The sequence below is a fragment of the Trachemys scripta genome, chromosome 2 (genome assembly GCF_013100865.1).
Source record: "Trachemys scripta elegans isolate TJP31775 chromosome 2, CAS_Tse_1.0, whole genome shotgun sequence".
Classification (NCBI taxonomy): Eukaryota; Metazoa; Chordata; order Testudines; family Emydidae; genus Trachemys; species Trachemys scripta.
The window spans coordinates 282,178,194-282,233,548 of NC_048299.1; the positions used below are offsets into that span (position 1 = coordinate 282,178,194).

The window sequence follows — 55,355 nt, forward strand, 5'->3', positions numbered from 1 at the left end:
AAAAAAAACTTTTGTAGTGATAATCAAGATGGCCAATTTTAGACAATTGACAAGAAGGTGTGAGGATACTTAACAAGGGGAAATAGATTCAATATGTGTAATGACCCAGCCACTATATCATTAACTTGGATTTGAATAGAGACGGAGTGGCTGGGTCATTACAACTGTGGCATGACATGAGTGGAGAGTCTTAGTGTCAAATCCATCACTGTGAACTTCTCTTGGAAACCAATAGGCAATCAGTGCAGATCACAGAGCACAAATGGCAGCATGTTATGTGCTGGTCAGGGGTCACATTTTAAAACCCATGCATCTGAGGAAGCAGGAGTGAGTTAGTGGCTCTTCCCTGGGGAAAACAGTGTTGCTTTTGAGCAACCTTCTTACTCCTTCCAGTTGACACAAGCAAAGCACTGACAAGGAATCCTGTTCAGCTATGCCTAGTTGTGAAGAGGGATCCTTTGAGGGGAGAGGAAGAAGTCCCATAGGAACTTCTGGTTCTTTTCTGTATTGTTACCCTGGGTTTTCAGAACCCAAAGCAGGGGTAACATAACACTAACTGGTTTCAGAGTAGCAGCCGTGTTAGTCTGTATCCGCAAAAAGAACAGAAGTACTTGTGGCACCTTAGAGATTAACAAATTTATTTGAGCATAAGCTTTCGTGGGCTACAGCCTACTTCATCCGATGAAGTAGACTGTAGCCCACGAAAGCTTATGCTCAAATAAATTTGTTAATCTCTAAGGTGCCACAAGTAACTGTAACTGTTTCTCTCCAGGTGCTGTCAGGAATACATCAATGGGAACACAGTGCTTCCATCTGATAAATGATTGATACAAGCAAGCATGCCCTTATCTAAAACTACTATTTATTATATTTTAAGTGTGCGCTCTCTCTCTCTCAGACATCCCAGATATAGGTACTCACAGTCTGAGATGGTTTCAGGTAATCACCAGCTGGACTTCCAGGGGCCCTCTTTCTGTCCGGCTGACGGGGAGTTTAGATGTCATCTCCTTGTCTGAAGAAAAGCTTCCTTGGACTGCTCTGAGATATTTATTCTTACCTAATCTTTTATAGCTATCTCTAACAAAACATATAACCTATAGTGTCTCCTAGTAGGTCAATATATAACAACCTCTGCTGGGTCACCAATTCTCCTAATTTCAACAAACTACTCATTATCTCCAAACATTTCTAATATTTCTATCCATAACAACAATACGTCAGGGGCACCTTAAACCATGAGCTCTTCACTCAATCTCTTTCATAACTTTCTCTCCCATTCTGATTAACAAACTGCAAGTATGCAGCTGTCTGACTTTATCTCACAAAGGACTAAGATTATTCCTAGCTATGTGATGTTTGGTGTTCAGCTGGCAGTGCTGCATGTACGAAATGGTTGACTGCAGTACTGTCAAGTTCTGGGGTACATGCAGGAATGTTAAATTCCGGGATAACACTATAGATACTGTACTCTATAGATAAACCACTCCAGTTGGCTAAAGCAAACAGCTCTTTTTTGTAAGCCAATTACTTACTGATACAGTGAACACTTGTCATTCTGCTGCTACAGGATCTGCCATAGAGAACAATTAGTCAACATGAATCCTTTGGTACAGTGAAACTGTTAGAACAGAAGAATGTCAGTCTCAATAATTATTGTACAGTGTATAAATGTGTCCTGGGTGCTTTAGAGCACAGCTAGAAAAATATGGACCTTGATCTAAAGAGCTTCTAATCTAATATTAGCTGCTTTGGAAATAAATGCCCAGGTTTTGCTTTAGTGGTTTCACTAATTCCTCTGTTCTCGAGTTGTGTATAGGCCTGTCAGCATGGTATCTCGGCACTAATTAGGCACTCAAATATTGTGATGATGGGAGTGGTATAAAAACCTGGATAGAATATAACAGTAGACAGCTATTCTGCTATCTCATTGAATGTCTACAGGTTTCAGAGTGGTAGCAGTATTAGCCTGTATCAGCAAAAAGAATGAGGAGGACTTGTGGCACCTTAGAGACTAACAAATGTATTTGAGCATAAGCTTTCGTGGGCTAAAACCCACTTCATCAATGAAATGGGTTTTAGCCCACGAAAGCTTATGCTCAGATACATTTGTTAGTCTCTAATGTGCCACAAGTCCTCCTCATTCTTTTTATTGACGGTCTCGGGTGTGCAGGCTCCAAGCCTGTGTACTTAGCCTTGAGGAGCACTTCTGATTTGTGCTTTTCAAATGGGTGCCAACATTGAGATAATCGGTTTATTTGCTTGAAGTGTCAGTCTAGAGCAGTGGTTCCCAAACTGGGGTTTGCGAAGTGTTACAGGGGGTTCTTGGGGGGGGGGGGGGGAATCCCTAATGGCGGACAGAGCTGACCCTGGGCAGCGTGGGGATAGCAGCCCAGAGCCCCTGGACTTCCAAGAGCTAAGCAGATCAAAGCAAGCATATCTGTCACACTGAGGAGATTTGAACTTCAAGACTCCTCATAAGAAATGGAAAGGGGGGAGTAGATATTTTTTTGCTGCTTTTAAAATTAAATAAGCAGCTATTATTGTTTTTTAAATTATGAAGAACAAGTTTAAGCTTTGTTGTAACATGTGTTGTTTTCCTGGACTGCTCAAGACCTGAATGCTTGTGTAGGAGGAACTCTTTGAGTTGGCTTGTTAAATACCTTCATGCTGTTTCACATCTGATACTCCTTGATGAAACATAGAAGCATTCTCATTTGAGGGGACTTGGCTGCGGAATGAACTTCCAGAGGCAATTAGGTGAATCCAGAGTCTAGCTGTCTTTAGGAAACAGCAAAACTTCAAAAATGTGTTTCCATGGTAGCAAGAATGATGCTCACATTATCTACTCAACCTGCAACAATCAAATTAACCAGCCAAAAAAAATCTCCAACTTGTCAGTATGATGGTTCTTGGAGTACCCAGGACTGAGAGTCATCTTGTTACCCCGTCTCTAGCATGAGCGAGTCTTGTTTATGCCTAGCTAGGTGTCAGCTCCCTAACATCACCAGCCTGTCAATGACTCAAGCACTCTCCTCTGGGATATGCCAGCCCTTACTGTGCCTTGCAGTTTAACGTTAGGTACCCTAGTTCCTGAGTCCCTTTGAAGTGTTTCCCTGTGATAGCCAGTCCTTGACACTAAATACTCACAAAAATACCAGGTCCACTGTTCCCAAAAGAATAGAACACACCACTATGTAAGATTCAGCTCATGGACATTGTCTTTTCTCTTAACCAGGATAATCCCCAACCCCTTCTTTGTATTTTTTTTCTGTGTGCTCCTTTCCTGGTGATTTCACATCTTTTTTTTTAACATTAGACTTTGTGTATATAAAGGGACTTTCATTGTGTTAGCTTACAGTGCTTAATTTACATCCCAACAGAGACCTACACATTCCATACTCTCTGTCTGGAGGCAAACCTCAGCTGGTGAAAATTTGTAAATATAGAAGAGTTTCTATAGTGGTGAGTGTGCACATTGGGGTTCCCAACCATATAACAATTGGAATAATATCGGGTCTGATCTTGGGACAAGAACCTGTCAACCCTCAAAGTGATAACTGGAATTCTTAAGTAATCAATCCATAATCTATAGCTGGTAACTAATACCTTGCTATAGATGGCTAAAACCATATTTTCAGTATACATAGAATCTGTCCATTTTACAGTTATATTGATGACCAGTGTGATACTGGCTTTCATTTGAAACCCGGCATGACATTCTTTGGTAAAACAGAATATGCACAGCAGCCTCATAAGATTTCTGTAACCCCACAGCACCCCCTTGCTAGTTGTCATTAAGAGGTTTTTGAATCACAGTCACCCTGCCTTAATCCATTTAATGTGCGCCTTATTTGTTATTTTACAGTGCTAACTTTGTAATGCGACTGACTTGCAATATGAAGTCAAATACCTTATAAAAGACTAAGCCCTGGTCTACACTACCAACTTATGTCGGCATAACTATGTTGTTCAGGAGTGTGGAAAAGCCACACACCTGAGCAACACAGTTATACCGACCTAACCTCTGGTGTAGACAGTACTATGTCGATGAGAGGGCTTCTTCTGTCAATATAGTTACCGTCTCCCACGGAGGTGGAGTACCTTCACCAATGGGAGAAGTTGTCCTATTGGCATAGGTAGTGTCTTCACTGTTAAGTGTACACAAGCCCGAAGTATATTACATCTATTCAGTTACCTTTATCAACCAAACTTGTATCTCATCAAAAAGTGGAATAAAGTTTGTTTGACAAGACTTATTTTCTGTAAAACCATGTTGACTGGCATTAATTCTTTTCCCATCCTTTAATTTTTTATTGATTGAATCCCACATTAGCATTTCCATTATTTTGCTGTGGTTGATGTCAGGTTAGCAACCCAGCCTCCTGCTTGCCCTTTATGAATATTGGTGCAACATTAGCACCTTCCGTTCTTCTGGAATTTCCCTGGTGTGTCAGGATTTGTTTGAAAATAAATCGCTGGCCAGAGATCATCCAACTCTCTTTGGATTCTTGGTGCAAGTTATTTGGCATTCTGATTTAAAAATGTTTATCCCTCGTAGATGCTGTTGCACACACTTGCACCTTCACCAGGCTCATCCGTGCTGGTGGGACTAGTAAGACAGGTGGAGTGCGGTCCTGGCTCGTGGCATGGCTGAACCCCATGCTGTATCTCTCCCTTCCTCCTCCCTGTTCATGGAAGGCGTCTGTAACCACCATGGATGTCTCAGAGGAGCCTAACACAAAGTGCTGGTGGGGTCCCTGTCAAGTACAACATGCAGCTCCTTGAAAAAGAAGCAGTTTGGCGCTCAGCATCAGATTGTTTTCCTCCATGGCCTTGTGCTATGCCTGGCACAGCTCCTTTGTTTTCACACGGCACTGTTCATAGAATCATAGAAGATTAGGGTTGGAAGAGACCTCAGGAAGTCATCTAGTCCAATCCCCAGCTCAAAGCAGGGCCAACCCCAACTAAATCATTCCAGCAGGGCTTTCTTTGTCAAGCCAGGCCTTAAAAACCTCTAAGGATAGAGATTCCACCACCTCCTTAGGGAACCCATTCCAGTGCTTCACCGCCCTCCTAGTGAAATAGTGTTTCCTAATATCCAACTTAGACCTTCCCCACTGCAACTTGAGACCATTGCTCCTTGTTCTGTCATCTGCCACCACTGAGAACAGCTGAGCTCCATCCTCTTTGGAACCCCCCTTCAGGGAGTTAAAGGCTGCTGTCAAATCCCCCCTCACTCTTCTTTTCTGCACACTAAATAAGCCCAGTTCCCTCAGCCTTTTCTCATAAGTCATGTGTTCCAGCCCCCAAATCATTTTCATTGCCCTCCGCTGGACTCTCTCCAATTTGTCCACATCCTTTCTGTAGTGGGGGGGCCCAAAACTGGACTCAGTACTCCAGATGTGGCCTCACCAGTGCCAAATAGAGGGGAATGATCACTTCCCTCAGTCTGCTGGCAGTGCTACTACTAATGCAGCCTAATATGCCGTTAGGCTTCTTGGCAACAAGGGCACACTGTTGACTCATATCCAGCTTCTCATCCACTGTAATCCCCAGGTCCTTTTCTGCAGAACTGCTGCTTAGCCAGTCGGTCCCCAGCCTGTAACAGTGAATGGGATTCTTCCATCCTAAGTGCAGGACTCTGCACTTGTCTTTGTTGAACCTCATCAGATTTCTTTTGGCCCAATCCTCCAATTTGTCTAGGTCACTTTGGACCCTATCCCTACCCTCCAGCGTATCTACCTCTCCGCAAACTTGCTGAGGGTGCAATCCATCCCATCATCCAGATCATTAATGAAGATGTTGAACAAAACCGGCCCCAGGACCAACCCCTGGGGCATGCCGCTTGATACCGGCTGCCAACTAGACATCCAGCTGTTGATCACTACCTGTTGAGCCCAACCATCTATCCAGCTTTCTATCCACCTTTATAGTCCATTCATCCAATCCATACTTTAACTTGCTGGCAAGAATACGGTAGGAGACCAAATCAAAAGCTTTGCTGAAGTCAAGGTATATCACGTCCACCATTTTCCCCATATCCACAGAGCCAGTTATCTCATCATAGAAGGCAATCAGGAGGTCATCTAGTCCAACCCCCTGCTCAAAGCAGGACCAAAGATAAAGTCTTTGAGTCAAAAAGTCAAAGATGACTTACATTGACCTAACTTTGTAGTGTAGACCAGGGCATGAATAGAATAGGCCACCCTCAAAGATTAGACTGGTGTTCACCATCACCTGGACATCTTAATCTGATATGGCGGTCACAGTCACAAAATGGAGATCACAGATTGACACAGACCTACCACCAATCTGTCACACTTGTCACCACAGGGCCTGAGTGTCTGGAGTATAGATTAGAGCTGGGAAGTTGCTGGTTCCTACTAGCTGGAGTGTCCATTCCTGCCAGTATCACTACACAGTATACTTTTGGGAAGGATTGTTAAGAACAGCTTTTCTACTCAATAGTGCTGGTGAACTGTAGGGAAGCACAAGAGCATGATTAAAATGCTAGGATTAGCACCCTGACTCTTGAGGAAAAGTATATAATATTTCTAATGACCTTACCTGCTCAGAAGCTGTCTTACATCTTCCTCCAACAGCACAGTACCCCCAGCAATGAAATTCCATCTACAGAGTTGGTGCCTATCACCATTGTATCCAAATATTTCCAAAAGATAACCGTGACACTGTCGTCTTTGTTGGGGAGGATAGTAGCAGCTATATAACATAGGTAATTTCTATGAGGATATACTGTCCAGTTAATAGAAGTTTTGTGTTCAGTACGCTCATTAAGAGTATAATGAATGTCTTTCACTTGTGAGAATTTTTGTGTAAAATTTCTATTTCCAGGGGCTTTTAAATTCTGGATCAAAATTCTGTGCTGAAACTGGGAACACAGATTCTATGCTGTGGGAGGCTAGTAGGTTTACATTAATTGTATTTTTTTAAACATATAAATGGGAGTTTTCTGTAAGTGAAAAGTGACTAACAATCTGTGTGAGAGATTTTTGCAGCTTGTTGCAACCTGCCTGAATTCACTTGGTGAAATGGATCTTCCCTTCCTTGCTTGCAATAATTTCCTGAAGGATACTGAGCTGTGTGGGCAAGGTGGAACAGACACTGTTAGGCTATGAGAGATGTGGTGTTGCTGATGATGATGTTTCTCTGCTAGAATTATTTCTAATTGTCTATGAACCATATAAAGTGTTTTGTAAAATTTGCACTTGTCAATGCCAGGCCTCTTGATATATGTAAAGCAGTGGTCCCCAACCTTTCAGTGTGGCAGGCGCCCGCCGAGGAGCATGGCCGCCAGACAAACAGCCGCCAAGAAGTGTCGCTGCCGAGAAGCAGCGTCTTCAAGCAGCGTCGCCACTTCTCGGCAGCATTTTGGCGGCTGCTTGTCCGGTGGCTGCACTCCTCGACGGCGGGGTGCTCCCTTGTCAGTAGGTGGGCGCACATAGATGCCCCGACGGACGCCATGGCACCCGCAGCCACTGCGTTGGGGACCACTGATGTAAAGAGAGCAAATGTCCTGATGTAACACGGCTTTGTGACAGTTATAGATTCCAAGGCCAGAAGGGACCATTCTGATCATCTGCTGTGACCTCCTGTAAAACACAGGCCATAGAACTTCCCTGAAAATGTTCCTAGAGCACATCTTTTAGGCCTTGTCTACACTTGCAAATTAGAGTGCATTAAATCAGCCTCGGGTATCCTAACTCCTGAGGTGTCTGCACTGGCAAGGCACTTAGAGCGCCTGGATTTCGTGGCTGCTGCACTCTGGTAATCCACCTCCACAAGAAGCATAGAGCTTGCTGCGCCCTGGCTGGAGCGCTGGGTTGTCAGTGTGGACGACGTTGCATTACTGCACTGTGATTGGCCTCCAGAAACGTCCCATAATCCCTTGAAGTGAAGTGGCCACTCTCCTCATTGTTTTGAACTCGGCTGCAGGCATGCGGATATCCCCTTTCAAAGCTCACTCTGTTTCCGATAACCAGTATGCTTATCTGCTCCTGGACGCAAAGCAAACCATTACTGTGGAATGCCCCTGCTGCAGAGTCATGGTTTCCCCCCGCTGCTGTCTGAACGTACAAGACAGCATGCTGATGCACTGTCTGTCCCCCAAAACACACACACTCCCCACACATACACACAACACACTCCCTGTCACACTCCATCCCCCCATTTAAAAAGCAGCTGGCAATCTAGTAGGATGCTCTGGAACAATGGGATTGGGAAACCTGCATGATGTGATGCTGTGCCTGCCTCATTAGGCATTGCAAACCCTTTCCAAAGCCACTTGCACACTGGGATAGTTACCACAATGCACTGCTCTCTGTGGCGCTGCAAGAGCTGCTAATGTGGCCCCGCCACTGCGCTTGCAGCTGACAGTGTGAACACACGGCAGTACTTTCCCTGCTGCTGTCTCCGAGGGCTGGTTTAACTCCCAGCGCTCTACATCTGTAAGTGTAGATAAACATCCAGTCTTGATTTAAAAATTGGCTGTGAAGGAGAATCCACCATGACCCTCGGTAAATGGTTCCAGTGGTTAATTACCCTCTGTTAGAAATGTATGCCTTATTTCCAGTCTTATGCCTTATTTCCGGTGACAAGAACTGCAGCCAGGGGGTTATTCAGAGCAAGCTATACAGGTCCTTTTAAAAAAGAGATGAAAATGATGGCACCTCCCACAAGGCATTCTGTTAGCTCTATACTGGGCTGTGCTACTCCAGCATGTGTTAGATAACAGGTTCCCAAGCCTAGACGCAGGAGAGGGAGAGTGACATTCCACCCTCACCCCTTCCTTCTGCTGTAGCCAGTTAAAATCTGTGTAAGGGAGAGAGCTTATTTGTTTACAGCTTCATTCTGCTTGTTTCCCCAGGTCTTGTTTAATCTTTGTTTGTCAATCACATTTCCTAAAATAAACTAGATTCTGTATTTTTCTTTTTTCTCTTGTGTGTGTTTATACTTTAGAGAAATTCCCATCTATATAATTTTCCAACAAGTGTGCCTGAACTCTTGGAGTTCAAACCACCATAAAAGGCCGACCACCTTACAGAAGCAGTGTTCATAGCAACAGGTATCCAGTTTCTATTTATTACTTATATAAAGACAGTTATCCGCCTCCCACTCCTGTTTTCTTCTTCTTCCTTCCATTTCTCTCCTCCTCTCCCAACCTTTTCCAGGTGTGTTAACTAGGCCAGATTCCATGATAGCCATAATAGAAATACGGACTAGCTGCATTTCAGGAGTAATTGTTAGGTTGTTCTTCTTAACCAATTGGATTATTTTATCACTGAGGACTTGGTAAGAGATAATACTCCTTTTGTGCTCTGCCAGGAGATAGGGAAGTACTAGACACAGTTCACCCTCCACAATCTGCAGGAGAAGATGAGGGGAAGAGAAGAAAATACTAGGCTTTCCTGAATAAATTCACTTGACCAAAAGGCATTAGCTCACACACCCAGGCAACAACTGGAGGGCCCTTGATACCCCCATACAAAGCAACTTTTCTTGTAAGTCCCTGTGTACAGAGTATTTCCATTAGCTGCAGCAGAGTTGTGTGTTTGACATTTTTTCAATATCTCTTTAGAGGAAGGTGGATCTAGCATAGGGCTGGGAATTGAGTTTGTGTCTGCTCTGACACTGAATTGCTGTGTGGCCTCTGGCAGGACACTTTGAGCTTTGGTTCTTGACCACCCTGCCCCCCCCCCCCCCCCCCAACACAACTGGATAATTTGGGTTTACTTTGGAGATTGTGAGTTTTAACACATTAACATTGTAAGGTATTTTTGAAAAAAAAAAAAATTAATGGAGATATCCTATCTCCTAGAATTGGAAGGGACCTTGAAAGGTCATCGAGTCCAGCCCCCTGCCTTCACTAGCAGGACCAAGTACTGATTTTGCCCCAGATCTCTAAGTGGCCCCCTCAAGGATTGAACTCACAATCCTGGGTTTAGCAGGCCAATGCTCAAACCACTGAAATTAATGTGAAAACTGAGTAAATCCCTTGTTGATATGCTGAATCCCACCTTGTAACTAAGTTGTGGGTAGCATTCTACACAAAATAAGTTTTAATTGAACACTTTAAAAGCTGTTTCTTCCCTCCATTTTGTTCTGAATCCTTCTGGCACTTTGACATTCACTTGAGGACATTTCAGAAAGCAGAATTCTATGACATGACCGTGAGACTGAGATTTCTGTTTTCAGATATTACATGGATGCTATCAATGAATTCTATTTGTAATGTGCAAACAGGATATATAGCCCTAACCAATAATTATATATACTTGGTTTTAAAAGGTTTTTGAAGCTGAAGAGGAAAACAATCATGAGCAAAACTGAATGAGAGGAAAATTTTTAAAAGATCAATTATAATTGGGAGTTTTTAAAGACAATTTTACTAGATGCCCATATACTACAATTCCTCAATCACAAAAGAGGACTTCATTTTAAAATGATCTGGTTAAGAGGGAAAGTGAAAGCAGCAATAAGGGAAAGGGAAAATATGCCCTCTAATCACAAACGGGAAAAATGGGTAAATTGAGGCAATTGATAAGAGAAGCTAAAGATATAATTGAAAAATCTATGGCTACTAGGCTTAAGGACAACAAGATGGAATTTTTTAAATATACCCCAAACAAAAGAAATCCTAGCAATGCTGTAAGTCTGCTACGAGATCGGGATAGTAAAATTGCTGCTGTTAAAGAAATGGCAGAAGTATTCAATGAATATTTCCGCTCTTCTGTGAGTGATTGACTACATGGATTCCACTCTTGGTGTGCATGAGCCCTATGTGCATAAGATCAAATTCTTTTGGTTACCAGTGTCTATTTTGGGCCTGTGCCTGATGTGCCCTTGGAGCCCCCCTCCTTTCTCTCTCACACCTGAGAGCATAAAGAGCAGTGTGTGTCTAGTGTAGATGTGATAACCCATCGACTCCTGTACTCTACCGGCGCGAGAGGCGCAGGTGGAGTTGATGGGAGAGCGGCAGCAGTCGACTCACCATAGTGAAGACACCACAGTGAGTAGATCCAAGTACGTCGACTTTAGCTACGTTATTCACATAGATGAAGTTGCATAACTTAGCTCGATTTCTCTCTTCCCCCCCCGCCCCAGTGTAGATCAGGCCTCAGTTCCTTCTTACTGCCTGTGCCAGTGAGACAAAAATCCTGCAGTGCCTGCTTTCTCCACTAATGGTACAGTTTTCCTTAGTTTGTATGTGTTATTTTGGTAGTGTAGTTAGGATGGTTTTTCTCCTTTTATGACCATTGGGGAAAATATATTTTTAAATAATTTCAGTTAGCCTAGGACACCCTCTTCCCACCTCTCCCTCCCCCCCAGCCATCAAGAACTTAGTACCAGAGTGAGTCATCTTTTCTTGACACTGAGGGTGGTCATACTCAAGCCACCAGCTTTTTGGAGTCATTGGTGTGTCAAGTTAAAGGGGTATCCCCAGTACCGACCTCTCCTTTACTGAAGCAAGGCATACCTCACAGAACAGGCTTTCCCTTGGAGGAGTTGTACTCCTTTTCCTCCTCTGCTGAGGTACCAGGTACCACTTTGGGACTCAGGGAGGGACTCTTAAGAAAGAGTCCTCAAGGGATAGAAGAAAGAGACCTGTGGTTCATAGAGAGCCTACCTGGTAACCCCCTCATATGTCCTTTATCTCAAGACCCTTTCCTACACCGTCTGTGGCCTTACTGGATACTCTGGGATTTACAGCAATATTTCAGGAAGCCTGCTTCATCACATAGCTCCAGGCTAGATCACCATCCACAAAGAGACAGTTATCTCAGGCAAAGACAGTTGGGTACAGCCACAGATCTGTGAGGCAGGAGAAGGAGAGTGAGGAAGAACATCAGCTGCTAGAGAAAGAGCAACTGATCCCTGCTGCAATCTCCGCGTCATCCCCAAATGAGGCAGTGAATCCATCCACGTCTGCCTCAGTTGTTGAATTTCAAGATATTCCAGGACCTGATGAAGAGCATGGTGGAAACTTTGGATATATCCTTGGAAGTAGTCAAAGAAAAGCAGTACAAACTCTTGGCTATTCTATATCCTTCTGTACCAGGGAGGCTCACCAGGCACATTAATAAAGGTCTAGTGGAGCATGCAAAAACTGTGTCCCACACCTGCATCAGTCGTGGCCATGTCAAAAAGAACGGATAGAAGGTACCAGGTCCCTGCTAAGAGATTTGACTATTTTTATTCACATCCAGCACCCATTCACATCTTCAGCTGCTTTTTCAGTTCAGGAGAGTGATTCTGGCCTCTCTAATTCCCTAAGTTAGATCTTCAGGACTGATTTGCAGCTCTTCACCTCCAAAATGCCTGTTTCCATATGTCCCTCCTTCCAACCCACAGGAAATACCTCAGATTCCAGGCAGCAACAGCCCCCTACCAGTACAGGGTCCTGCCCTTTGGTCTTTCTACAGCACCAGGGGGATTAATCAAATGCTTGGTGGGTATAGCAGCTCCTCTAAGGAGACAAAAAATCCAGGTGTTTCCTTACTTCAATGACTGGCTGATTCTTGGAAGATCACCCCAACAGGTGACAAGTTCTATTCAAGTAATTCTAAAACCCAGTTATACTTTTGGCCTTTACTACATCCCCTGCCAATAGGCTCCACAGATTGACTCTGTGTTGTGTGAAGAAGTACTTCCTCATGTTAGTTTTAAACCAGCTGCCTATTAATTTCATTGGGTGACCCCGGCTCTTGTGTTATGTGAAGGGGTAAATAACATTTCCTTACTCACTTTCTCCACACTATTCATGATTGTATCGACCCCTATCATATCCTCTCCCCTTAGTAGTCTCTTTTCTAAGATGAAATGTCCCAGTCTTTTTAATCTCTTCTCATATGGAAGCTGTTTCATCCCTCCCCTCCCCCCCATCATTTTGTTGTCCTTCTCTATCCTTCGCCCAATTCCAATATATCTTTTTTGAGAGGGGATGACCAGAGCTGCACACAGTATTCAAGGTGTTGATGTACCATGGATTTATATAGTGGCATGATGATATTTTCTCTTATCTATCCCTTTCCTAATGGTGCCGAACATTCTTTTCATTTTTTTGACTGTCACTGCACATTTAGCAGATTTTTTTCAGGGAACTATCCATGATGACTCCAAGATCTCTTTCTTGAGTGGTAACAGCTAATTTAAACCCCATCATTTTGTATGTATAGTACAGATTGTTTTACAATGTGCATTACTGTACATTTATCAACATTTAATGTCATCTGCCATTTTCTTGCCCAGTCACCCAGCTTTGTGAGATCTTTTTGTAACTCTTTTACTCCTGAGGGAATTCTGCACCTAAAAATTATGCGCACAATATTTTAAAATTCTGCACATTGTATTTGTCAATAAGTAAATGTGGCTCCAGCATGGCAGTGGGGAGCACAGGCCACTGGCTGCATTGGGGTGGGAGATCACCCTGAAGCCCCCACCTCCCCTGGTACAGGGACTCGGCAGTGAGACTGCACCTGATTCTGACACAGTGCAAGGGCTGAGCCTGACCCAGAAACACCCCAGGGCCCTGCCCCTCTGCACCAGGTGTGGGTGGCCAGGCTCAGCCCAGCAGGATCCAAGGGTGGAGGGGCTTGGTGTGGGGTGAGAGGTTTCTGTGTGGGGCAGTCGGGGTGCAGGCGGCTCAGTGGGAGATCTGGATGCACAGGGGCTCGTTGGGAGGTTCCAGGTGCAAGGCCCAGTGGGAGGGTCTGGGTGCTGGGGGAGTGGGGCTTGATGGGGTGGGAGTCCAGGTGCAGCTGGTTGGGGATCAGCAGGGTAGGGCTTGTGAGGGTGAGGGTTTGATGGGCCTGCTTAACCAGGGAGCTCCAGCTGCTGCCGAGGGATGCCGCGTACCGGGCTTTCCCCTGCGATTCCCCTTTTCTTCTCCATCCCTTTCCTCCTTCTCCTCCTCTTCTCCACCCCTGTCCCCACATTCCCCACTCCTGTCCTATTTCACCCCCCTTCCTTCATTTCCTCCAGCCCCCTTAGCCCGATCGCGGGCACTCACTCTTGAACAGAAAATAGGACGGCTCCCAGCGCACAGAAGGGGAGCACAACTGGCACTAGTGCCCCATTGTTTGTCATTTATTGACCTAACTAAAGCTTTTGATTCCATCAGTCGTGAAGCATTATGGAAAGTGCTGTCTAGGTTCAGTTGTCCATTGTCTATGTCACAGTGTAAGTGTGTGGGACTCACCCCTGCGGCGCCTCCTGCTGGTGTCTTGGGAATTAGCTCGTTTCCAGCCTTGGAGCGCCTCTACAGGCCAGTGTCTCACTACCGCTAGGCCCCCACATCCCTCCCTGGACTCCGGTGCCCTGTTACCTGGGGTGCTGCCCCCTGGCAGTAACCCCTCACTCTCGGGGTCTCCCCTCCCTGAGGAACCTCCACCCCCCTATCCCCACCTCGCCTCAGTTGTAGGCTACTGCCAGTCACCAACTAGCCCCTGCTCCCTGGGGCAGACTGCAGTATAAGCCACTCATCATAGGCAAGGTTGGGTCTGGACCTGCTGCCTGTGCCTAGCCTTGGGCTGTCCCCTGCAACCCCAGTATCTCTTTGGGCTTCTACTAGGCCGCAGCCTTGGGGGGTTTCAGGCCAGAGCGACCCAGCTCCTTTGGCCTTCCCCCAGCCCTGTCCCACGCCACGTACCTTCTCTAGCTCCCTGCAGCCAGGCCTGTCTCCCTCTACAGCTAGAGGAGACTGTGGCTGCTCCTGGCTTTTATATAGGGCCAGTTGAGACCTGATTGGGGCATGGCCCAGCTGCGGCTGCTTTTCCAATCAACCTAGTAGCTGCTTCCCCCTGCAACAGCCCTCTCCCAGTGCTGTCTTTATACCCCTCAGGGCAGGAGCGGGTGACCACCCCGCTACACACAATTAGTAATTCTGCAGTTTCGTGTCTGAATTCCTTCAGAACTCCTGGGTGAATCCCATCTGGTCATAGTGACTTACTACTGTTGATTTTATCAATTGTTCCCAAACCACCTCTGTTTATACCTCTAGCTGGAACACTTCCTCAGATTTGTCGCCTAAAAAGAATAGATACTACGCTTGACCAGAGCTCAAAGAGATATGGGAAACTCCCTCACATCCTCTGCAGTGAAGACTGATGCAGAGAATTCATTTAGCTTCTCTGCAACTGTCTTGTCTTCCTTCAGTGCTCCTTTAGCACCTGGATCGTCCAGTGTCTCCATTGAGTGTTTGGCAGGCTTTCTGTGTCTGATGTTCTTAAAAAAATTGCTGTTAGTTTTTGTGGGTTTTGTTAGTGGCTCTTCAAATTCTTTTTTGGCCTGCCTAAGTATACTTTTACACACGACTTGCCAGATTTTGTGTTCCATTCTATCTCTCAGTAGGATTTGCCTTCCTGTTTTAAAAGCTGTCTTTTTGTCTCTAACCACCTCTTTTATTTTGTTGTTTAGCCATGATGGCATTTTTTTTGCTGCTCTTACTGATTTTTTTCATTTGGAGTATACATATAGTTTGAGCCTCTATTATGGTGTTTTAAAAAGTTTCCGTGCCGCATGTAGATATTTCACTCTTGTTGCTGTTCCTTTTAGTTTAACTAGTCTCCTCATTTTTGTGTAGTTCCCCTTTTTGAAGTTAAATTGCTACTGTGATGGGTTTCTTTGGTATTTTCCTCCTAAAATCATGTTAAATTTAAATACATTATGGTCACTTTTATCCAGCGGATCAGCTATATTCATCTCTGGGACCAGATCCTGTGTGCCAGTTAAGACTAAACTGAGAATTATCTTTTCCCTTGTGGGTTCCAGGACTAGCTGCTCCAAGAAGTAGTCATTAATGGTGTCTAGACATTTGATCTCTGCATCTCATCCTTAGGCGACATGTTCTAAGTGACTATGTGGGTTGTTGAAGTCCCCCATTATTATTGGGTTATTTTCCACCCACAGAGTCGAGACTATGCAGATCTGTGCTTCCATGTCACATAAGACTTGAGTTTTTATTTTATTGAAGCAACGCTGCACCCTACATGTCTTTCTAACTAAGGTCTGGTCTGCACTAGGAAATTAGGTTGGCATAACTAAGGGTATGTTTACACTGCCCATGTTACAGCGTGGCCACGGCAGCGCAGTGATGTGGGCACTGTAGTCACACTTTATCACCAGGGGAGAGCTCTCCTGGCCATAAAAAATAACCATCCCGAACGACTAAAGTTTTAGTGCTGAAAGAGGCTGAGTCTACACTGCCAAAGTATCTCATGGCTGTGAAAAATCCACACCTCTGAATGACGCAGTTAAACCACTCTAACCTCTAGTGTAGACTACACTAGATCAATAGAGACTCCCATCAACCTAGCTACCGCCTCTCGGGGAGGTGGATTAGCTACACTGACAGGAGAAACCCTCCCATTGGCATACGTACTGTCTTCACTCAAGTGCTACAGTGGTGCATCTGCACTGCTACAGCATTGTAAGTGTAGGCAAGCCCTAAGTTAGATACTATAACATGCTATTTGGGTATTAGATAGGAAATATAGGCCACTCCAGTTAAATTAGGCGGAGGGCAGTCAGCTTTCTCCATTCTTTTGTGGTTTTCCTTCATGATATTGAGATTGACTCTGGGACTCCAAAGTTCTACAGTTACTCCGTGTTCTGCAGGGGTGACCCTCTGCTGTTTCCCCTTCCGGCCAGTTTCTGGATTGACATTTCTGTGCATGGCATCCTGATTGGTGCTGGTTTTTTTGTTCTCCCATCTGAAACCATGATGGTTCTGCCTCTACCAGATTGCCTGCAGCTTGCACATCTTTTTTTCTTGGGGCTGCCTGTCTTCACATCTCCTAATATGATAATCAAGGCTTTTGTCAAGTGTGTGAACAGCTTGCTTGAATATGTTAATTTCATCTTTCACAGGTTTGATTTCAAGGATACTTGCCTTTAGTTCCCTTATTCATCTGAATGAATGAAATAAGGGAACTCGAGATTTTTTTCCAAACTACTATGATGACAGCTTCCATTATCTGTCTCAGTTGTTCCCCTCTGCAATCCCACTTTCATTTTGATAAACCAAACTTCATAGGCTTAGCCTGTCATTTTGTAGGCAGTTGCCAATCTATCTTGTTCTTTTAAAGTACTTTGTAAAACGGGTCTATTTTCTAGGATGGGGGTGACAGATTTTCACAGGGGCTTGGCTTTTGATTTCCTTCATACTCTCCTGAAATGGTTTCAAGTAACTTTAATTTTTGTGCACAGTGTTTCTGAATTGTCCCTAGTTGTCTCAGGATATGTCTACACAGCAAAGAAAAACCCATGGCTGGCCTGTGCCAGCCTGCTTGGTCTTGTGGGGTTGTTTTATTGCTGTGCAGACATCTGGGCTTGAGCTAGAGCCTGGTCTTTAGGACCCTGCAGGGTGCGAGGATCCCAGAGCCCGACCTCCAGCCCAAGCCGGGAAGTCTACATAGCGGTGAAACAGCCCTGCAGCCCAAGCCCTGAGTCGGCTGGCATGGGTCAGCCACGGGTTTTTCTTTGCTGTGTAGACATACCCGCAGTTGGCTTCTCTTTTGCTGTGGCACTGCGGTGTAAAATATCTTTTAGATTCAGTAGTGTAGACCAGCATTTCTCAAACTGGGATCCGCGGACCCCTGGGGGTACCCAGGGGTACTTCAGGAGGTCCGTGGGTCCCACTGAGAAACTCCTCCCCCTCCCCCCCAGGACGCCAGGGAACATGCTTCCTATCTGTCCTGGGTCCGCTCCGCTCCCGGAAGCAGCCAGCACGTCCCTGCAACCCCTGATGGGGGAGGGGGTCTCCACGCACTGCCTCTGTCCCAAGCGCCGACTCTGCAGCTCCCATTGGCCGGGAACTGCGGCCAATGGGAGTCGCGGTGGTAGTGCCTGCGGGCAGGGGCAGTGCGTGGAGAGCCCCTGCCACCGCCTATGAGCTGCTGCCAGAGGGATGTGCTGGTTGCTTTCGGAAGCTGTCTGAGGTAAACGCCACACCCCTTCCAGACCCCTGCCCCAGCTCAGAGCCCGCACCCCAATGCCCTCCCTGAGCCTGCACCCCACCCTGTCCTGCACCCAAATTCCCTGCCAGAGCCCGCACCCCATCCTGTACCTTAACCCTGCCCCAGCCTGGTGAAAATGAGGGAGGGAGGGGGGATAGTGAGCAACAGAGGGAGGAGGGATGGAGTGGGCGGGGCCTCGGGGAAGGGGACAGGACAAGGCTGAGCGGTGGGGGTGGTGGGAGTCCTCAAAAATTTTTAAAACAAAACGGGGGTACTTGGGTTGCTAAAGTTTGAGAACGGCTGATGTAGACAGTCCCTGATCTGCTAACTCTTCATGCTTTTCACTATTTATGTGGTTTGTTATGTTTGATTAAAGCAAAATGGCTTTTTACTGCCATCTCTCCCAGAAATGTCCAGAGAATCACTTATGTCTCTTAAATGCTCGTCCTTAAGCTGATATGAGTCTCCCATCTCCATAATGAAGGTCCTTTAACTCTCTGCCAGCTATAGTGTTTGCAAACTATTCTTCTCCACTTATATTCCCCAAAGTTTTTGGAAATGAGGCACTGAAGATACTCAGATATGCCCCTTGGTCACTCAGTTCTGTCCTCCATTGTCTGTTACCAGAGAAGACTTCCTTACAAAATCCCTCTTCTGTTTGCGTTACCTTCTGGCAGCATTTTCTGCAATGACTGTTCTAGCAGCTTCTATGTAGGTTTGTCTCTTGGAGAGGTTAGATCAGTGGTCCCCAACCTTTTTTGTCTGGCGCCACGGAGGACCGACAAGCGTTGCCGCCGAAATGCCGTCAATAGGCGTCGCCGCCGAAAATTGGCAGCATTTCGGCAGTGATGCCTCTGGATGCTGCTGCTTCTCGGCAGCATTTCGGCGGATGCTCGTCCGCCGGCCAGTATGCGGGCGCACTTAGACACCCCGGCGGGCGCCATGGTGCTGCGGGCACCGCATTGGGGACCCCTGGGTTAGATCCTTGCACTTCAGCCTCTCCTGCCTGGATTGCCAAATTGGCATCCCCAGACCAGGGATGGCTTAAAACACGAGCATTTTATTAAATTTAGAATTAACAGAATAAAAAGCCCAAACACTTCCATAGTTCTTGCACAAGGCCCACTGTGGCTTAGTCTTTCTGGAGCATACCATGTTCTGCTGCAACTATGCTCTGTTCCCCAGAGCTGTGATCCCTTTTGACCTCTTCATCACAGCCCCAGTCGTTAAAGGGACAAGCTGCAGAAAAATGTAACCCTGGCATTCCCTTATGAGTTACCCAAGTTCACAGCAATACTAGTAAAAGCTGATTGGACTGATGACAGCAATGAAACTTACTTGGGCATGATACCGTCGTACCTCAGAAAATTACAGCTAGTACAGAACGAAGGAGTGGTCCTTCTCCATAGCATGGGCTACACAAGTATATTTGGATCAGAAAGGTTGCTGAGTGTCAGGAAAGGCACCCGTAGTAAAGAGCCTCATTCCAACGCTGGTGAAAGAGCCACTTTTGACTAATGTGGTGACGATGCTGTTGTCAATCAAAACAGTAACACAGCGTTATGAAAATTGCAGAAAACGTTTAAACTTTCCACCATAATTCATCCAGTCTACACAAAGATCTATGTAACTCCTCTAAGTATTGTAGTTCCCTGGAAGAAGAAGGCTGAATGAAGGAAATGTCAGATACTAGCACATTTTTAGTCAAACAGCCCTTGTAAAATAGTGATCGCAAACCTCAAATTATTGACCAAGTGAAGGGAAGCCTTACAGTCAAAACTCTGCTTTTTTCTGTCTATACATACAGAACGCAATAACTTCTGAAAACTGCAGCTGACCAACTGCAAAATGTTGGGGAATGTTTTAGGTATCTCGGTGGGCACAGTTCTGTTTGTTTTGATGAAAAATGGAAATGCTGGATTTCCACAAACATCAGGCCCAGAAGCTTTGGCATCCTTTGCTGCTGCCTACACATTGCACAGGCAGCATCTTACTCAAGGATTGTGCACTTCATTGCTTATGTAGGCTGAGCTGTAATCCCCCAGCCAGGTGCTATTTGCACTTGAAAAGTTGGATAACAAACAGCTCTGCCTAAATGAGGAACCAGATGTGTGACCCTCTAGTATTTCCCCCCCACAAACTGCTGTAGAAAAATCAAGCAGTGCATAAACTACAAGCCATTTAAAAATTAGACTAACCCAAAAAGCAGAATTTTTGTCAACCATTTTCACCCCAGTCAAAATGAAAATTCAGTTACTACACAGTCACCATAATATTGCTGTGCTACATTAGGGCCACAGGTAGAATTTGTTGTGCAAAATTGGGGTCATTTGATCACTGGGTTCCCAATATATTGCACGTGTGCCAACACCACAAGCAATGAGCTTTTAATTTTCAAAATGCTCTAAAATCCATATATTTAGCAAGATTATATTAAATATTGATATTCCACAGCAAGGGGCGGAGCTGGGGAAGGTTCAGGAAAGGGGAAAGCCCATGGAGATGAATGGATCTGTTTGCAGTGAGTCAGTACATAGAGGGAAATTGGTTAGTGATGAAAATGTTCTAAATTCAGCCTAAGCAAGTACTCCAAAGTCAAATCCACCAGAGTCAGGATGGGTGGCAGCCCCTAGTCTAGGTTGAGAAGTTGTGACCATTGTTTAGTCAAATGTGTCTTCAAACGGTTCAGATGTTAAACCTCCTGTCACAGGTCAGGGAAACTGCACCCGTATTTCCCCTCAGTGGTTCAGCAGTGGCATCCACTCTCAGGCTTCAGGTCCCCAGCTGTTACCTTTTTGAGTGGAGATCTGTGTCTCTCTCCCTTTTGAGCGTGGTATTTCCAGGCTGTCCAGTTCCTGCCTTCACTATGTTATTCCCAACAAAGACAGTCTGCCCGTTTTCTCTCCAGGGACGATAACCAGTGTAATTGCTACAGTTATAACATACCACACAGCACTTCCTATGTGAGCCTACTTTATTCTTATGGTAAAAAAGCATTACAGAAAAAATGTGTTCAGAATAATAAAGGAACCTGCCTACTTGCATGGTAGTAAGTTTACCAGAGTCCACCCCACCCTAACATGGATTCTGACAGGAACAGTTCTTTCAGACCTTCCACCCAAGGGGTGATTCCTTGTGGTTACAAGTTCTTCATAGCTTCAGCTCAGAACAAGCACACAGTCTTATGGGGCCTCAGTAGGCCAACCCTTTGGTAAGGGATTGGGGCCCTCTGTGGACTAGAAATCCTGTTGGTTTGCTGGATCAGGAAGAAGACCGTGAGCCAGTTTAAAACCAGGTTATTTATCCAAAAATCCTTCCTTTGTCTGTCAGTCCCTGGAAATCCAGTTTGAACTAGTATATGTGTACCTGGGGGGGAAAAGGAGGAGTATATTCAAATGTTGATAATGGAGGAAGTACATTAGCATCCCCCTCACTACTAGAAAAGTTGCCACATACTAACTGCAATTTTAATACAATGTACCCCACAGTTATTAACTTTAATTCAATATTTACTTAATTCAGTAAAGCTCATTTTAGTTCCATAATCTTTGTTCGGGATATTGCAGGATATTGTCAGCCTGTCACAAGTCCAGTATGGAGGAGTTCTGTAATGTGAAAGCTGTAGCAGCAAGATAAAGTTTAGACAGTGGGTTCAAGATGTACCAATGGGTACAGCAAAGGCTGCAGACAACCGTCTATTGATCCATTAACATTTCTGTTTCAGGGTCTTGCTTTCCGTTTCCTTGGTTACAGCAAAGTGCACTTGGGAGGAGCGGTCCTGAGGGACAACCCAGGGCTGTGTGAAATGCGTCAGATTCCTCAGTGCTGGTGGCATGCAGTAGAAGTATGATTACCTCCTGTACAGAGACTCACAGTTACTTGCTGCAGAGTAACAACTGACTGTTTTCTGTTTGCTGCTGTAGAAGGGAGAGATTGGGGGGTGGGACATAATTATCTGCCTCTTTCTATTCTCTTTGTCAGTTGGTGCATCTTTGATGTCTCTTGTTTCAGTGCGTGCAGACCTTTGCTGGTGGTTATGGAATGCTCTCAGAGACTGTCATGTTTGCTGCAGTTAATTAGGAGGACTCTTCAAAAATGTTTACGGCAATTATTTTTTATAACCTTGGTTTCTTATTCAACTTCGAAGGGCCAACACACATTCTCCTCTGAGAAGGCTTCTTAGTTGTTTAAGCAGAGTTCTCAGGAAGATGCTGCTTTCTCTCTTTGAGTTTAATTGATACATCCTGCTATTCTAAAAGTGACTTTTCTGGTTACAAATGATTTATGCTTTAAGCTAGGAAATACTCTAGTGAAAGGTTGCTTGGGATGTGTTGCTTTCTGGTGCTGCTGGCTTATCATGGAGAGAGTTCATCTGTTTAGTTTCTTACTCTGAAGGATGCAGAGAGCAGAGGCCTGCAAAAGTTAAGGTGGTTCCTTTTTGACTGTGAAAGAATTAAAAAGGTGCCTTTGTAGAGCTTCTGGTGTAGAATTAATCCTGTGTGGCATGTTTCCTTCTGAACATTCAAATATATGGTATAGAGTTTTCTGTCTGCAAGCATAAATTCCCATCTTTGACAATGTTGTCCCAGTTTCATAAGAACGGCCATACTGAATCAGACCAATCTAGTACAGTATCCTGTCTGACAGTAGCCAATACCAAATGCTTCAGAGGTAATGAACTGAACAGTGCAATTTTGAGAGATTCATCCTTTGTTGTCCAGTCCCATTTCTGGCAATTGGAGGTGTAGGGCAGGGGTGGGCAAACTACGGCCCACGAGCTGTTTTCAGCTGGCCTGCGAGCCGTACCATGCGGCTCGCTCCCGCTCTGGATGGGGTGCTGGGCCAGGAGCCACATCCCGTGGTTCGGCCCCATTCCGTCCGGGGCGCTGGGTCAGGGGCCGCATCACGCAGCTCCCAGAAGCTGCAGCATGGCCCCGCTCCAGCTCCTACGTGCGCCAATGGGAGCTGCAGGAGCGGTGCCTGTGGATGGGGCAGCGTGCAGTTTTTCCTTTATACAGCTTGGGCTTTTGATCTAGTCCCCATGTAACAGTTGATCAGCAGAGAATGACTTGCTCCTCAAGGCAGGAAGGGCTGAGTTTTTACATAACCAGAAGTGGGGATTTGCATTCATCTCCCCCTAGATCTTCCCCCAGATCTCTCATATGAGCAAGGATTTTTAATGAATCGGTAAACTCAGGGGTTGTACCGTATGACTGGAGAATTGCTAACATAGTTCCTATTTTTAAGAAAGGGGAAAAGGAGTGATCCGGGTAACTACAGGCCTGTTAGTTTGACATCTGTAGTATGCAAGGTCTTGGGAAAAATTTTGAAGGAGAAAGTAGTTAAGGACATTGAGGTCAATGGTAATTGGGACAAAATACAACATGGTTTTACAAAAGGTAGATCGTGCCAAACCAACCTGATCTCCTTCTTTGAGAAGGTAACAGATTTTTTTAGACAAAGGAAACACAGTGGATCTAATTTACCTCGATTTCAGTAAGGTATTTGTTACGGTTCCACATGGGGAATTATTAGTTAAATCGGAAAAGATGGGGATCAATATGAAAATTGAAAGGTGGATAAGGAACTGGTTAAAGGGGAGGAGACTACAACGGGTCATACTGAAAGGTGAACTGTCAGGCTGGCGGGAGGTTACTAGTGGAGTTCCTCAGGGATCGGTTTTGGGACCAATCTTATTTAAACTTTTTATTACTGACCTTGGCACAAAAAGTGGGAGTGTGCTAATAAAGTTTGCGGATGACACAAAGCTGGGAGGTATTGCCAATACATAGAAGGACCGGGATATCATACTGGAAGAGCTGGATGACCTTGTAAACTGGAATAATAGTAATAGGATGAAATTTAATAGTGAAAAGTGCAATGTCATGTATTTTTAGGGATTGATAACAAAAATTTTTGTTGTAAGCTGGGGACGCATCAGTTGGAAGTAACAGAGGAGGAGAAGGACCTCGGAGTATTGGTTGATCATAGGATGACTATGAGCCGCCAATGTGATATGGCCATGAAAAAAGCTAATGCGGTCTTGGAATGCATCAGGCGAGGTATTTCCAGTAGAGATAAGGAGGTGTTAATACAGTTATGCAAGGCACTGGTGAGACCTCATCTGGAATACTGTGTGCAGTTCTGGTCTCTCATGTTTAAGAAGGATGAATTCAAACTGGAACAGGTACAGAGAAGGGCTACTAGGATTATCCGAGGAATGGAAAACCTGTCTTATAAAAGGAGACTCAAAGAGCTTGGCTTGTTTAGCCTAAACAAAAGAAGGCTGAGGGAGATACGATTGCTCTCTATAAATATATCTGAGGGATAAATACCAGGGAGGGAGAGGAATTATGTAAGCTGAGTACTATGTGGACACAAGAACAAATGGATATAAACTGGCCATCAGGAAGTTTAGACTTGAAATTAGACAAAGGTTTCTAACCATCAGAGGAGTGACATTCTGGAATAGATTTCCAAGGGGAGCAGTGGGGGAAAAGACGTATCTGGCTTCAAGACTAAGCTTGATAAGTTTATGGAGGGGATGGTATGATGGGATAGCCTCATTTTGGCAATTAATTGATCTTTGGCTATTAGCGGTAAATATGCCCAATGGCCTGTGATGAGATGTTAAATGGGGTGGGATCTGAGTTACTACAGAGAATTCTTTCCTGGGTGTCTGGCTGGTGAGTCTCGCCCACATGCTCAGGGTTTAGCTGATTGCCATATTTGGGGTCGGGAAGGAATTTTCCTCCAGGGCAGATTGGCAGAGGCCCTGGGTTTTTTTCACCTTCCTCTGCAGCATGGGGCATGGGTCACTTGCTGGAGGATTCTCTGCACCTTGAAGTCTTTAAACCATGATTCGAGGATTTCAATAGCTCAGATATAGGTTAGGAGTTTATTACAGGAGTGGGTGAGTGAGATTCTGTGGCCTGCATTGTGCAGGAGGTCAGACTAGACGATCATAATGATCCCTTCTGATCTTAATGTCTGAGTCACATCTCCCTCTTTGAGAGGTTACATACAGTCCCAGCCCACAATAATACATAAACCATTCTTTTAATACAATGGACCACAAAGATATTTAATCTTAATTCGATAAGGTCTCCCAAAGATATTTCAGGAAATTACCCCATCTGTCACAAAGCCCTGAGTCACTGCCATTGTATCCATTCCCTTGGGTATGTTTGTCACAGTTGGTACCGTACTGCCAGCAGCCTCCAAACCTGAAGTGTTTCTTGAATTCTTCTGTCAGGGTCAGAGTGGAAGAGGTAGTTGCTGTCTGTTCTTTTCACTCCCGCCCCAGTTTGCCTTCTGCAAGCTTGATTCTTGAAGCACTCCCAGCTAATACTTGTGTGGTCTCCCTGAACCCCGTTCTGTGCATAGTGGCACAGGGTGTTAACCAGGGAGCAGTTAGGACAATAGCCAGGGCCTTCCTGCCAGTGGGAGATGCAATGTATGGGTGGGGTTGTAGTCTTCCATTGTGCGATGCAATTCAGCTAATCATCCCGTACAGTATTGACATTCGCCCTTTTCAGTTTGTTGGTAGCTGTCTAGATTGGAGGTTCTGTCTACAAAAAGCTTTCATATTATCATACTCTTCAGGATGATCCCATTTTGAGTGGCAGCAAATATAAAATACCAATATTGAGCAGTGTCTGGTAAGAACCTGTGGTATATAGAGGTCAACAGAAGCCCAGGTAAAGCATGTGGAGGCCGCTGAATCCCCTCTCCCAAACCAACAAGATCACTAGCAGGTTCCTCTGGGCAGCCTTGTCTGCGTACCATAATAGGAATAATTAACCCATTAGTGACACAGGACAGGGAATTCTGTGGAAAGCAAAGGGTCTGAAACATCAAGAGGCAATGGAAAATCCAAGTCTGTTGGGGATGGGATGGAATTTAATGTGTGTAATATATACCATAGAGGTGATAGTGCACCCTGTTGTGATGGCATCTAGAACAGCATGTGCCGTTTAGGAAACTACAAAAGATATAAAAATTTCCTGGTTCCTTTTGTTTTGTGGTCACACAATGGAATTAATAGGCAGCCGGTTTAAAAGAAATGTAAGGAATACTGCTTCACACAACACACGCTCAACTGTGCAACTTGTTGCCAGGGGATGTTGTGAAAGTGGAAAGTTATAACTGGGTTAAAAAAAGAATTAGGTAAGTTCATGGAGGACAGGTCCATCAGTGGCTATTAACCAAAGTGGTCAGGGAAGTAGCCCCCTGCCCTGGCGTTCCTAAATCTCTGACTGCCAGAAGCTGGGCCTGGACAACGTTGGACGGATCACTTGATAAGTTGCCCTGTTCTGTTCATTCCCTCTGAAGCATCTCGCACCGGCCACTGTTGGACGACAGGATACTGGGCTAGCTGGACCAGTGCTCTGAGCCAGTATGGCCATTTTTTATGTTCTCAATATGACTTTGGGGATGGGGAGCAGGGGTGCGAGCCTTGGAGATGACAGTGAGAGTTCAGAAAAGGAATCGTTCCCCCTCTCAAAAATAAGTTAGGATTAGAGGCATGAGAAAAATTGTAGGCTGCGTATCTGGAATGCTTAGCAGAGTGCCTGGCTGATGGGAGACTCTTCAAGGGAGGTGGCTCGGCTCTTTGAGAAAAAGGTTACATGTTAGTAGGTCTGAGCCCTGCAGGGGGCTTTTCTGACTTTGTGATTTCTGAACCTGAATGCTCTGGACTGCTGGAGCGGAGCTGGCTGTGTGTGTCTGTGAAAGGAAACTGGCCATTTTAACACCGGCAGACTTCATGGTGGTTTTTCTGTTCCAGGGCACTGAGTCCATAAAGTTGGAAAATGGACAAAGCACAGCAGCTAAGCTGGGGCTTCCTCCTCTCACCCCGGAACAGCAGGAAGCTCTTCAGAAGGTGAGTGGCCCTCGTGTGGCCTTTCTTTAGCTCTTCCTGATTGCTAGTGTCAGACTTGCTGCCACAGAGGGGAGAACACCAGGTGGGGAACCCGCCTGCCAGGAATACATAGGGGATACTGACTGCGCTGTCCCTGCACCTGAGCTCTTAGAATCATGCCCAAGAAATGTTTTTTCTTAGTTGTGAGTTCCTAGTAGCTGCGTGGGAACATTATGGGATATATTTGTTTAAAAAAACAACCTTGCTGAGATCAAAATAGATAACAGCTTGATCTTAAACTTGTTAAGAGGTTTCTCTGATCCCAATGATGATGAGATGCTGCTGCCCCAAAGTCCCTGTCAGGTGCAGCCTGGACTCAACAATTAATAGATTCCAGAAATGCTCCAGCTGAATCCTCTGCAGGATTCATGCTAGAACACACTGCAAAATCTCTCTACCTTTCCTGTGCTCTCTGGCAACTAATTACTTACCCCTTTGTAATAAGGGGACCTTTAATATACTGCAAAGATTATTTCATCCCTTTGGAGCCAAGCTATTTTAATTGTAGAACAAGTCCATCCCAACTCTGATCTCTGGTTCTGGATTCTGTGTGTGCAGCTGGTGAGGACATTACTGCTGACTTCTGGCTTCCGCTCCTAGTGGGAACGGGTGATGTCTGAAGTGCTGAGAGGAGAGCAGAGCAGAGTTGGGAATGGAGGGGAAGGTGGGAGCTGTGGGCTAGGTGTCTCCCAGATTCTGGTGAGGCAGGTATGCCATTGTTCTCTGTAGGCTTGGTGTGAATGTTCCCATAATGCTGAAGCTGCTTGTGTGTCTGTGTTTGGCTCGCAGTGTGAAACGGCTTCGTTTCCTCTGGCTACTCCATAGCTGACAGATGTAAATCCCATTGTCCGTTTCCAGGTTTCCGAAGCACCCGCCTCAAATCCACGGTTTAGAGCCTGCCGTTCCCCGGCACCTCCCAAACACGTACAGCAATGGAAAGCAGGTGCCTTTGAGTGGGGTTGGCTGAATCTGTCCGTCCTGTCACCTGGGCATGGCACATCCATGGGTATTAGTGACCCCTTGATTAGGAGCCTCCATCTCAGCATCATTGGATGTGCAAGGCTCAGTGTTTTCCAGAGTGGTAGAAGGCTGGGTAAAGGAAAAAGAGTTCAGCCTTGTAGCCACAGGTCAGGGACTGATGGAGGGAGCTGGAGTATATAGAAGGACCCACAGCTCCTGCTTATCAAGATAGTGTAGGCCTACTCTGACAAGGAAGGGAAGGGATTTGCTCAGTGCAGAGTCTGGGCATGGGGAATAGGAGCTGCCTCGCTCTTTGTAGAACCTTTTGTCCAGATGTTCTCTGAGTGGAAAGGACTTGAAGGAGACTATCTGTCCTGCCCTCAACTCCGCAGGTAAGGTGCAGTGATGGGAGCTGAGGGGCAGAGGGAGGAAGAGGGAAATGCTGAGTGTGTAGTGCATGATGCTTTCCTAACATTGCGCCTGCTGCAGACTGAGTCCACCCAGTCCTTGCTCAAGCATTGTGCTGTATTTCAGGGTGAACAACTCCAAGATGCTGACCAAGATCATAGTAAGCTGTCGGCCCTTGACTAATGAAAAATGCCTTAGTGCTTGGGGCCGGAGCACTGGAAAGCACCAGTGGCAGCCAGTTGTGGGGTTCTGGGGAATGTTGTATGAAGTTAAATGTCCTTCCCTGGCGCCTTGTGGAGTCCTGTGCCCTGTGATTATGGAGACTGTATTTCCTTCCAGGCAAAGAAGTATGCGATGGAGCAGAGTATCAAGAGTGTGCTGGTGAAGCAAACCATCGCCCACCAGCAACAGCAACTCACTAACCTGCAGGTGAGAGATCCCTTTGGGCTCATCCCCTTGCCTTTACTCTCCCCACAAGGTGGAGCCTTTTATGCACTTAGAACCAGAGCACAGCCCTGAGGTCTGCCTGGAGCCAGGTACTTGCACTTCTGTTTCCGCAGTGAAATCGAAGTATGTTGTCTTCGGCCCTGTCAAGGAAATCCCTCTCCTGTCCTCATACATACGCTCACCCTCCCTGCCCCCCAAGAAAGCAAACTGCCCTGGGAAGAGAAGCTAATGCTTCCTCTTCTGTTGGCTGGCTAGATAATTTTTTCAGTTGCCTGAAAATCAAAGCATCTGCGCTGAGTTCCACTGTCAACCTGAAGCTAAGGTGGTGTCTGGGGTTACTGGGAGCAGTATCCTTTCACCATCCTTTCCCCCATGAAGAAATGGTGCCTGTCTCTCTGGCTTTGCTGGCAGTGTCACCGCTACCATGGACTCTGTGGATTTTTCTCAGAACTCCAGCTGGTTATTCCTGCTAATGCAGGATTGTCCAAGTCCTAGGAGACCTCTCTGCTGCTGTTTAAACCCCCCTTCCTTCTGAGAGTCCTTATATACAGCTCGCTGCCTCCTGCTTGAGGTTAAGGAGCCTAGAATAATGATTTGGGGGGTTGTGTATGTTTAAAAAATGTTGAAGTGGGGATGTGCCAGCCGCATTAGGCAGCTCTGGCTTTTCAGGGCTGTGTATGTTTCTGGGCGGCTGCTCTAGATGAGGGGCTCCTTGTAATTGCTGGGGGTGAATCAACGACAGTGGTTACAGAGGTTACTATTGCCTTGAGTCCCCCTGGGAGAAGACCCTGCTTCCTGAGGCAGTGGCAGCAGCACACCCCTACCCAGAGTTGGTGGGACTGGCATCTGCAGGGTCCCAGCGCTGGACAGTCCTTGGGACCGGGCAGTGAGGGGCAAGGAAGGAGAGGCCTCTCCCACAGGTTCCCTGTGCCGTCGCTCTCTGCTTGAGTTTTTACGAACAGCCGTAGTATGCTCAGCTCCAACAGACTGAACTCTGTCTTTACTGTCTTTCAGATGGCAGCAGTGACAATGGGCTTTGGAGATCCTCTCTCACCTTTACAATCGGTCAATAGACATATTCACTTCTTCTTGGGCACTTTGTCTTAGTCAGGGCCTAGAGTGGGGAAGTATTTAGTGGTAATACAATGCTCTTCACTAAACCCAGCACAACCCTCCCACATACCCACCTGCTATGGACAAGCACAACAAACTGAGACAAAGTGTAAACTCCCCAAAGGAAGACCTTGGGCTGGGTACAGTCTGCTGTGACACTGGCACCCTGGGCCCTGGAGTCAATTGCAAAGAGAGCTTTAGATTTCAAGCAGTTCTGAACACCTGTGAAATTGTGGGAGCCACCTTTCTAGGGATGCTACAGTTCTGAGGTCCTGACCTAAAAGTAACTGCCAAGGTAACTCACAAATGGGCAATTTGTTAAGAAACCAGCACACAGAACAGAGACTGGTAGCTATGGTGCTGGGGAGCACTGGGGCATTACAGGCTTTCAGAGCATATCCTAGACCAAATGTGAGACTTCTGTTGCTATGTGCATACTTGTAGGCTAGGGGAATTTGGCACGTATGTCAAGTAAAGCAATGAGGGCTGGAGCAAAAAGAACAATAGAGTTATTCAAAGAAAAGCAGTGCAGTCCCATAGTGCTGGAAGTTTCTAATCTACCCCCACAGAGAGTCTGGTTTACCTGGGATCATCTGTCCCCACCCTTCTAGACACATGGGGCACTGGCATACGTGGGCTATAAACCCCCCTCTCCTCATGCAAAGGTCACTTTAAATGTTTCCTCTTCTAGCTGAAATGTAATCTCTTTGGTTGGTGTAAAATGCAACCTGGAGGCCAGTGCTGCAAGGGGAAGAAGCATTAAAACTAGACATGCCTGGCTTCCCTTCTGTAACGCTGCCACGGTAGGTAGCTTGTCAGCTGGGGAGCCAAAATAGCATTGGTGGGGGGAGGTAAGCTTGGAGTGGGACAGGAAGCGCCATCTCTGCCTGAAGGCAGCACGGCCAGTTCCTGACCCATGTTGCCCAAGCACCCTCTTTATCAATTAATTTAGATACTATTGATCTCCCATATCACTAATTCTTCTAAACTGTATTTTGCAGCCACATCATGCACAGTTGGGTAACAGAGATGAAAACATGTAATAATGATAGAGGATGTCTTTGTTAACAGGGCCCTCAAGATTAATCATGGGCTTAGTATTGTGTAAATCATGTTTAAAAAAAAAAAAAAAAGCCTCGCTCTGCCAGGAGCCAGCACCTGCTGTTGGAGGGACAGAAAGGCTAGAAGTCAAGGCTTTGCCCTGGATCAGCCATCACGGGGTGTTGTGAACTCGATGTCATTAAGATCCCTGTTTCCCCGCCAAATGCTTTATCTCAATGCCTGTTGGGAGTGTGGAGCGCAAGTATACCTTAAGAACAGGACAGTCTCCACTGGCAGGACCCACAAGGCCCACATGTGAGGGAAGTGCAGCCTGAGACTCCTGTTACAACGTCTTATTGACCATAGTCAAAGCTCCCTGTCCAGCAGCCCTCTACCTGCTGGAGTGTTACCGAGCAAGGTTTCACCTTGTCACTTCACCAAGACAAGCAGTTTCCTTGCATAACTGCATCAAAAGTGCAGATGAAAACAGTGGTGCTTTGCATGTCGCCTCCCTCATTTTGAAAAGGTGCATGTTAACTTGTCCTTAATAATAATCCTCCGTAGCTCCTAACTAACAGCACTGTCTATACGTACAAACACTGACTGCCCACCTGGAGGTTGGGGAGGAATCCTTAGCCTCTGTTTACAGATGGGGAAGCGGAAAGATCACGTGCCCAACCCACAGCTACAGAGGGGCAGGACCAGGATTCACATGCACATTCTTGGCACCTGGTCCTGCGCTAAATTCACAAGAATATGCTGCCTTTTCCCTTAACTCACTGCACTGCAGGTTCCTACTACTACTCCACAGGTGCCTGTTACCATCCTAGTCCAGCTCTACCCTAGCTTGGTGGCCCAGATCAGTAACGTAAAGGAGTGTAAATGGTTCCTCAGAACTTCACTCCTGCTGCTGCTGGAGTCTCCTGCGTGTGCAGCAGGTTTAGAATGTGGATTTCCCACGGTGAGGCTTGCTGCCATTGGGAGAGGGCCAGTACTATCAGTCTTGTCTCTGTGGCAGGTATCATTGGAGGAGAAGAGAATGCCCCCTTTGTGTACACATCTTTAAAGGTGTGGAAAATCCCTATGCCTGGGGCATGGGCCTCAGGCTGGCTAGAGTAGTAAGAAGAGGACTAAAGTAATAGCAAAAGGGGAGACTAGAATGAGGGAAGATCTGAGCACTCAGCACAAAATCAAGATGTTGAGAACAAAATTAATCAATGGAACCAAAGAACATGAAGAGAAGAAATTATCTAATTGCCTATACACCAATGCTAGGAGCCTGGGTAACAAACAAGAAGAACTGGAATTGCTCATTTATGAGCATAAACTTGGTCTAGTTAGTATTACTGAAACCTGGTGGGTTGGTTCACCCAACTGGAGTGTTACGATCAATGGGAAGGGGGAGGGGCATTCTATGTCCGAAATGGCATTAGCTGTTTGCGAGTCGCTGATAACTCGGAAGAAGACAGATAAAGCACAAGCGGGGTACTAGTTGGTGTCTGCTACAGACCACCAAAGCCCACTAGGGAATAGGATGACCGCTTCCTTATGCACCTAATTACAATGTGTACAAATAAAAGCTGTGTGATCATGGGGGACTTCAGTTTGAGTGACATGTGGTGGAGGTCTTGTGCTGCCAGTATAGAACCATCCTTAGAATTTCTAAGCATTCTAGATGACCATTCCCTAACTCAGTACACATTGCAGCCTACACGGGATGCTGTACGAGACCTTGTTCTAACTGAGAGAGAGGAACGGATCACAGAACAAAAAATGAATGGTAGCTTAAGCACAGGTGATCATGGCTTGATCACATTTATAATGTGCAAGCAGAATAAAGTCCAGACCATAATATAGATGATTGGTGCATTTAATAGGGCCAATTTCACAAAGCTGAAAACAGTTATGAGCCAGATCAGTTGGGAGGAAGAATTGAATCAGAAAAATGTGAATGATGATTAGGAATCATTTAAGAACATCTTACTAGAGCCCCAAAATGCCACTGTCCCACAATCAAGGAAGAAGGCCAATTTTAGAGGGGAAGTGAAGGTAGCTGTAAAAAGTAAATATATAAAAACGCAAACTGGCATCCTCTGTACACAAGGGACCACCACAACGCCATCTGCTGGTGGGGTCACAGCCCACAGTCAGGAACCTCTGCAGGAAATAATAGATTAAAATGGGGTTGTGCCTGCATACAGTTTGGGAACCCCTGATGCAACCAGTGGAAGGAAGGGGAAGCTGATAGTAATGAATGTTGGCTTCTCCAGGGTGGGAGGATAGGGAGACTGCACTAGAGATATTCTTGCCTAGCTGCCCTACGGTGTGACTGTGCCTCACTTTTCACCTGGCTCACAGGCTTTTGGAGCTATCCTAAAATCTCATTTAAAAGCATAAAACACAGCCCCAGTGTAGAGGCAAAACAAAACCTTTGTTTCCTTTGTTTGATGAGTCCAGGTTCAAGTTAATCTAATATAACTGCAAGCGCAGGAGTGTGGTGTGAGAACCTGGTTCGATGATAGTGCTTCCTCCCCTGAAGTGCTAGGAATCAATCCCGAATGAGGCTGTATTTTCAGCTGCAAACAGTTACCTCCTGGTCATGGTGACCGGCTCAAATGCATTTGGCATCTATTGTGTGCAGTTGTCTCGTCAGACACAGTCCGTGCCTGCTCTGTCCATTACTGTGTTGCAGGAGAGACCCCCTGGCCACCCCTTCGTTACCATTGAGTTGTGGCATCCCTAGACAGGACACAGAACAACTCTGAGCTCATTGTGCTCACCCTTATGCCAGAGCTCTCCACCTGCGTTAGGCCTTCATGTAATGGCCTTATAGCAAAGCCCTTCTTGGGGGGGTCAGTGTTCACAGAGCTCCCTACTTGGGTGTGGAGTACTGTAGAATTGGGTTGGGGAGGAAGGCACTAAGATTAGTGCTGCTTTTGCCCTCTTTGTAGGGCCCTCACCACTTTGCATTCATTCCAGCTGTTCCAGGCAGAATAAGAATGTAGCCCTGTACAAGTCTCCAGTGTGCTATAATAAATACACTATTGCTGATCATAGGGAGCTTCCTTTCTGCCTTGGTCCCAATGCATGCTGATAAGATCACAGATTTGGCCAGTGTGTCCTAGCAGGCAGCACCTTCCTAGGTGAAGTTCTTAGAACGGCCATGTGGCTTGGAGGAAGCTGGTTTTAGGGATACCATCTGGGGAACGACCAGGTTCCTCTTGCAATCAGACTTTCAGACAGGTTCAGGAAAAGAGTACCGAGGCTTTCTCTGCACTGAGACAGACCATGGCTGAGTCTGTGGGGCTGTACCACTGTAGGTGCCAATACCAATGGAAGATACTAACTGTGAGCACCACAGACTTCCCCAAGAGAAGGGTTTTGTTTAATCGCTGGATTTTTGTTTGTTTTTATTGAGCTGTGCAGTGCAGCTGGTGCCCAGTGTCAGTTCCTTTAATGTCAAGGGAGGGAGAGGGGAGGAGGTGGAGGCCAGTGCCAAACCCTTTGCTGCCCAGGGAGTGGGAAGGAGGTGGTTCCCAGTACTAGATCCCTTGATGCCCAGGGCAGGGGAAAATGAGAGCACGTGGTGCCCAATACTGGATCTTTTGCTGCGCCATGCAGGACAGGAGGGATTGCTGTTAGTGCCTGATGTTGGATCCCTTGCTGCCTGGATTTCCCCTGCCTGGAGGGGAACCTGTTTTAGAATGAAGGTATTTCCCCCTGCTGCAGGCATTGCCAGAGATGTGATCTTGTCAGGGTGGGTTGGAGTTAGGGCTGCTGAGGTGGCAGAGCATATCAGAGACTTGACTGTGCCCCTGGGAGTGAGCCTTACTGCCCATGCACTCCCCACCAGTCCATGCACTGAGCAGACAAATACTTCTTTACCACTAAGAGTGTGCCAGGCTGTGCTGCAGCCAGTGAGGAGCTGCTTGCTGTTGGGTCACAGCTCCTGGGGAGGGTGGGACGGGAGAGAGCTGTCCTGGTATCTGTGACTACCCCCTAAGCTAACCAGCCAGTTCTTCTTTCCAAAACAGATGGCAGCTCAGAGGCAGCGGGCGCTGGCCATCATGTGTCGTGTGTACGTGGGCTCCATATACTACGAACTGGGAGAGGACACCATCCGCCAGGCCTTTGCCCCATTTGGACCTATCAAAAGCATTGACATGTCCTGGGACTCTGTTACAATGAAACACAAGGTTGGTTAACAGCCCCTAGGAGTGGTTTCCTTTTTTCTAAGGTCACCCTGCATGCATCCGGGGAAGGAGGAGCCTTTACCCTCCTAGTCTGCAGTATACAGCAAGCTGTCTTAGTAGGTGGTTCTCCAAGTGCTGGTCCCTGTTGTATTCCACGGAGGGTTCTGGGCAGGCGCCCGGAGTCGGAGCTTTTAGGATTGAATGTAATAGCCTCCTGCGCTGCCACCAGAAGCCATAGCAGTGACCTAGCAGCTGCATGTGGGACCATTGTAGGGATGTGGGGCATGGAGCTTGGGGAATGCTGAGCAGTTAGCCTGGCTTGTGTGCATGCACTGGTCTTTCTCTCTTGCTAAAAGGCCTGATTTATGTATAAGCAGCTCAGGAAGCGAGTGGCTGCAAGTCTGTTCAGGCGCTTTCATGCTTCAGCTTGTTGCTCTCTGCCTGAGCATGCTGTGGGAACGGCTTTGAGGATGGGATTCTCTGGCTGAACAGTTGGGATCTGGCACAGTGTGATACAGACAGGCTGCATTAGTTGGCAGAGTGGGGAATGCGAGCACTAGGGGGTGCAGCAAGAAGAGATTGGTACAATTTAATAGGGTTTCTCCTCTATCCTAGGGCTTTGCTTTTGTGGAATACGAGGTGCCTGAAGCTGCTCAGTTGGCCTTGGAGCAGATGAACTCAGTCATGCTGGGTGGGAGAAACATAAAGGTGAGTGACAGCAGGTTGTGTCACGTGGGAGGCGAGTCTGGCTCATGCTGCTGCTTGTGTTACAGGGATGGGGCTTTTCCGATGGTCAGAGGAGCCTGAAGAAGAAAATCTGTGTTCGTAGGAGATCTGTTCCTCAGTGGTCCTCTTTTCAATGCACCACCTGAGGCCACTCACTGAGAACTGGCTGGTTCTTGGCACCTGCCTCTGACCCTTGGGAAGAGCCCATAAAGTGTTAATCTACACTAGGAGGAGGGAGGGGTGTTGGACTCTGGTCTGTTCCTCCCCATGCACAGAATGGGAGCCCTTTGTGGCCTAGATATGGAGTCTGGTGGGCAGCAGCCAGGTCCTGAGGAGAGGGCAGGTGAGTGACTGCTGACCCTGGTTGTGCCTTTTGGGCTCTGCAGAAAGGGGGCTTGTTTGTATGTGTTTTAGGAGGGAAATGAGGCTCTGGGATAACCTAGTCCTCTGCGTGAAGGTGGGGAGGGGTTAGTACAAACTGAAAGGAACAAGGGACTTGAGCTATGTATTCCCAGGCATCAAGTAAGAGATTCCCTGACAGGTGTGGGAGACTTTGTGGGGCGTCCGTTTGTGGTGTCTCTGAAAACCCAGTGTCCTTACGTCTGTCACCAAAATCATTTCCTGTTAGGTCCCTCTTCAGGCAGTTGCAGCGCCTGATCAGTTACAGGCTTTTGGGAGCTCCAGAGAATGGTATGGAGGCATTGTGCCCTGCCTGTAGCATTGACAGCTAGTCAATTGTAGCATTGGAAGCTAGTCACTAGTAAGGGAGGGAAGCTACACGTCTGAAATATGCTTGCTCAGTAACAAGTGCAACAAAAAACATCCTGTATCCGGGCTGTCTCAGTAACCCTGATATCCCATGGTGGCCTGCGGAGTCACCGGAGACTACAACCCAGACATAATTAATTGCGACTCTGTGGTGCTAATTGCCGTGCCATGGAAAGTATTATGTGGGGTTCAACTGCTCTTCCTTAGCATTTACAGTCCTTGTGTCTAGGGTGGGTCACAATGCTGCCTCCTGGAGAACTCAAAGAGGTGTTTGTGTTTGCTTTGCTCTCCACAGGTTGGTAGGCCTAGTAATATTGGACAGGCACAGCCAATCATAGACCAGCTAGCTGAGGAGGCACGGGCTTTCAACCGCATCTACGTGGCATCTGTTCACCAGGACCTCTCAGATGACGACATTAAGAGTGTGTTTGAGGCCTTTGGGAAGATTAAGTCCTGCACGCTCGCCAGGGACCCTACAACAGGGAAACACAAAGGCTATGGCTTCATTGGTAAATTGGCTGCTCTGATCCCTGTCATGGAGTGGGGTGGGAATATCATTGGATTTGGATCTATCATTGGATGTCTGCTCCCTCCAGTGGCAATAAGCTTCTGCTTTCAGTTATGGGTTAGAGTGGTAGTGAGAGCAGCCCATGGCCTGATGTCAGAGGGCTGCCTGGCGCTCAGTTGGAAACTGGATTCTGTGTTCTTGTTCAGCTAGCTCCTACGGTGTGACGAGAACCATCTCCCTTTACACTGAATGTTTGAGAAGATCCTGGATAATCAGAGGGATTGGGTGTGTGATCTAAGAAGTGTGGGAGTGATTGGTAGGGACACTGATGGCTGCCGCTCTAGACCATTGTGTTCTTAGAAGTACAAACCTAAGTTGTGCAGGGAAAGGGGTCTAAGTTTAGGAGGCAGGCAATGGGGCATTTTCCCTGGGAGCCTGAAATATCCATCTTTAAGGAGCACTCTGTCAGGATTCCAATTATCATTGCAGAGTATGAGAAGGCACAGTCATCACAAGATGCTGTCTCATCTATGAACCTCTTTGACCTGGGTGGCCAATATCTCCGGGTTGGCAAAGCTGTCACTCCCCCAATGCCTCTCCTAACACCTGCAACGCCTGGAGGATTACCCCCTGCAGCAGCTGTGGCTGCAGCAGCTGCCACAGCAAAGATAACAGCTCAGGTAAGAAACGGAGCAGCAGGACTTGAAACGAGGTGGGTGAGTGCGTGCGTGAGTTAGAGTCCAGCAGTCCTGTTGAACACGGGGATACAGATTGCCCAGTGCACTGAGTCAGCAGCACTGACGGGAGCTCCTGACTAGGTGGCCTTTGTTGTACCCTACAGAGTAGTTCTCCCGGCCTCATGTGGAGACTAGCCTGGGAGTAGCTGCTGTGCTACACCCTCCAGGCTTGGCCTGCCAAGGTGTAGAAACAGGCCTGATTTACACCACAGTGTCACGGACTCACAGATCGGGCCCACTCTTGGCCCCGTGCGGTCCGTGCCGGGGGGTGCCCCTTTCAGTGCGACAGCCCTTCTCGGGGGTCCACTCTCTCTCAGGGTCAGGCCCCTCCACCTCCTGGAGCCGCACCTCTCTGAGCCTTAGCACGTCTGTCTCTGCCGTGGGCCCCCTCAGGGAGTCCCCTCGCTCTGGACCCCCCCGGGGCCTCCATCCCCGAAGGGGTTGATGCAACCCTGTTCTCTAGACTGCAGTGACTCTCAGCCAGCATAAAACAGGAGGATTTGTTGAGAGTTGAACACAGCACAGGAAACTCTCTGACCCTCAGGCCTGGCCTCCCTCAACCTAGCACATCCCAGTCTCCCTGCATCCAGGTGGGCTCTGCCTGCTCCCCCTCTCCAGCCCAGAGCCCCCCTGCTTCCCAGCTGGGCATCTGAGATCCCCGGCCCCACGCCCCGCCTCTGTCCATTGTCTTCTCTCCAAGTAAACAGGGTCGTAAACCGGGGCCTCCTTTCCTCGCTTCTGTCCTCTGGCTGGAACCGGCTGGTTAGGTCACTGGGTCCTCACTCTGCAGGCCATTGTCCTCCCACTGGCCAGAACCGGCTGCGATTCCTGAGCTGGGTCTCCGGGTCCGGTCGCTGGGGTATCCATCCTCCAGGCCATTGGCTGGGGTCCCTCGTTCCCTCTCCGGTCCTCTGTAACAACAAACTCCCTCTCCCCTCACCTTATTAAACCAGTAACACCCAGGGAAACTGAGTCCCACCCCCTCCGCATGCAAACCATTGAAACCCCACCGAAAACAAGAAAACTCCCCACTTCGTCATACACAGACAGGCTTATTTGTTTTGATTTAGTGTGATTGTTCTGAAACAGTATTGCCTAATTAGGGCCACCTTAGAAGAGCAAGAGGTGGCTAGGATGTGGGGAAGCTTTTTGCTCTGGAATTGGCTCCATCCCGCTAAAACCATCCTGGAGACTTTGGGTTGGGGATCCCTTGGCATATCTGTCATTCAGGGCCCTACACATGAGCTGATTGGCGTTGGGTGATAACTGTGAAGTGTGGGGGAGTGCCTGCTCTTCAGGGGGTTGGTATGTGGCGGCTGCCTACAGGAAAGGCGAGTTCAGGGCAATCCTCGGCATGTGTCGGAGCGATTAAGCGGAGTTGCATACATTTCGCCGCTCTGGCCAGTGGCTGAGCTGGGCCTCATAGTTTTACAGGTCATTTACCCCCATACCCTGGCGATTTGGTAAGTCTCTACAAAGGTAAAAAGAAAAAACCTGAGCAGAGCACACCCTGAGCATGACTCTCTGAAGCAGAATTAACACTCTGGCTTTTCTCTTGTAGGAAGCAGTGGCAGGAGCTGCAGTCCTTGGCACTTTAGCAACACCTGGGCTGGTGTCACCAGCACTGACACTGGCTCAGCCTCTGGGGGCATTGCCGCAGGCCGTAATGGCAGCACAGGCACCAGGAGTCATTACGGGTGCGTCTGCTCTTCATTCTGTCATTTCCACAACTATTCCTAGATAGCACCAGTCCCCACAGCTGGGATCACTTCTTGGAAAGTGTAGCCAGGGAGCCTGGGGCCAGCTACCCCTTTTGGTTATCAGACCCATGTGATTCCTGTAAAGAGCTGAGACAACTCAGTTGAAGAGAAGAGCTGTGGGAAGCAGGTGGGCTCGGTGGCTGACCCTGCAGCAGTGGGGAGAGATGCAAGGGAAAAGGTTTCAGGTTCCTTGCAGCTGCTTTGATTAGGGGCATAACTTTGTTACTTGTTGAGTTTTGTACGTGGAAAAATGAAACTGTCCCTGAAGGAGGGGCACAAGCAGACTTTTGGGTGTGGCCTCAGTCCTTCCTCCACTGGAAAGACAGGCCACCAGCCCCACTAAAGGGTTTGAAACTGAATCGTACTGAAACTGAATTGTTTGCAGAGAATTCTGATTTCTCCTTGCATTGCCTCGCAGGCCTCTCCACCAGTGGTGAGTGCGGTAAGGGCACGAAGCCTCCCAGAACTGGCAGGGTTGCACGGTGCCCTGAGCAAAAGCACCACAATGGTCACTTACCACATGCAAAACAGATGCAGCCCCATCTCGCTGTCTCCCCTTCGGATGGGCAGATTCCCCACGTGTGCGCATCATACCTGGTGGTAGAGCCTGCCCTATCTATTGTACTTCGTCACTGTTTGCCCTGGTTGTCAGGCTCTCTGTGGTTCGTGTTGCAGTTACTAAAACCTTTCTCCTAATTCCATAAGGCTGGGTGTCACTGGCTGGCTTTCTTCCTGATGTGGCAGAGTGCCAATCCTAGAGGGAGGCTGCATTTACCTCCTCCTTCAATCTGTGTATTCACCTGCAGGTGTGACCCCCGCTCGACCGCCCATTCCAGTCACTATTCCACAGGTGGGAGTTGTGAACCCTATCCTAGCAAGTCCCCCAACACTAGCTCTGTTGGAAGTTAAGAAGGAGAAGGAGGAGGAGGAGATCTTCCAGGAATCGGAGAGGCCTGAAATGCTGAGTGAACAGGAGCATATGAGCATATCCGGCAGCAGTGCCCGTCACATGGTGATGCAGAAACTGCTTCGCAAACAGGAGGTGAGCATGACCCTGAGTTAATTCTAGATTCCCAGAGATACAGTGTAGCCTACAGGCTGCAAGTCTGGCTTGGATCTGGCTTGGATCTGTCTTTTAGCTCTGTACAGCTCAGCAGTACAATGTATGGTACAAGACCAGTCATCACCTGCTGCAGGCTATGGGCATGGCTTTTCCCTCTCTGCCTTGTAAAGGAGGAAGTCTGTAGTGAGGTGCCTTGCTCAGAGAGAGCTCACTCTTTGCTGTGCTGTCCAGCCATTAGACCAAAGATGCTGATGGTCTATTACAGGGGTCGGCAACGTTTGGCACGTGGCTCGCCAGGGTAAGCACCCTAGCGGGCCGGGCCAGTTTATTTACCTGCTGACGCGGCAGGTTCGGCCGATCGCGGCCCCCACTGGCTGCGGTTCGCTGTCCCGGGCCAATGGGGGCGGCGGGAAGCAGCGCGGGCGAGGGATGTGCTTGCCGCCACCCCCATCAGAGGCAGCCGTGTACCAATGGTTGCCGACCCCTGGTCTATTAGGACATTATAGTCACTGATGTCCTGGCCCCCGGATTTCGCCGCCTTCTCAGTCATTCACATCGTCATGGTTTGTCATTGGCCATGACTGATGAAGTGGGAGGAAATAAAACTGGATCTGTGGTGTTAAGGAATCTGTCATTTCATGATCGTCTGCAGCATGGCTATTCCTGGCTGTTTTCCTGCAGCCAGAAGCATGCTGGATATCTCTGTGTCGATACAGAGAGGGCTCACAACTCCATGTCTGGGTGTGAACCATAGTATCTCCTCACCAAACAGAGATGTGATCCTTGTCCGATCCTTCTGAGTTTCCCTCATTCCCACCAGTCAATGCAGTACTAAGCACTGTGGAGCTTACAGGTAATTTCAGACCTGCTGCAAGGGTGAGGATAACAAGACCGGGCTGATTCGTACAGGAAGCACAGGTGACATCATGAGATGATGCGGCTGCTCAGCAGAGTCACAATGGTCCAATCTGACCTGCAGAACACAAGCCAGAGACTCCCATCCAGTGATTCTCAGATACCTTAGTGATGGCACAGAACTCTGGAGTTCCAGTCTCAGATAGGACACTGACTCCTTCTGGGGTTGGACAAGGCCCTTCCCCTCTCTTTTCTACCAAATAGGGATAATATTGACCTGCACCTCTTGAGGGACACTGAGAATTAGCTCATGTGTCCTGTACTTTGAAAATATAAAGGCCCAGCGGTGGTATTGTTGAGACAGTGGCTGTCCCCAGTTAAGGTTGAAGCTAACTATCCATAAGAACCCGATCTACACGACCCACACCTTAATTTCCCCAAGAACTGTTGCATCATATCTCAAGGGGGAAGTTTAGATAAATCAGAAAATGCATTTTAAAGCTACACCAAAAGTTTTCCTAACTCCTTTTTCCAAAACGGCTTGACCTGCAAATTCCGAGTTTGTTGTGTTGGCCTGAGCGGGGAGAGGCATTGAGAAGGTATTTCTAGTAGGGATAAGGAGGTGCTGGTTCCGTTATACAAGGCACTGGTGAGACCTCATTTGGAGTACTGTGTGCAGTTCTGGTCTCCCATGTTTAAAAAGGGTGAAATCAAACTGGAACGGGTACAGAGAAGGGCCACTAGGATGATCCGAGGAATGGAAAATCTGTCGTATGAAAGGAGACTCAAGGAGCTCGGTTTGTTTACCTTAACCAAAAGAAGGCTGAGGGGGGATATGATTGCTCTCTTTAAATATATCAGAGGGATAAATACCAGGGAAGGAGAGGAATTATTTCAGCTCAGTACTAATGTGGACATGAGAACAAATGGATATAAACTGTCCGTCGGGAAGTTTAGGCATGAAATTAGACGAAGGTTTCTAACCATCAGAGGGGTGAAGTTTTGGAACAGTCTTCCGAGGGAAACAGTGGGGGTGAAAGACCTCTCTGGCTTTAAGATTAAGCTTGATAAGTTTATGGAGGGGATGATTTGATGGGATAAAGTGATTTTAGTCAATAGATCAATAACGTGACATCGCTGGTAATTAGCAACAATGGTCAATGATGGGATATTAAAAGTTACTACAGAGAACTTTTTCCAGAGGGTCTGGCTAGAGAATCTTGCCTGTATGCTCGGGGTTCAGCTGATCGCCATATTTGGGGTCGGGAAGGAATTTTCCTCCCGGGGAGAGGCCCTGGAGGTTTTTCGCCTTCCTCCGCAGCATGGGGCAGGGGTTGCTTGCTGGAAGATTCTCAGCGATTTGAAGTCTTTAAATCATGATTTAGGAACTTCAGCAGCTGAGTCAAGGGAGAGAATTCTTCCGGGAGTGGGTGGGTCAGCTTTTGTGGCCCGCATTGTGCGGGAGGTCAGACTAGATGATCATAATGGTCCCTTCTGACCTTAGAGTCTATGAGGTGTGAATTACAAAGAGATAAGAGCTGGTTTCACGTGCATACAGAGCAATTTTTAAAATTATTTAATCTCACCTGCTGTTGACTGTGGGCTGTACTGCCGGTCTGAGACAGAGACATGGAGGGATGGAGAGGGACAGGCATCCGGTGGGCCACAGGCAATAATAGTATGGTGATGGGCTTCCTGTTGCAGGAGGGTGTGGTAGGGCAGGAGGATGGAATGGGGTAAAGGCTTGGGAGAATTCTGGAGCATGATCCACACTGGTGGGTTGGGGTGTGGGTATCCCCTGTAATGTACTTGTTCTGGGAATGATCAGAAACCTTCAGTCTCTAGGCCTGTGAGGCCAACTACTTACACCAGCCACTAAGTTCCAAGGTAAAACTAACATGAAGAATAATTGCCACCAAAATGTGTCATGCTGTTGAAGGTAAAAGGAGGGAAATCAGTTTGATAAATCCATTTCTGTAAGGTTTAAACACAGTCTTAAAAATAGTCTCTCTCCAGCCACATCTTCAGGACACAAAACAAGTGGCAAATTCCTGGTACGCTGCTGACCTAAGCAGTTGAGCTGAAGATGCCTGTGGAAGAGTCATAATTTCTGGGCTATACTGACCATGGGTTGAGCGTGCTTCTGGTGCCCCTGGGCAGGGCCATTACAGATTGGTTCCAGAAAGCCCTGGGATGTTAGTTTTTGCTGCTCAGGCCTGGCACTGAAATGGCTGCTGTGATGTGCAGGTGCCATGGCTTTGCAGGGTTAACCCCAGCGGTCCCATGAACCTGCTCAGTCACCACTCTTTTTTTCTTCCTCTTCCTGTAGTCGACTGTGATGGTGCTGCGCAACATGGTGGATCCAAAGGACATTGATGACGATCTGGAGGGAGAAGTGACAGAAGAGTGCGGCAAGTTTGGGGCAGTGAACAGGGTCATCATCTACCAAGAGAAGCAGGGCGAGGAGGAGGACGCTGAGATCATCGTCAAGATCTTTGTAGAGTTCTCTATGGCCTCGGAGACTCACAAAGCCATTCAGGCCCTGAACGGGCGCTGGTTTGCTGGCAGGAAGGTGGTGGCAGAGGTGTATGACCAGGAGAGATTTGATAACAGTGACCTGTCAGCATGAACTCTGCCTGAGAGAGACTTCTCCCCTGCCCCCTGTGTCCCATCTGTTTTTTTAGCCATGTGTAAGGAATGCTCCTGGGTGAGCACAGCTCTCTACTGTGATGTACATGTAGTTTGGATAAAAGTGCGAAGAAAAGCCAGCGTGCGTGAGTGTGTGTTGAAAGGGCCAGCACCACCTTGGTTGGGTCTGGAATGGGCCCAGTCTCCTCAGCCAACAGCTTGTCAGGCCTTAGAGAGTAAGGGCCAGAGGTCAGAAATGCCTGAGTCAGAATTCCATGTCACCCTCTGGGGCCAGGAGCTGCAGTTTTCTTTAGAGGTGGGCAACTACTTGTTTGAATAGAGCAGGCACCATCTTTTTATTAAGTGTTTGCACCGTACGTTGGTCCCTGGTTGGAGCCCTCAGGCACTATTGCAATGCTACCAGGAATGGGCAGTGGCTTGGGTAATGCTAGGAGCTCCTTCTAGAGCAGGCTAAGCAGCTGCAGGTTGAGCTCAGGCTCCAAGCCCTTGATGTGGGGTAAGTGCCACCACATCGGCTGCTTGCAGTCTGCAGATGCTCAGGTCATCGCCTCCGTCTCCAGAGCATGCGCTCAGGCGCAGTGAGATCCACGGCTGCAGCTGTCCACGTGAACAATGGCGGGGCGACCGTCTCACCTGGGAACTTGCTTGCATTTTACGCAGGCCTCGTGAGTTCAGGTTAATGGAAATATCGAGCTTGTGAAGCCAGGCCAGAGCCCAGAAACAAGTCAGTTGGGATTTGAATGTACAGTCCTGTTACTTGTGATCCGGTGGGGTTCAGGGCAGGCTGATCTGTAGGCTGCGCTAATACTATGGCGATGGAGCTCATACAGCTGCATGGTGACAAAGGTGCCTATGCATGCTGCTCCCAAAGGTAAGAGGGGTATGAGAAGCAGGACATGTTGGAAACTTCACAGCTGGCTTGAGAGGAGTGACTACGGCCTGGGTTCTCACAGGTGCAGTGTTGGTACAACTGTCTTGTGCACGCAGCCTCCAATGTACATGTGGTAAATTGGACCTTAGAAATCTGTCCCTGTGGTGCTCTCTCTTTCAGTTTCTTTCTGTCCATAGGCACTATATTGAGGCACCCATTCCTTACGTGAAAGGACAGCCACTGAGCGTGTCCTGCACAGAGGGCAGAATCTGAAAGCCACTGCATATGTGTCCTCTAGAGTTGGCCTCTGTCTAACTAGTGTGTGAGGCAAGGAGTTAATCGCTCTTCCCTCTAAGGATTGAAGGTTCATAGATTCTAAGGTCAGATATAACCAGGCTGCCCTGTGTATAATGCAGCCACAGCTCCTGAGGTAAGCTAGACAGATATTTGAGGAAGATAGAGATTTTCACATCCTAAGTGAGTTGTTCCAGTGCTTAATTATCCTGACTGCTAAAAATTGGCATCTTATTTCCAGTTTCAATTTGTTTAGCTTCTACATCCGACCATTAGATTTGTTCTTCCTCCAGCTGCTGGATTCAGGAACTCAAAAGAGTGTTTCAGAGGGTTTTCTTATGGTCTCTTGGAACTATCAGGAGTAAAGCAGGTATGAATTAGGAATGGCTGCCTAATTTAATACCAATCAACACAGTTTATGGAAAACAGGTCTTGTCAGATCAACTAGATAATGTTTTTTTATAAGATTACAAGTTTGGTTCACATAATAGACATCTGTACAGCATTTGACTTAATTCTGATTAAAAAATAACACTACTAAATCAGTGCAGCACATGATGGATAGTAACATATTAAATGGATCAAAAAGTTGCTAACTGGATCTCAAAAAGTAATGGTAAATGAGTGTGTTTCTAGTGACATCCTTGAGGGATCTGTCTAGCCCAGTGCTGTTTAATACATCTGTCAGTGGTCTGGAAGAAAACATAAAAACCATTGCTGGTAATGTTTGCAGATGACACAAAAATTAGAGTGGTAAATCACTAGGCATAAGAGTCCTGAAAGAGTTGGCTGAGGAGATCTTTGACCTGCTAAAGTTAATTTTAAATAAATTGTGGAACACTGGAGAAATTCCAAAAGACTGGAAGAGTGCCAATGTTGTGTGGTTTGTGGTGCGGGAGGATCATTTTTAAAAAATCCTGTCCCACTCTCACATTGTTTCTTGAATTTTTATCCTGCTCCCGCTGTTCTGGCAGTGGGTTGTCTGGGACGCACAGGATCCCAGTCCCGGTGCAGGGCTCTAATCTGAAGGCAGCACTGCCACCACCAGCAGCAGCACAGAAGTAAGGGTGGCAGTGAGGGTCTCCCTGCCTGTGCCTGTGGATGGTGGAGCGGCGAGGCGTCCCATCCTCTTTGCATGACGATGCAGGGGCTCTCCAGCCATTTGCGTGGAGGATTAAAGGTGGGGAAGAGGAGACGCAGGGGCTGCTTATCCCCTTGCAAGAGTGCATGAGGACTCTGACGCCTCTGCATGGGTGATTTTGGAGGGTTGGGGGGGTTCCCATCGCATTTCACAGGGATGCAGGGAGTGGGTGGGTGCTGGTGGGGAGACATCTGCTGAGAACAGCACGTCCAGTCATTGCTGGGACAATTTTAGAGCCCTTCAGTGGGACTGGGATCCCGCGGGACCTGCTGCCATAATAGCTGGAGCGGGATAAAAATTTAAGGAACACCGGGGAAGCGGGTGGGAGTGGGTACTGCGGGTCGGGAGCGGGATTAAAAGTCCTCCCACACCACAAACATGAGCGCCCTGGCCAGCAGCTGCCGCTCTCCAGCCACCTGGCTCTGACTTTCTGCGCTGCTGCTGGTGGCGGCACTGCTTTCAGAGTTGGGCGGCCAGAGAGTGGTGACTGCAGGGCCCTGCCCCTCCATATATAGATATCAGACTACGCCTATGGAAACTTCACCACCACTCCAGGATTTTTTCTTGCATACCCCCGGTTCGTGTGCCCCTGGGGTACTCAAAACCAGTTTGAAAACCACTGCATTAAATGGATTAAAAACTGGCTGGCGGATCTCTAAAAGTAGTTGTCAGTGGGGAATCACGGAGCAGATGTGTGTTTAGTGATTGGTTCTAGCCCAATGCTATTCAACATTTTTAGCAATCATCCAGAAGTAAATATTCGCAGATGACCTAAAGCTTGGGGAGTGGTAATAATGAAGGGGACAGGTCACTGGTAAGAGTGAGTTGGACTGTTTGGTAAACGGGTGCAAGCAAACGATGTGCATTTTAATATGGCTAACTGTAAATGTGCACATCTAGGAACGAAGAATGTCCGCCCTAATTACAGGCTGGGCGACTCTAGCCTGGGACGCAGCGACTCTGAAAAGGACTCGGGGGTGATGGTGGATAATCCGCTGAACATGAGCTCCCAGTGGGGTGCTGTGGCCAAAGGGGCTAATGCGATCCTTGAATCCATAAAGGGAGTCCGAGTCAGACAAGGTGGGTGATTAGATTAGGGTTAGTAGATTACTAATGGTTGTAATGAGCCATAAACCAGTGTCTGACCCATGATTTTTAGAGTCTAGGAGAACTATGAATTTAAGTTCCCAGGTTCGTCTCTTGAAGGGGTACAGGTTTCCTTTGAGGAAGGGGACTGATTGGTCAGACATCGCATTTGCACTGGCTGAGGCACATCACATGTTGTGATAGGCTGTGTAGGACCCGTGGATTATGGAAGGTGTGTTGTGGGGAGTATTGATCATCATAGCAGTGGAGAGATATCTGCAGATTTTGCATCTGTTCTGGCAGGGTCTGGTGCCACTTAGAATTGGTGTGTACTGGTCTATGGGAAGCTTGCTTCTGATGGTGAGCTTGGCCAGGTTGCAAACATATCCCCACAGCCACAGTGATCAAAACCCCCAACACACCATTCAAGATCCATGGATCCTACACATTCTTACCACGATGTGGTGTACCTCATCTACTGCATCAGATGCCCCCAAAACAACTACACCTCTACCCAGATATAATGCGACCTGATATAACATGGGTTCGCATATAGTGTGGTAACCCCGGGGCTCGGGCAGCACTTTAAAGGGCCCGGAGCCCCAGGCCCTATAAATCACCGCTGGAGCCCTGCTGCTGCTACCCCAGAGCTGCAGCAGCGGGGCTCGGGTGGCGATTTAAAGGGCCCGGGCTCCCCTCAGCGGCTGGAGCCCTGCTGCCGCTACCCCGATATAATGGGGTTTCACCGATAATGTGGTAGGGATTTTTGGCTCCCGAGGACCGCGTTATATCGGGGTAGAGGTGTATGTGGCTAAAATCAGATAATCACTACAGTCTTGATGAACTCACACAGAAAAGTAAGACACAAACACCCCATCACCCATGGGCGAACACCTTTCACAAATGGATCACTCCGTATCCTGACTTACCAGTCCTCATCCTCAAAGTTAACCCATGCAACACCTTCAAAAGATGAGCCTGGGAACTTAAATTCATAACGCTGCTAGACAGTAAAAATCATGTGCTCAACAGAGACACTGTTTTTATGGCCCATTACAACAATTTGTAATCTACTAACCCTCCTTTGTACAGTGACTTCAGATCTGTTAATTGCCCACTTCATTTCAAGTGGTTTTCTTAACAATCTGTCCCACCTTACATGTAGCTGTGACACTCTGGTAACTTGTTCCAGATATGAAGAGGAGCTCTGTGTAGCTCGAAAGCTTGTCACTTCCACCAAATGAAATTGGTCTATGTCTCTCATATCCTGAGACCATATCCAACAACACTGCAATAAGCAGGAGCAGAGAGGTTATTTAACCTCTGTACTTGGCACCGGTGCGACAGCTGTCCACCTCTGGTGTCCACAGTTCACGAAAGATGTTGATAAATTAGAGAGGGTTCATAGAAGAGCCAAAAGAATGATTAAAGGATTAGTAAAAAAACATGCCTTGTAGTGGTAGGCTCTGGCAGCTCAAACTGTCTTGTTTAACAAGGAAATAGTTAAGGATTGAGTTGATCACAATCTTTAAGTACCTACATGAAGAACAAATATTTGATAATTGGCTCTTCTGTTTAGCAGACAAAGCTATAATGAGATCCAATGGCTGGAAGTTGAAGCTAAACAAATTCAGATTAGAAATAAGGTCTAACACTAAGTGTAATTAACCACTGGAACAACTCACCAAGTATTGTAGTGGATTCTCCATCACTGACTATTTTAAAATCAAGTTTGGATGTTGTTCCAGGAGCGATGTTCTGGAGTTATTTCAGGGGAGTCCTGCGTTATACAGGAGGTGAGACAATCACACTGATCCCTTCTGACTCGTAATCTATGTGATAGAGATTTGTGGAGTGAGAAATGACGCAGACAGAGCAGTCGTACAGAGCAATCTCAATCATGGGGTAAGCTGGGCCTGTTCAAACAAAATGTGGTTTAATGCAACCAAATGCAAAGTCACACATCTGGGAGCAAAGAATGCAGGCCAGACCTACAGAGTGGGGACTGTGTCATGAAAGGCAGCAGCTGAAAAGCATTATGGGGTCCTAGTGGACAAACAGCTGAACATGAGCTCCCAGTGTGATGCTGTGGCTAAAAAGTCGAATGCGATCCTTGGATGGATACACCCAGTACGGAGTAGACAGTAAGAAGAAGGAAGAGCCACAAAAATAATTTGAGGACCGAAGAAAATGCTGTACGGTGAGAGGCTTAAAGAGCTCAACCCCTTTAACTTATCACAAAGAAGATTGACAGGTGGCTTGACAATAATGGGTATTAAAGGGCTTTTTAACCTAGCGGAGACAGGCATAACAAGAACCAATGGCTGGAAGGTAGAGTTGGACAAATTCCAATTAAAATAAGGCACACATTTTTAACAGTGATTGTTCCTATGGTTAAACTACCAGGGGAAGTGATGGATTTTCCACATCTTGTCTTCAGATCAAGACCAGATTCCTTTCCGGAAGAGATGCTTATTCAGAAGTTATTGGGCTCAATAGAGGGGTAATTATATGAAATTCTCTGGCCTGTATTATACAGAATGTCAGACTTGATCTAATGATCCCCTCTGGCCTTCAAAATCCAAGAATAAAGCTATGAATCTATAAATAATGAGGACAGGTTTGACTTAAGTAATCTGGATCATACAGCAAGCTGGGCTCACTTGAATATCATTTGCTTTAATACAGCTAAATGGAAGATCGTACATCTAGTAACCAAGAATGTATGTCATGCCTATAAGACGGGGGACTGGAAAGTAGAGACTCTGGTTTCGAGTTGGGGTTAATGGTGGAAGCTGAACGTGTACTTAGTGTAATGTTGTGGCTAAGAGGGCTGATGTAATTCTTGGAAGGTGTTATTACCTCTGGATCCATTATTCGTGAGACTGTTACTGGAATACTGGGTCTCCACACTTCAAAAAGGATATTGAAAAATTGAAAAGGATTCAGAAAAGAGCCACAGGGATGTTTTGAGGTCTTGAAAACCTGCCTTTATAGTGAGAGAGAGTAAAGAAGCTCTATCTGTTTAGTTTATCACCTTTACATTCTGTATTTTTGTCAGTCTAAAAGTACCTACAGAGCATTAGATTTCTGATAGTGATATGGCTCTGATCTAGCAAGGGCAGAATGAGATGCAGTGGCTGGAAGTTGAAGCTAGACAAATTCAGACCGGAAATAAGGCATAGGTTTTTAACAGTGAAGGTTTATTCATAGATTATAGGACTGGAAGGGACCTCGAGAGGTCATCGAGTCCAGTCCCCTGCCCGCATGGCAGGACCAAATACTGTCTAGACCATCCCTGATAGACATTTATCTAACCTACTCTTAAATATCTCCAGAGACGGAGATTCCACAACCTCCCTAGGCAATTTGTTCCAGTGTTTAACCACCCTGACAGTTAGGAACTTTTTCCTAATGTCCAACCTAGACCTCCCTTGCTGCAGTTTAAACCCATTGTTTCTGGTTCTATCCTTAGAGGCTAAGGTGAACAAGTTCTCTCCCTCCTCCTTATGACACCCTTTTAGATACCTGAAAACTGCTATCATGTCCCCTCTCAGTCTTCTCTTTTCCAAACTAAACAAACCCAATTCTTTCAGCCTTCCTTCATAGGTCATGTTCTCAAGACCTTTAATCATTCTTGTTGCTCTTCTTTGGACCCTTTCCAATTTCTCCACATCTTTTTTAAAATGCGGCGCCCAGAACTGGACACAATACTCCAGCTGAGGCCTAACCAGAGCAGAGTAGAGCGGAAGAATGACTTCTCGTGTCTTGCTCACAACACACCTGTTAATGCATCCCAGAATCATGTTTGCTTTTTTTGCAACAGCATCACACTGTTGACTCATATTTAGCTTGTGGTCCACTATAACCCCTAGATCCCTTTCTGCCGTACTCCTTCCTAGACAGTCTTTTCCCATTCTGTATGTGTGAAATTGATTTTTCCTTCCTAAGTGGAGCACTTTGCATTTGTCTTTGTTAAACTTCATCCTGTTTACCTCAGCCCATTTCTCCAATTTGTCCAGATCATTTTGAATTATGACCCTGTCCTCCAAAGTAGTTGCAATCCCTCCCAGTTTGGTATCATCCGCAAACTTAATAAGCGTACTTTCTATGCCAATATCTAAGTCGTTGATGAAGATATTGAACAGAGCCGGTCCCAAAACAGACCCCTGCGGAACCCCACTCGTTACGCCTTTCCAGCAGGATTGGGAACCATTAACAACAACTCTCTGAGTACGGTTATCCAACCAGTTATGCACCCACCTTATAGTAGCCCCATCTAATTTGTATTTGCCTAGTTTATCGATAAGAATATCATGCGAGACCGTATCAAATGCCTTACTAAAGTCTAGGTATACCACATCCACCGCTTCATCCTTATCCACAAGGCTCGTTATCCTATCAAAGAAAGCTATCAGATTGGTTTGACATGATTTGTTCTTCACAAATCCATGCTGGCTGTTCCCTATCACCTTACCACCTTCCAAGTGTTTGCAGATGATTTCCTTAATTACTTGCTCCATTATCTTCCCTGGCACAGAAGTTAAACTAACTGGTCTGTAGTTACCTGGGTTGTTTTTATTTCCCTTTTTATAGATGGGCACTATATTTGCCCTTTTCCAGTCTTCTGGAATCTCTCCCGTCTCCCATGACTTTCCAAAGATAATAGCTAGAGGCTCAGATACCTCCTCTATTAGCTCCTTGAGTATTCTAGGATGCATTTCATCAGGCCCGGGTGACTTGCAGGCATCTAACTTTTCTAAGTGATTTTTAACTTGTTCTTTTTTTATTTTATCCGCTAAACCTACCCCCTTCCCATTAGCATTCACTATGTTAGGCATTCCTTCAGACTTCTCGGTGAAGACCGAAACAAAGAAGTCATTAAGCATCTCTGCCATTTCCAAGTTTCCTGTTACTGTTTCTCCCTCTTCACTAAGCAGTGGACCTACCCTGTCTTTGGTCTTCCTCTTGCTTCTAATGTATTGATAAAAAGTCTTCTTGTTTCCTTTTATTCCCGTAGCTAGTTTGAGCTCATTTTGTGCCTTTGCCTTTCTAATCTTGCCCCTGCATTCCTGTGTTGTTTGCCTATATTCATCCTTTGTAATCTGTCCTAGTTTCCATTTTTTATATGACTCCTTTTTATTTTTTAGATCGTGCAAGATCTCGTGGTTAAGCCAAGGTGGTCTTTTGCCACATTTTCTATCTTTCCTAACCAGCGGAATAGCTTGCTTTTGGGCCCTTAATAGTGTCCCTTTGAAAAACTGCCAACTCTCCTCAGTTGTTTTTCCCCTCAGTCTTGATTCCCATGGGACTTTACCCATCAGCTCTCTGAGCTTCCCAAAATCTGCCTTCCTGAAATCCATTGTCTCTATTTTGCTGTTCTCCCTTCTACCCTTCCGTAGAATTGCAAACTCTATGATTTCATGATCACTTTCACCCAGGCTGCCTTCTACTTTCACATTCTCAACGAGTTCCTCCCTATTTGTTAAAATCAAGTCTAGAACAGCTTCCCCCCTAGTAGCTTTTTCAACCTTCTGAAATAAAAAGTTGTCTCCAATGCAGTCCAGGAATTTGTTGGATAGTCTGTGCCCTGCTGTGTTATTCTCCCAACATATATCCGGATAGTTGAAGTCCCCCATCACCACCAAATCTTGGGCTTTGGATGATTTTGTTAGTTGCTTGAAAAAAGCCTCATCCACTTCTTCCACCTGGTTAGGTGGCCTGTAGTAGACTCCTAGCAGGACATCTCCCTTGTTTTTTGCCCCTTTAAGCCTAACCCAGAGACTCTCAACACTTCCGTCTCCTATGTCCATCTCTACCTCAGTCCAAGTGTGTACATTTTTAATATATAAGGCAACACCTCCTCCCTTTTTCCCCTGTCTATCCTTCCTGAGCAAGCTGTACCCATCCACACCAACATTCCAATCATGTGTATTATCCCACCAAGTTTCAGTGATGCCAACAATGTCATAGTTGTATTTATTTATTAGCACTTCCAGTTCTTCCTGCTTATTCCCCATACTTCTCGCATTTGTATATACGCATCTGAGGCCTTGTCTACACTACGAGAGTAGTTCGATTTTACTTAAATCGAATATTTGGAATCGATATTGCAAAGTCGAACGTGTGTGTCCACACTAAGGACAGTAATTCGACTTTGTGAGTCCACACTAACGGGGAAAGCGTCGACATTGGAAGCGGTGCACTGAGGGCAGCTATCCCACAGTTCCCGGAGTCCCCGCCGCCCATTGGAATTCTGGGTGGAGCCGCAAATGCCTTCTGGGTAAAAAAAAAAAATGGGCCAGGGTGCTTTTGGGTAACTGTCGTCATCCGTCCATCACTCCCGCCCTCCCTCCCTCCCTGAAAGCGCCGGCGGGAAATCATTTCGCGCACTTTTCAAGTCATTGACAGCGCGGACGCCACAGCACTGTGAGCATGGAGCCCGCTGCAACCATCGCTGCAGTTGTGGCCGCTCTCAACGCCTCGCAGCTTATCATACAGGTTGCCCTGAGGCAGATGCAGAAAAGTCAGGCGAGGAGGCTACGTCAACGCGGTGATGGCCTGAAGTCTGAGAGTAGCACAGACCTCTCAGAAAGCAGGGGACCCAGCGCCGAGGACATCACGGTGGCAATGGGTCATGTTGATGCCGTGGAACGGCGATTCTGGGCACGGGAAACAAGCACTGAGTGGTGGGACCGCATAGTGCTGCAGGTCTGGGATGAATCACAGTGGCTGCGAAACTTCCGCATGCGGAAGGGAACTTTCCTTGAACTTTGTGAGTTGCTGTCCCCTGCCCTGAAGCGCAATGACACCCGGATGCGACCAGCCCTGACTGTCCAGAAGCGAGTGGCCATAGCCCTCTGGAAGCTTGCAACGCCTGACTGCTACCGGTCAGTCGCGAGCCAGTTTGGGGTGGGCAAATCTACCGTGGGGGTTGTTGTGATGCAAGTAGCCAAGGCAATCGTTGATGTACTGCTGCCAAAGGTAGTGACCCTGGGAAACTTGGAGGCGATCATAGATGGCTTCGCAGCGATGGGATTCCCAAACTGCGGTGGGGCCATAGATGGAACTCACATCCCTATCCTGGCACCGGACCACCAGGCCAGCCAGTACATTAACAGAAAGGGCTACTTTTCAATGGTGCTGCAAGCACTGGTGGACCACAGGGGACGTTTTACCAACATCTACGTGGGATGGCCGGGCAAGGTTCATGACGCTCGTGTTTTCAGGAACTCTGGTCTGTTTAGACGGCTGCAGCAAGGTATTTACTTCCCGGACCACAAAATAACTGTTGGGGATGTGGAGATGCCTATAGTCATCCTCGGGGACCCAGCCTACCCGCTAATGCCCTGGCTCATGAAGCCCTATACAGGTGCCCTGGACACTGAAAAAGAACTCTTCAACTACCGGCTGAGCAAGTGCAGAATGGTGGTGGAGTGTGCTTTTGGCCGTCTCAAGGGGAGATGGAGAAGCTTGCTGACTCGCTGTGATCTCAGCGAAACCAATATCCCCATTGTTATAGCAGCTTGCTGTGTGCTCCACAATCTCTGTGAGAGCAAGGGGGAGACCTTTATGGCGGGGTGGGAGGTTGAGGAAATTAGCCTGGCTGCTGATTACTCACAGCCAGACAGCCGGGCGATTAGAAGAGACCAGCGGGAAGCGCTGTGCATCCGGGAGGCTTTGAAAGCAAAGTTCCTGAGTGAGCAGGGTAACCTGTGACTTTCTAATTTTGTGTACAGAGAAGCCTTCACCCCACTTCCAACACACGTTTCAAAATAAAAATAGTTCTACTTTGTTAAAGCACACCGTTTTCTTTAATACTGTTTTCGCGGGAATTTTT

General features: G+C 47.1%; 1 protein-coding gene across 1 annotated transcript; it reads left to right on the forward strand.

The window, feature by feature from the left end:
* The first annotated feature begins 12,154 nt into the window (after positions 1 to 12,154).
* Positions 12,155 to 44,242, forward strand: PUF60 (poly(U) binding splicing factor 60). The gene is made up of 12 exons (XM_034759609.1): positions 12,155 to 12,177; positions 12,370 to 12,466; positions 26,761 to 26,856; positions 28,603 to 28,692; positions 29,725 to 29,775; positions 34,899 to 35,060; positions 35,673 to 35,765; positions 36,847 to 37,060; positions 37,549 to 37,739; positions 39,358 to 39,493; positions 40,363 to 40,598; positions 43,804 to 44,242. The coding sequence occupies exons 1-12, from the start codon at positions 12,155 to 12,157 to the stop codon at positions 44,101 to 44,103; spliced, it is 1,689 nt and encodes a 562-aa protein (XP_034615500.1). The 3' UTR covers positions 44,104 to 44,242.
* The last annotated feature ends 11,113 nt before the right edge of the window (positions 44,243 to 55,355 follow it).

Excerpts from the sequence above, each read along its gene's own strand:
- PUF60 (XM_034759609.1), top strand. The coding sequence starts at position 12,155 with ATGTCAAAAAGAACGGATAGAAG. Across the intron at positions 26,857-28,602 it reads AGCAGGAAGCTCTTCAGAAG|GCAAAGAAGTATGCGATGGA; the intron begins GTGAGTGGCCCT and ends ATTTCCTTCCAG. Across the intron at positions 37,740-39,357 it reads CAGCAAAGATAACAGCTCAG|GAAGCAGTGGCAGGAGCTGC; the intron begins GTAAGAAACGGA and ends TTTCTCTTGTAG.